This window comes from Centroberyx gerrardi, chromosome 10 (genome assembly GCF_048128805.1).
Source record: "Centroberyx gerrardi isolate f3 chromosome 10, fCenGer3.hap1.cur.20231027, whole genome shotgun sequence".
Lineage (NCBI taxonomy): Eukaryota > Metazoa > Chordata > Actinopteri > Beryciformes > Berycidae > Centroberyx > Centroberyx gerrardi.
This window is the reverse complement of record NC_136006.1, coordinates 16,956,329-17,028,417: the sequence shown is the minus strand read 5'-3', so window position 1 is coordinate 17,028,417 and position 72,089 is coordinate 16,956,329. Positions and strand designations below refer to the sequence as shown.

Genomic DNA, 72,089 nt, shown 5'->3' with positions numbered 1-72,089 from the left:
GTTTTCCACTTCAGAAAGGCCCCCTTGAGCCTAAATGTCCATAGGTCATGCCCCTTTAATAGTAACACATGCTCTTGAAAATTCATAATAAAATTCTTCTTTACATTGAATCATTATGAAAAATATATTATTAATGTACAAAATCTTGCATATTACACATAATACAATGAACAGTCATACATGAGCCTATATAAGAGACAATAGACATACAAAACACTGCAACAATCCAACATGGAGTCAATTAAGATAAAAGTACTATACAGTATAAAGATTAATTCCCTTTTGACGAGTTTTTGATCATTCATTTAAGTTCTTTTAGGAGTGTGTATACTCTGGAATGGACATCTCATCAGTTTCCTGTATTCTGGCCGGGGTCGGTGGACCGACAAGTATATAATCAAATTCCTGGTGTTGAACTTTTTCATACACACTTTGCAGACCGTTGGTTTTGGGTATGTGAGCTGGATAGTAATTTTCCCTCCTGGTGTCTCGCGGAAGTGAAGCTGTCTTTGAGAACGTGGACAGATGTGGTCCGATGGCCAGGCTTGTGTTGGGCCTTGTAGCTGACGGGCTCCAGCAGCGGTCGGAGTGGCCCAAGACCTTGCACTCGCTTGTACATGCCCAAAGACCTGTGGAAACATCAGAGGGCAGTATGAATACACAAGCTGGGTCACCTGGTCAAGGGTGTCTGATGTTGAAACACCCCAGTGACCCCCAGTGGCCCCAGGCTACATGACTGATATCCACTGTATCAGAAGATGCATTGTTGTAACTGGGTACAATACATTTGAAATATGCAGATTTTATGCCATTATTAAAATGTGAATAATCCCAGGAAGCATCAAGAATATGTGTCAAATCAGCGCATGGATTTAATCCTTTATGTCATTTAGGCCTGTATGGTCTCACTATGAACTGTGAATCTATTTGTGTTTATTTTACTCCATTTTTATTTATTGTTATGAATTTGTGTGGCACTCACTGTTTGTTGGTGGGGAGTCCTTTTTGTGCACATCTCCACTTATGTCAGAATCGCTGTCATTGAAGTCACTGTCTCCTTTGCCACTGTCCTTCCCACTGATCTGCGGATCCCTTGCTGAGATTGTCGTGAATGAATTACCCTTCCAAATTGTTATTGGCCTGACAGTTTCTTTTCCATATCCCGGTAGTGTAGAGTAACCCTGCAAGAGTACAAACACATCCGCACAAAATTTGAGTCAGGGGGATGCAAAAGACAATAACAAAACCAGTATGAGACAATCTTTGGATCACTCAAACATAATTACTTACCTTCAGTTTACCCTCCATCATTCTGCTGTTTGACTCAAAGATGCCTGCTGGTGGTCTGCCATCTTCACAGCCTGTCTCTATTGTGTTGCTGCTGGCCAATGGGGATTTCTCTGGAAATGGATGGGCATCAAACACTTTGCCTTTGTGGTTGGTAATCAATGAATCAATATGACCACTTTCCACTTTCTCCACATTTGGTATGTCTTCTTTTTCATCATATCCTCCCTCCCTTGTCTCTTTTTTTCGGCGACTGCAAATGGTTGTGATGAGAATGATAGCCAGTAGGAGGAGGGAGCAGCTCCCTGCCAGGACAATGATTATGGCTATGGACATGTCCCATTCAAAGAGCTCCTCGCTGCCATTTTGAGCCAAGGACGGCATGCTAGGTACAGTGCCTTCTATAAAACTGAAGTGTATAATGGCTGTGGAGGTCAGAGCAGGTGATCCATTGTCGCTGACTGAGACTGTGACTTTGGCAATGTCTGTGAGATCGTACGTCAGCTGACGACTCACATGCACCTTCCCCGTGGCTTTGTTGATAGAGAAGCCCAGGTGTCCCCCCTCAGTGATTCTGTAGGACAGCTGTGCATTTATGCCTTCATCAGCATCTGTGGCCTTTATCTGGGTTACCACATAACCTGCAGGTGCATCTTTGGGCAGGAAAACCTCAGCAGATCCTTTGTAAAGAACTGGCTCTATGATGGAAGGTTGGTTGTCATTCTGATCAACTATTTTTAGCCTGATGACAGCGCTGCTCTGCAGCTGTGGTGACCCCCCATCACTTGCTTGGATGTGTATCTCTAGCAGTTTCATGACTTCATAATTAAAACTTCTTAATGCATATATGGCGCCAGACACTGAATTTAGAGATACAAACGTGTTCACAGGAGACCCCATGATAACACCGTCTAAAAGTCTGTATGTGATTTTTCCATTGTTCCCCAAATCTGCGTCTTTGGCCTCAACTATTGTGATATATGCGCCCGGTGCATTGTTCTCCTCCACGGAAACTTCATAGACGGCTTTACTAAAGTGAGGGGCGTTGTCATTCTCGTCGCTCAGTCTAATGGTGTACTGTGTGATCTTTCTCAGCGGAGGTGACCCAAAATCCTCAGCCATCACTGTCAAGTTATACTCGCTAATTTTCTCCCTGTCTAGAGCTGCCGCCGTAACTATCATGTAGCTGTCCTCGTAGGCTTGCTGAAGTTTGAAATGGTCGTGGCCGTATAATGTGCAGTGGACCTGGCTGTTGACGCCCGAGTCCCTGTCCAAGGTGCTGATCAGAGCCACTAGGCTGTCCTTGTCTGCTGCCTCGCTGATGTATGCAATGCCTGTCGTGATGGAGGTCATCGGGGTGATACTGATTTCTGGGGCATTGTCATTAACGTCTTTGACATGAATTATGATTTTGCAGACGGAGGGGGTCGGGTTGGGTCCCAGATCAGTCGCCTGCACGTCTAGCTCATAGGTTTTTTTGTCCTCGAAATCCACCGGGCTCTTGAGCATCAGGCGACCTGATTTATTATCCACTTCGAAAAGTTCTCGGATCTCAAGAGAAACCTGTTTTCCGAATCCATAGACGACCTCTCCATTTAAACCCTCATCAGCATCAATTGCGTTCAAGTCCAATATAACCGTGCCGACCGGCGCATCCTCCGGCAAACTAACTGAGAAACTATTCTGGTCGAAAATGGGACTATTATCATTGAAGTCAGTCACTTTGATAGTTATCTTTGTTGACCCCGATCTGTATGGGTTGCCTCCGTCTGTGGCAACCAGCTCCACCGTGTATGATGACTGAGTCTCCCTGTCTAGCTCTTTCATTAGCACCAATTCCGCATATTTAACCCCATCCGCTCTCATGAGCACATCAATGGAAAAATGACTGTTGACAGAAATTTGATAGCTTTGGATGTAGTTTGACCCGACATCAGCGTCCACAGCTGGGTCTAGAGGAATACGGGACCCCACTGCTGCATTCTCCGAGATCTCCACTATATATTCCTTGTTTGGAAACTCTGGAGAGTTGTCATTGATGTCCTTTATTTCCACCTCAACGTGAATCAATTTGTACCGATCTTTTGAGAAATTTACCACGTCAAAAGTAATGAGACACTGTAGAGTGTGCCTGCAGATTCTCTCCCTGTCAATTCGTTCCCCGACAGTGAGTTCCCCGTCGCTTTCTCTTACCCTGATGAATGAATCATTGAATTGTTTCATCATCCTGAAATTGGTCTTGGATGAATGAGACAGACTCAAGGACATGTCCTTGGCAAGGTTTCCGATGACTGTACCTGGTCCGTCCTCCTCCGTGGTCTGGTATCGTATAGTATTTCCCTCGGACTGAGCCAGTGAAACAAATAATATTTGCTGAATTGAAAATATAACAATCCACCAGTGCCAACCGATTAATTTGGCTCGCATCATCTTCGGAGTTATCTTGTCTTCAGTAAGCAGCCTCACTCTCGCTGAACAGATAAGACCAGTTCACCTGCTGAGTGAGCTCTCCATACAGCACCCGCGTTTATCAACTGAACTGTGCTGAAAGTGAAAGTTACTTGCTCATTGCGCGCAGCCAGTCAGATACGCTTGTTGCCTCGCCTTCAACACAGCTCAAAATTCTGCAGTGGCGGGGTTTATACAGCTCCTCATGCTAATGAGACGAAGTGTGACCAATCCCTCGCTTTAGAATTAAAAATAGGCCTTATGAAAAACCTCTAAGCCTGTTTTGAGAGTGCATATAGAAGGAAGTTGCAAAATAGAAAGGGGGGAAAAAAAGATATGCCATTGCTTGGAGTTAGTTTCTGCACTGTTTATCATCTTATTACAGCCATTACGGAATGACGGTTTTATTTTGCAAAAGCCTATTTTCTTCTTTTTTTTTTTTTTTGCTATTTAATTATTGCCTATATTGGACGTGCGTGCGTGCGTGCGCGTGCGCGTGTGCGTGTGCGCGTGTGTATGTGTGCCTGTACATGCAGGGCCGGTCCATTTTTTTCGGTGCACTGAGCAAGGTTTTGGTGGAGGCACCCCTCAGTCGAAAACAGGCTAATTCAAGCCTCATTATCAGTAGAGACAGATAGGCTGAAAGTACATAAAGCCCTTTTGGATCATTTTCAGATAACAATACCTTGTCTGGCTTACTTCTGATTTTTGGATAGCCTAGCCTGGGTAGGGCTATACATTCTCGGAAAAATGTCAAAATCTGTAATACTATTTAAGATCTCAAAACTGTAACGTGTTGGTAAAGTGTATATCTTGGCTATATCTCCTTAGGGTCTCTCACAGTTAAAACTATTTCACTGGGAAATTCTCAGGTCACAACAAGCTGACAAAGACAGTGTTCTTTAGGCAAAAAAAAAAATAGGATATGAAATGGGGGAGGGGCACTGTTTAGAGTTTCCCTGAGAGCATTGTTATCTGACAAGCATGTAACCTCAAATTAGAGATCGAGTAGGAGTTAATCTTTCCATTGATAACAAATCTCGTGCTGATTTTTGGAATTCAAAAATCAATTCCAGGTCAGGACACATAAAATCATTATTTCTACCTCACATCTAGTTTCCCCATTGGCTTACTGCATTGGAGCCACAGGCAATCACATACAGAGACCATTATGCATATATTTATCTCACCAGGGTTTTGACTATAAATTTATATTTTCCAAAAATAGATATATAGATAGATATATCTTATTATGGACTTCGAATCCCATTAGGTTCCACTTATATTCAGTGTAATATTTCAAGTATAATCCATCTATGTAATGTGTACCTTTGCATGTACAGGATAACAGAATACAGGAAATATTCTGTATATGTTATGAAGTATTTGTAAGTTGGCAGTTGGCAGAGGCAAATGCCATGTCCCATTTAGAGGAGACTGGGTAAGCTCACATCACAAATGTATGAAGCCCAAATATGATATACCAATATTTGTCAGGATATATGCTGACCATGCAAACACCAGATCTTGTTTACCGGATATGATTTTTGTTTGGTTTTGGTCATATAATTTCTGTTTCAGTGGGAACATTCACAAAATTCTGTTAATTCACATATATATTTGCAGAATATATAAGCAGAATCTGATTTAGTCTCCAGAACACTGTGTGTATGTAAACATACGCAAAAACATATTCCTTTAAGATGTTCTGTCATACCTCTAATGCAGCCTATTAGATTTGATAGTGTGAGTGTTTTTTTCCCCCAGTATGCATTATGTTTCGCTGTTCTTTGTTCTGCTCTAGTGTGGACTAAATGGTGGAGAGTGCTACTGAGAAACACAGAGTAAAACTATAACTGTACATAACGCTGTGCATCAGGATAGAAATGGCTAATTTGGGGGCTATTTTACAATTGATTTCTGAGGAGGAAATCCCATTCGATAACCTTTCAATTCTCCATCTGTATCTTAATGGAAAGTGCGAGAAGGAAGAGAGACTTTGCTCAGAAACACAATTCATTAGTCAACCATGTAGTCAACAGTATGCTGTAGTAAACAACAATAATAATCTGAAACGATAACAGTAACTATAGCAATAATGATATGAAACATTCTGAAAAGCCCATAGAGACACATTCAAATGGAAGAGGCTGTAAACAACAAACATAGGTAGCCAATATAATAAGCTTTCCAACAAATGGAGACAACAACTGTGACGAATTTGTTTTGTTTCTTAAAACAAAAGTTATCACACTGTGGAATTAAAGTATGTTTGGACAACTTTTTGCAATAACAGAACATACATTTCAAATTGTTCCAGGCAAAGGATATAATTGACTTTTGTTCTTCTAATCTTCTAATCTTCTAATCTGATCTTCACCAAGGGTGCCAATATTTCTGAAGCCCACTGAATGAAACTATTCATCTGTGTTTGAGTCAGTGCAATAATTTAGGATGATGAACAAGATAATTTTATTGTGATTACTGTAACGTTGGCTATGTCTGTTTTCTAGCTTTACTATTTGTCCTACAGTAATCTACTTAAATAAATCTATCCAAACCCAATCTAATAGTTAACCCCACATCAGTTTGTTGTCTGTTGATATAGGGACTATATGCATATACTGTAAGTACAATGTTAATGTCACCAGCGTTTTAGAGGTCAAAATCATCAGCTATAATACAAATGTGGAGATAGCATTTTCACCCAGACTGCATTTGCTATTCACACGTTTCCTGACTTTATACAGTAGGTGTGATTCAGCTGGCTGATCTTGCTGCGTTTCTAGTCCGGTATATAGTGTGAAAAGTGTAAAGATACAGTATGTGGTGCAGGGGTGTGAGGATTCATGCAAGCTGGAGGTAAGTCAATTCATACTTGAGTGTTTCAGTCTATAAGCAATTGCTCATTAAAACAAAAAATAAGCAACAGTTCATACAGCCATTGTCAACTGTTTTTGTCTCATTATTGAGTTCATTTCTTCCAATATTAAATACTTCTGATTGGGTTTTACAGTATTCATAGGTTTCCAGTATACAGTACAATCTGCATTAATTAGTTTCTATGTCGCTGGGTTACTTTGTTGGTTTTTTAAGGTCCCTATTCATAATTGATATTCATATTTGTCCACGTAGATGTTTGGTGCAGACTTTAACCTGTGATGTCATCAAGATGCTAAACATGGAGGTGCTCCACTGAGAATAAAATTGAGAAAAAATGGTAAAGTTAATGGGGATTTTCTGTGAATAAGCATACTAGTTCAGAAGTGATAACAATAAAGCTCATTCAGGGTTAAAAACTCAAGCATCCGCAAAATCTCCCAGTCATCATCAGCCTCAGCCTCAGATTGTACATCTTGATGACGTTTGAGTCTTAGCTCTGTGGTTTACAGATATGGGAGGCAGTTGCCCATGTTCACAAATATTGATTGGACTTAAATCAATAACAACAGGAGTAATACTGTATGTACAGGAAGAAGGTGTTTTATTGACTGATATATTCCTTAAGTGAAGTTTGAATTGAGTCCAGTGTCTCACATCTATAGGGCAGAAAGCTATAGCCTACTGCTGTCTTAATCAAAATAATGAACCAGGAGCACATTGTTATATTCACATTTGTTAGCGATGCTAATATTCTAAACAGTCTATCCATGCCCAAGATACAGTAACTTTCGACAGGTGAAAGTTATAGGAATGCTGAGGTGGCAAAAAAATAGTATAATACACTTTTTTAAGCAGGAGAGACTTGAAACCAGTGGTAACGGTTCAGTCAATGTGCTGGTAAACAAGAATAAGTTATTTATTTATTTTTTTGTTCTTATTGCAGTTCAATTTAAAGGTTATTTGTTCTGTTGGCTGATTTTTCTTTTAGCGAGAACAGAGGTGATCATGGGTTCGGTGTGTGTGTGTTTCTCATTGGATTACATTAAACCAGGTCAAATGGCTGCGATGATGGATGGATTAATATAGTACAATACGGCATTAGCTTGAACTGGGACACAGAGGTGTTTATGTGGATTTATGATAAGTAAATGGTTGTTTATGGTTGGGAAGAGTTATTTAGCAGATGCTTGTTTTCAATGTGATGTGTGAATTGCACTGTTCCTGATTGGGAAAAGTGGAGCTTCATTTACACATTACACTGATCTGTATTAGGATTCTGGTGATCTAAAATATGAGCTATATGTTTTTACACATGCATTTTCAGCTCATAGTGGCTGCTTAGAAGACCAGGCTGTTCTGTTCAGATGAGGTTATACTGTACAATTAGAGATGAAGATAACACAGAGAGCAGAATGTGATAGTTGAACAAATCTCTCTGTTCTAGTATGAGCACAAGGTGTAAAGATTTTAAAGTGAGGACTCTGTACTTCATCCCACACACTGAATTCACGCCATGTTTTCATTAAGATTTAATTTTATACCTTTTTAGCCATTTCACAATAAAAGCAAATTCCTGTCTGATTAAATTGCTGTCTGAATCGTTTTCACCAACATCGTCCGCATGACGCTTTTGATAGAGATGATTTGTGAATGTTGGGAACTAAACTTTCTGCATGACGAGCAACCATGATAACATTTTCATGGTTAATGTTATATTGTATAGAAATGTAATTGTGTAGAAACTAGCTATTTCCATGAAAGTTACTGGCAAATTATTCACAGCCTCAAACAGATTCGACAAGAGAGTGAAGGAGGCAGCAGACGAAAAATGTATGAGAAAAACTGTTGCAGGGAAGATATTTCAAATTTACTGCTGGCCCACAGACACAATTCCATTTTTAATGGAATTGTAAATGCATTCAGTTTCAGGGGATGCCTTTGCATTTTAAGTTCTCTAATCACTCTGGTCCATAATGTGCCCGAAGAAATGCCATGATAGTCTGCATTTGTGGAAGGCACTTAGCTTCTCATTCTTTTAAAAAGATTAGAAATCAGAGGCAAATTACACTGTGGTGGAGCTCAGCTCAACTGATTATTGCTCTAGTGGGAGATCACTTGCCTTAAAGAACTCTGTATTCCATGTCTTTAAGACTTATACGAAGCCAGACTCTCTCTCTCTCTCTCTCTCTCTCTCCATCTCTCTGTCTGTTTCTTGTCAGTGCTGCACCGATGTTGCCATACCTAATAATATGCTTCCAGTAGCAGCTCATTTTTAGCATCTTTTCCATGATTACCTATGTTCTGTGTAACAAAACATGACATTTGAGTTACGTTTTAATATGCATGGGTCTGACACATCAGCAAGGGCTTGCTCACACATACTGTGCTGCTGGCTGTGCAATAAACATAAAAAAAATAGAACTGTGTTGTATTTTTTGGTGTGTTTTAGTGCCTTTTTACGCAGCTTGTAACCAATCAATTGACTGGTCAGGAGTGATTGTTTACTTTTAAGTTATCAAGAGTTTTTCTCTGAATTTGTGGGCAGTGAAAGCAGCAATCTTTCTTGCGCTTGTGTGTGAACAAAGCCTGAGTATTGTTGTTTTTTTTAACCCGTTTATTGGAGTTGGGTCTCAAAGGATCTCTTTCCTCTGAAAGATCGTGCTAATGGGGTCACACTACCCTCCTACTTAGCCGAGTCCTTTGTCTTCCAGTGGTAACCATTAACATATGTTGATCTAGTCTGCATAATTGCCCTATTGTTTTGTCACGACTGACACACTTCATAGAGGGTTTAACCTTGAAGTGAAAGTTGTGTTTAAACAGACTATGCAGAGACATTGTTTTTGTCAACACTTATTTTGGTGTGGTGTTCTTTGAAGCGAGGTTTACTCTCCAAGGGGAAAGATTAGACCAGTAAAAATATCTGGGAGATAATGCAAAGGGATGGCTGGGTTTTGTACCCCAGATATGAGAGGTTCTATAGATCGGCGGTTTTAGTTTAGCTTATTATGGTTGTTGAAATGCATTCATCAAAACATGCTTTTAAATACTTGGTTGAAATCCCAGATGGCCACAGATCCCATAGGCAACATCAGATCTTTTTGTTCTGAAGAAGCTCTCCGCTGATTAATTCAAACATCAAAATAAAACTCTGGTGTTTTTATATGCGAGTGTAAAGCCTCCAACGTCACATGGGGGATTCAAACCCCATCGGAAGTCTTAAACTCAGAAAGGAGCCAATGTTATGTTTTATTGATTCTTCTCTAGGAGTCTGGAGACAATAAGGCGGGTGAATATTTCATTTCTCTCTTTATGTTTGGACTGAGAGCTGTATCCCAGTGTTCAAGGTGTCTCTTCAGACATGTCCCATAGCAGACATAAACAAAGTTATTAGATGAGCAAGACAAGATTCAGAGGGAAATTCAATGCTGGGAGCTTTGGAGCGGCCCTCTGACAGTACGTTCTGGCAATTCAGACTGTCATGCTTCATTGTTCATAGGGGAAGATAGTTGTTGTTTGACTTTAAATGTTACCATAGAGTTTATACACTCACCAGTGGTGATTCTCGTTGTGCAGTATTGGGTATGTAAATGAGAATTTATGTTTTGGAATGTGGCGGTATAGCATGGGTTTTGCATATTGAATAAGGATCAACTTAGATATGTACAGTAAGTGCAACCATTGTGGAAATTTAGGTCATCTTGCTCTGGCAGTGAAATTTTCTCCCTTTGTGTGTATGTGTTTAGAGGTGATAGTGTGTGTGTGTGTGTGTGTGTGTGTGTGTGTGTGTGTGTGTGTATGGAGGGGGTGGGGGTGGGGGTGGGGGGAGGGTCATACCCTTAATGTAGTGAGACCATCATGTCTCATAAAATGCAGATGGGGGAAACGGTCTCAGCATTTAGCTTTTTTTTTGCCACAAGGGTTAATATGGCTGTTTTTCCTCTCGCTGTTTTGCTGTGAGCAACATGGTGTTTGAGGCATGTGCTTCACAGGACAGGATGAGGTATAATTATGTAAATTGCATTCAAAGGAATCAGTAATAGCTCATGTGGAATGGATGTGTCAACAAGGTGTCCAGATTCAGCGTGAGAATTTGCTAATTAAACATGACACCATTTCTCTCAACACATGGTCACACAGACACACTTTGGGATAAAAATACGGTGGTGTATATTGTATTGCCAGCTGAAAGATAATCTTCTTGGAAAAATAGGCTTTCGTGTTGCTACAGCAAGGGTGAAGAATTGGTCCCTCAGTTCACCAGAGGACCATTAAACTTTGTATGTTGTTGACAGTGGTACAATGTATGTAATGAAAGTGTCTAAACTTCAAACAGCCTGTCTGTACAACAGCCTCTCTAATGCCCTGCTACACAAAAAAGAGATGATTTATTACATTGGTTATTTGTCTAGCCCACTAAATGCTTGAATTCTATTTGACAGCAAGCGTAGATAAACTACTTTGCCTGAATGTCTGAAAAGCATTGTACCTGAACAGCAAAGATTAATCCAGTCCATCAGGAAAAAAGAAATGCATTTTCTTCTTTGTGTGTGATATCTTTCCCCAATGAAACAGTCTGTGCTGGGTTATATCGAGCAGATTGTTTCTTATCTATTGTGGACTTATCAATGTGGAGAACAAGACAGAGGGGAACGGCAGAGTTGCGATCTGCCCGGCTCCAGTTGTAGTCAAGGCACGTGACATGCTTGAGCATTGAGACAATTAATGGAGGAGAGACAAAGTGCTTAGAGAGCTTGTGAGTGACACTTGAGCAGTGGCAAGGGGTGAAAAAAATGAGTTTAGAAGTTTTTCTTTTTTTTTTTTTTTACTCCCTCCTCTGCTTGCGTTTGCCCAAGATGAATGGGCTTTTCAGATTTAAGAAAGTGCATGGCTGAAATACAAAGAGAGGCTCATCTATCAGCGCTGAATAGTGAGAGAAAATCCTATGGCTGTGTGGAAGCAGGATGAGGAGGGGTGGGGTGTTGGTCTCTGATTAGACCCTGGGCCAGTTCTACTCAGGGGCTTGCAGCGCAAACATCAATCCTCTCTTCTTCCACTTCAAATCCTTTGAACCACTTGAGACAATTTCTTCACTTTAAGCTCCCATTTAAAGATTCTCTTTATCAAATGTGCCAGCATATGTGTAATTGAACATTTAATGCAACTTGGTTGTTTTTTTATGGAAAATTCTGTCTGATAAAAACAAACTCTGGGCGTCATCAATGGGAGTTTAAAAACAACATCCAGACTGCAGCTCCATCATTCAAATGTGAACTGTCAGCGGTCCAGTGAGTGAGTGAGTGAAGCTGTAGATTAGGCTGTAGGAGGGAAAAGAGGAACATTAGAAAAGGCTGTGTGGGGGCACATCAGTCTAAACATGGAATAGAGAAAATACTGATGAATTTTAAAAAGACTCTCATCCTCTCAGCACACACATGAAAAGAGCATAACCAATTAAACACAGAGAGGCATATGGAAAGCTTTTATAATGTTTCCAAGGCATCAGGATCTTAATTTTTGATGCTGCTTTATGTGCATCCAGAGTATAAATTGGCCTCCCTAGTTTTCTGTAGTGATAAGAGGTAAACACCAAAATCCAATAACTGTCAGGCGAACATTAAATCAAACTGACATGTCTCTTAAAAGGTATGGCCATGAAAAATTAACTGGGGAATTTTGAGGAGACCTAAATGTATTTTTTCACCTATTTCAGTTGGTGTGATCTCGATTTTTTCACCAGTGAATTGCTTTCGTCTGAGCTGGTTTTGAAATTAATTGGATGGCAACTGTCAGCAAAGCTTAATTCAATTACAATCAAAGCCAACCAAAGCTTATTGAATAAGAAATCCTTTATTTCAGACAAGATATTCACAATATTTCTTTATTATTTCCTATAATAATTTAACAATAAAATATTCTATAACTTTATTTTACAGCCCGCTAATTACGGTGTAACTAGTTTGTAATTATGGGGTACTAATAAAATAACAATGCTGTAGTTATAGGGTAAAAAAACAAGACGTCCGGGAATTAAGGGGTAACAACTTTGTAATTAGGAGAGATTTATAAGGTAGTTATAGTTTAACTGTTTTTGCAATTACTGCATACTTAAAAAAATAATTACCGGGTACAGTAATGTAATTAGGGGGGACTAAACAAATGTTATCAGTGCTTGTTCCCTGTAGTTATGGAGTAAGTATTTAGACCCTAAATTGTTTTATAAAAGGATTATGAAGGTTTTTATTTTACATTTTATATTATAAAATTGACATATTTGATATTTAATCTCAACATACTGTATATTACATTCAATGAAGCTCTTGTATGTTCAATTAAGTCTGTTACTGTGTGTTGAAGTTCCATATTTTTTGTGTATGCTATATTGTTATAGAAATGTCACCAAACAGCTGGGTCTCCTCTCCTAACATCGATTACCAGATGGACGTATGTGACTTTCTGCTAAACTGTATTTAATGTGGGGCATTGATTGTGTTTTTGATTGTTTTTATTTTTATTTTTATTTTTTTTACAAAAAACAAGTGGTGTATTAAAAGCAAAATGGACTCTCAGTGAAAAAACAGCCACAATTAGAATAAATATTGACTATATTGTTAGTAATAGAGGTATAGAAAATGTTAATGGCCAACATATATTTACTAATTCCATTACACTGCCACTGCTTTAGGCTACAGGTTACCCATAACTGCAGGAATAAAGGTGTGTTTTGAAGAAATGCGCAAAGACACTATAACAGTAGTGTGCAAATAAATGTATTCAAATAAAGGAGGAGTTCAGAAGTGGACTGCAGATGAGAGGGCAGTCAAGCAGGGCTTTGGTTCATCTCCTTCTGTCTGGCAGGTCTGTTGGAGTGGCGTCTCTGCTGTTGCAGCCATGTTGTCAGCAGATTTCTTGTTCTTCCCCCGGAATATGCGGGATAGCCAAGAAAAGAAGCTACGCTTCTTCTTCTTCTTTGGTTTTGTCGACAGGCTGTCTTTGGCACTGGAACTCTGAGGTCCGGTAGGTTTGACCAGTTGGACAGGTGGAAGTGTCTTTTCCAGGGTCAGACCAGACAGATCCTTGGTGTCCTTTACAGTTTCAACCACAAGGCTTGGTGGAGCTTTGACCTCAACCTGGATGGCTGGAGCCTGGGACTCCTGAAACAGGTTGGTTGTTGATCCTTCCTTAAGCAAGTGAATCAGGGTGTCTTCAGCAAGAGAGACGGGGAGAGCCTCCTCTGAGGTGGAGTTATTGTCAGGTCCAGCAAAGAGGACAGTGACTTTTGTTCCCTCGCAACATTCAGGTTGATGCAGGACGGGGACAGAGCTTTCTGCAGCGGCCTCAATCTGTGCACAAGGGCTGACCGTTTCCCTCTTGATGATAAAAGGACATTGTTTGTCCTGCTTCTCCAAGTCTGGAGGAACAGCATCAGTTTAGAATCAGCTTTGACGATTGGCTCCCATTCATCAAGATGATTTTGAGTAGGGGCATGGTGTGCAGCGCAGGCAGCCATAAATGTAGAACTCACTGTTGAGGAAGCATAGATGTGCTTTTCATCAAGTTCCTCCTCCTCCAGGAGGACTGAGAGGAACTGCATCAGGTGAGAATCAGTGCTGCTGACAACAGGTTCCCATTTGTCAAGCTGGTCCAGAGTCGACCCATGCTGTGGGGAGCAGTCAACTACAAATCTAGAGAAATGTGATGAAGCGTGGAGGAGCTCCTTACCAAATCCCTCCTTCTTCAAGTCAAAGTGGGACTTGACCAGTGGCTCCCACTCATCCAGGCAGCCCAGAGTGGATCCACAGGGTGAGCAGCAGTCAGCCACAAATCCAGATGTGTCACCTGGGGGAGCAAAGAGGTACCTCTTTCCAACTTTCCCCAGGTGGTAGTCATCGTCAAAACCAAAGGGGGAGTGCTGAAGCAGCCTCAATCTCTCAATGATTTTGAAATCATCAGCCATTTGAGCCTCATGGGATGGAGCCTTAACAAGGCGGAGCAGGTTGGATTGAGCCTCAACATCCTGAGCTGGGTGGATGGATGCTCCAGCATTACCTAACGCTGTGTCTTCGGTCATGAGAGGAGACTCTTTCTCTGTGGAAGGAAGATCTCTTTTGTCCATACCCAAGAGAAGTTTGTATGCTGATGACGCTGTGCTGGCTATTGGTTCCCATATATTGAGGCTTTCAAATCCAAAAGCAGGTTTGGAGGCGAGACCAACAGCAGACTGAGGTGAAAGGTCACAGTCGAGCTCAGCAGTCACTCCAGAGAAACTAGAGGCTTCAGCATAAAGATAATGCTCCTTCTTCAGGACTTTTGCAAACATGCAGTTGATGTTTTCATGGCGATCGTCATTAAGGGCATTGAGTTGAGCGACCATTTGCATGGATGCTGAAAGAAATGCAATGGCAACATCTTAATGAAACAAAGAACCATGAGGCCACATGATGTAGCTTCATTCAAGGTCAACATGCTTCATCATAGCTTCATCTTATGCCTTTCATCATAGTTTTGTTTCAACAACAAATCTAACTGTGAATTTACAATGTAAATCAACAACAGGAAGGAAGAAGTGGACACAAATGCAAACAACTAGTCTTTCCTGACTGTCTGTCTCTTGTTTGTTCAGCAAAATCCTCTGCACTAATCTTTTCCTGTTAAATAATACAAATATAATGATGTTTATGATGATATATGATGTTTCTCCAAATGAATGCAACGCGAGTTTTCTTTCTCAATTTGCAGGTGAACACCGATCAGAGATGAAACTGTGAGTCTGAGTCTGTTCAGGTCAATCGCTCCTTTATGACACTGACATTCTAAATTCTATGAACTCTGCTGCATTCTGTCCAGCTGCATTATGATTCATCAGATGAAGCTCAGGCTCCAGCAAATTTTGATGACAGAGATGTCTCACTTCGTACATGGTTTATAAACTACACATGCTTAAAAAACACACTGAATATTTGGAATTTGTATTAAGATACCGTATTTTTAATGTGGAAAACATCTATTTATTGCTAATTCCTAGTTTTAAGCCACAAGTTAGCTCACTCTAATCTTGCTACTTACTACTATTACTACTATATATTACTATTACCTATTACTACTACCTACTATCATATCTGAGGGGATACTTTAGGAAAATAAAAAGAAAAGCTATTCATCTTCAAGTCAGCTTTTCAGGTGTAGAATTTCTTTTTTTCAGAACAACCTGTGCATCAACCCATGTAGTTAATAGAAACATGGGTGGCACTTTACAATGTCCTTTTTCCAGTGCATGAACCTTTAAGCACCGATAACCGATAATTTGTTTAGTTCCCCCTAATTACGTTATTGTACCCTGTAATTATTTTTTAAATATGCAGTAATTACGAAAACAGTTACACCATAACTACCTTATAAATCTCTCATAATCACAAAATTGTTACCCCTTAATTCCCGGACTTCTTGTTTTGTTACCCTGTAACTACAACATTGTTATTTTATTAGTACCCCTTAATTAGCGGCCTGTAAAATAAAGCGTTACCAAATACTTCACGTCTTATACATTATATTCCACAAGAGCAAGTCAGAAGTAGTTAAGTTCTGGACCTAGATATATTGACTCAGCTTGAAATGGTCACCTTGACTTCCTGTGATACAACTCCAGAACATCCTGTCTGCATGACTGATTCTGTGATGAGTGAGGACTTTGAAGATTTTATGGGCTCAGTCAGTCTCAGCACTGTCCTAAGTTCAGGAGAAGAACTGAGAGAGAATCAAGTCAAACCGCACAGAGTACGGGTGACATTAAATCCTTAATAGTTATTGGTAAGTCATTAGAGGATTACAGCGCCATGGGTTACTGAGAACGAATGGAAAACTATCTGTCAAATATCCTCTCTCAGATTACCATGTTATATGCTGATGTGTCTAACAGCCCTTCTGTAAATACTATAAATCTCATCAAAATGTGCAGACATGGCAGTTCTAAAAATGCAGACTGAAATTAGAAAAGGAGAGCTTTATTGTCCTGACATATGTGGGTCTTGAACCAGTTGGCTTTGCATAGTTTCCAGAGAGCAATCAGACAAAGATTGAGCAAAGGTATGGCAAACTTAAACATGTCAGCCAATTTCAGATGTGTGAAGCAACAGAGTGCACCAGCAGTGCTAGCGGCTCATGGCCTTGGGCCTTGGGCTGTCTGAATCTGGAATTCACAGTTCATAGCACACCCGGAGATGGAGCCGCAGAAATCCTTGATGCCCTGCACAATGAGGCCATTTCATAGTAGATCACGGTAGTCTCTCGCTGGCGTTGATGGGAGAGGAAAAGCATTTTGACAGGCCGATGAAGAATTTATTTGAAATGTCTTGTGGTGTTGAGGAGATTTGTGCGCTCCTCCAAAAGCTATGCGGGAAACATTGGAGGGCGCAGAGATATGAGTTTACACAACCCTTCCTCCAACCTGATTAGAGAACCTCATGTACACCAATACCAACTACCGATGTAGTATGTGACTAGTCTTGTACCAGTGAAATCGTGGAGTATATTTTAAATATAAATAGCTGAATTCTCTGTTTGATTGAACACATTTCTACTGATCATCTTTCAGCAGACAGTCTGACCACACTAGCCCAGCCACATAGACACCATGGTCTCTAGCTGTGCACAACAGTTTGTATGGAAACATGCAACCGAGAGAGAGGGAAAGAGGCAGAACACGAGGAGGGAGTGTGACAGAAAAGAGTGATGTGGCCTCATGAGTCCCTTCCTGAAGATTGTGTTGACAGCTTGTGACAGCGCTCATAGTTTACAGGTAGGAAATGGCACTGGAGATATTCTTGGGGTATTTGCCCGTAGTTTATTTGGCACCAAACATAAACTACATAACATAATTGGGGTTGAGTCCACAGCTTTTAACTAAAAGTTCCCCTTGTGGGGTTAAGTCTAACAGTCTGTAGTAGCAGGCTTTTCAGGCCAGGCGTACAGGCATGCATCCCTGGTTTGGTCCTTCGGCTTCTCTCTGCACCGGCTCACCCACACACACACTCACACACACATACACACAGGTTAATTAGGCACAGGTGTGCTTTGTTGACCTGCCGGACCGCTCGTGGCTCTCTCCAACGCTCAGTCTGCGCCCCGCTGGTCACACAGCTTTAACCACGGTGACACCAGCTCCCAGCAACGATTGAGGCAGGCAAGTCACTTACTGCTTGCACCATCATTACAGACTCTCTCTAGAAACACAGAGCACAGCCTCCACTGCAGCTCATGGAGGATAAATTAAGTAACAGTGCTCTAAACTAGCGAGGGATTGTTCCATTCCTCTACCAAGTCTACCAAGTATCTGTTGTATTTAAATGAGAATAAGAGAAGACGGTAAATTTTGGTGTACATGCACTCCCTTTGTACTCCAAAGCACACAGAGGATAATTGAAACAGAATATCGAATGCTTTATGTATGCCAGTCAATAGCCATTCCTTTCCTCCCTTAATATATCCATGCAATTGATTGTCTGATTCGTTGTGGCCATACATCCTTCTGGGGACCATTGCTCTGTTGGTTAAGATAAGATGAGGAGAGCAAGGAGGAATTGACAACTCACACTGAGCAGTGTACTCAACACTCTAGACTGTAGAGAGAAGGTTTAAATATTAAACTAGATTTCTTTCTGTACTCAAAACATAAAACAGATCTCCCTCTGTTCGCTGTCTCAGTGTGTTGTTGAATATATTCATATGGGCTGGCTGGTAGGCTGTGCTGATAGGTGCATAAAAAATCCAAAGTTTATAAATGATAGATTGAAGAACAGGGAACTGTTCAGTTTTCCCTTTGCATAGGTGAGCAGAATCAGCTCCTGCACTGATTATAATCCTCTCCTTTGAACAGATATCGTCAGGGATCTGCGCATGGTCAAGGACAAAACATCCGGGGATAGTCTATTCTTCGACTTGAATGAAATATTCATTGTGTTTGCAAGGAGGGTCATTTCAATTTTACTCCTCTAGGCTGTCCTCGTCATTGTATTGCATAACTCACAATGGAAAGGCCAACAATAGTTTGTTCATTTCCTGTTCCTCAAGCACCAAAATGTACTCTGCTGTTACCTGGGTTTCAACATCAAAGTTGATCTTATTCTTGCAGACTGACTGACCCCTGCTCCGCTCCCTGCCCTCTGCTTCAGGATATAGTAGCTCTTATAACAAATAATCTGTGGCACACAAGAGCCTTACATTACATATTCAGCTTGGGTATGGCAAAGAAACTGATTGCGAGGAAAAAAAAAATATGCAGCTGAATTGCATAGCGCATCTCTATTGTTGTCACTGCTGTTTTGGATTGCATTTCAAATGCAAATATGTTCATTGACATTTTAAATAGGATTCAGAAAACAAATCATGAATATACCTACATTTCCAGATTTGTTAAACAGTGTGTTTTGGCTTTAGATTCAACATACTAATTAGCCCCAAGGAGATCCATCAAACAGTTTGCAATTTTTCCCTGATTTTTAATCAGTCTAATTTCTCTCTCCAACACACAGGCACGTTCAGAAACCCTCTGTTTGCATAATGTGCTCACTGTCTGCTCCTGTGAGACTAAGCAGTGTTTGTGCATGCGTGCATCTATGTGTACCTACTGTTATTTGTGTGTGTGTGCGTGTGTGTGTGTATGTGTGAGTGTCTGAGTGCCTGTGTGTGTGTCTTTGTGTCTGTGTGTGTGTGTGTATGTGTGTGTGTGTGTGTGTGTGTGATTGTTTGAGTTCATTTGTATGTGTTTTGGGATAGAGGGCTCAACCCTCCACCCCCACTCCCCTAGACTGCTGCCCTGGCTGTGGCACGACCATGATTGCTCTGACAATTCAACAGAAAAAAAACACCTTCTGCCAGACTGTTTTCCCTGTTCTGTTATGGAAATGAGATTTTCCATCTCACTTCATCTTCAGTACTTAAATACCTCTTTGCTGAGAGTAGGACTGTCTAGCCTGTTAACACATTTCCTCCCATATAAGTGCTCTGTTGTTCTGTAAAGCTTAGCCGAATTCTAGCTTTTGTTACCTCACAAAGAAATGAGATTTTCTCCAAATCGTGTGAAATGTAAACTGCCCCATCAGGCATACTTTTATTGCCCTCTAAATCACAGTTAGGAAATGTACGCCCGATGTCAGACCGCTGAATCTCCTGTATGTATTTTTCCCATAGTCATAGCTTTTTGTCATCTTTATTTACTGTTACACTCAGAGTGCATTGTGAGTTGGATTGTGATTCATGGTGAAAGTTTTACCTCCCAAAAGGACATCATCTTATAATAACCTTTATAATACCCTTTATTTATAGAGCACTTATCAAAACAGTGTTACAGAGTGCTTCACGGGATAAATAAAAATGTAATGCAATCTTTTAAAAAAAGGGGTGAATGTGAACAAACATGGGCAAAAATGGGAACAAATAAATAAAGAGGAAAAAGCAATAAAACATTTACCAATAAACAGGATGTGATGCAACAATGCTTTGTGCCACAATCCAGGGCAAGCATTCATAGAGAAGCCCTATTCAGACGTCAACAGAATGATGTACTAGCCCACAAATGGTTACCGTAGAGGACATCAGGCTGCGCTGCCATAAATCTACAGGAGCATCACACAGGCAGCACCATTCAGCGGCCGCCTAATCTAGATGTTACAGGGTTGAATGTGTGAGTGCAGGTATGTCACTGGGGTTATCAAGTGGGCACCTTCCTTTACCAATGTATTGTTTAGTTTGGCCCACAGCACCTCAAAAAGGCTCAACAGTGCATTCCTGGAACCAAACCCCTCCATATCTGCTCTCAGGACACTACCTACAACCAGGTGTGTGTGTGTGTGTGTGTGTGTGTGTGTGTGTGTGTGTGTGTGTATGTGTGAGAGAGGGGTAAAGGGTAGGGGATATGAACCCTGATTAGGATATAGGGAAGGTTAGAAATATGACTATGCTACCAACCCAATATACCAACATACTAACAAAACCAATATACCAACAAATATGCTACTACAGACATGCAAAAGGGCAAATGCACAGGATAACAATACAAACAAAGTACAGACGATAGTTCCCATACAATAAAGCCTAAAAGTGTGCTTTTAAAAGTGTATTAAAGGAGGACTTGCCTATGGTTTAATTTTGACCCTGATTTTAAGCAGCGAGGAAAAACTGATGCCACACTAACCGACTTGTGAAATCCTATATCACTGAACCACAATGTGAAATTAATTCAATACTTTAAAAATCAATTAAGCTCATTTGCCCTTGACAGCAAACAAAGCAGACATGGGAAATATAGCTGCAGAGCTGGAAAGAGAATTTCTTAATCTCAGATAATTAATAAGTAGGCCTCCATAAAACACTCATTTGGTTTTGCTCTGAAGAACAGTGAATCTCTTTAAATGTACACCAACACTATTCTTTATCAGCCCTTGTTCCATGAAAGCGCAGAGTTGAGATTCATTTTTACGAGAGCTTACAGTATTCTATTCATAGAGCCCTTTAGAAATAACTGGCATTCATAATGGAGCTGGGATCTGATTAACCTCCTTGCTAGCCGGCACAATGGCAGGCTACCCTGAGACTCAGCCCTGTAATGGAGTCCGCTATCACCAAGCACACTCCAAACATTCTTTGCACCGCAGGACTCGACGACCAGATTGGAATCCCTTAACTCCCCTCTGCACTCGGCACACAGTGGGGAAACAAAACATCCTCTAAGCTGATGCCCCTCAACATTAATCTATCTCGCTGCTCCACTCATACTTGTGTGTATGCACGCACACGCTCATGCACGCACACTGTACACACACGCGCGCACACACACACACACACACACACACACACTGCACACACTAGGAATTCTCTAATGTGCATTTGTTGCAATTTTGCATTCCTAATTTTAAACTATTCTGTGTAAAGACAGGGAAAATGTAAGGGGAATTTTACAGGGAGTGTTGTCTTTGGGTTCAGCAACCAATCTTTTACCATTGCCTTTTGAACAACTGGATGTTTGTTATCTATGAATTTGTACTTTAAATGTACAGAAATATAGAAAATCATTACGGGCCTCATCAAGAAAAATGAGCTCTATCCACTGTCAGATGATTTAAACTCCAAAAACTTCATGACTTTTTAATTCTAGCTCCCTGTGGCTTCTCATGCTATGAAACCCATAACAAGGTTTAAATGTTTCCAGCGTGTATCTCCCACCTCAATGTTGCCATCTCCTGGCCTTACAGGATTAAGCAAGGGGATCACACAGGCCTTTTTTTGTTGTCGAGCAAATGGATAGCTTGTGCCAAATATGTCAGAGGGAGTGATTACACCCCTCAGTGGCCAGTTGGCCCAACAGTCTGCCCCCAGTGGCCGGCCCTGTGGGGGCTGTCAAGACCAGGCAGACTGGGGCTTGGTAAGGAGCCAGTCCTACGTTTAACAGCCAGCTCTTACCCAGCCCAAGTGTCATCTGCCCCTGCCAATGGGAAGCAGTTCTCACCCATCAGATAATGGCTGAGAGGAAATTGCTTCAAGGAGGCAGCATTCTAGGATGGGAATATGGAGATGTGAAATATATTCAAGGAGGGGGAGAGGAACCTGGTCCTTGAAAAGACACAAATTAACATTCACGTACACACGCACGCACACACACACACACGCAGACACACATAATCTCACACACATACAGACACCCATAAAAACACACACACAGACACGCGCAAGCAAGCTATACTTTATCTTCCCTGCTTTGAATAATATAACCGTCCCACAGAGAATAAAATTTATTCACAGCCTGGACTACCAAGCAAATTCTGATTTACCCCGCCTGATATAGTAACTGCCAACAAGCCACGGGAATATGAATTGCAAGTATGAACATCCACGCTGTAGACACGTTGAAAACAAGGATTTGCAGTACTCCAGTATCTACAATGACCAGTTCAGTGGAGACGTGGGAAATGAAAATCAAAATGAAAGTTGGATAGGGATATGTCAAGTAAAATATGTGCCTGCAATCAACACATACTCTAAAGAACATAACTGGAGGTAAAAAGAAACAAATGTGTACTGATTTTCAGGGTCCTCATCCATGTAGCTTGAGGTGCTGAAATTCAATAAGAAGCATGAAATGTAAAGTAGTCATCATAATTGGATTGAAACCCTTAGTGGAATCCTTTACCAGAAACAGAAAGTAAAAAGCACACAGCAAGGTCTCACACCACAGTAGGAGCAGGGGAGCTGATTTCAAATTGAATCCAAGTGTTTAGCACACAATTTAGGTTGCTAGTATCCATCTAATTAGCCTGTTCCAGCCTCTGTCAGGACCAGATGTTCCCTCAAACAGGTGCCTTAAACATTTATTCATCATTCACTAGTCAGAGGGCTATTGATCGGTGACTGTGTGAAATGTATACTATATAAAAGTGCACATGCTTGGAGGATTTGTTATTGCTTCCATGTCATTGGATGCCAACATGGTAAAGTTTCCACCTGTAGATGGCACTCTCATCCCTGGTTTCAATCCAGACCTTGAGGGTGGACTCCCCTTATTAAAATAATTTACCTATATTCCAGCATTTGTTTTGCTTTTTGTCACGATGATTGTTAAACTGGCATTTTGTTATAAATGCATCAAGTTGGTAAGATAGGCATTTATTCACTCGGTGATCACATTATCATGAAAAAGAGGCTTATGTGGAGCAGCGTTGTTGATATGCATGTAGTTAGCATACCTTTTTGTACATATGGTCAAAGCTGATTCAAAATGCTTATGCATAATCGAGTGCAGCTAGCAACTGTTGTTGCTGAAATGATTCTGAGGCAGTGAGCGTTAGTTCCACAGTGGGGAATGGTTGGAGTCGAGTGGGGGTACAGGAACCTCAGCCAAACATGATTTGTCTCAGAATACTAATACCTCTTTTGATCTGCCTCGGCTTTCAGGAGATTTAAACAACAAAATCTGTCTTTCCAAATTTCTTAATAGACTCAGCCTTTTGTGGCCAACATGAAGAAATCCTAGAAACATGTTTACACTGCATCCATATTAATGTTCTGGATTTGTTTGAAACATGTAGAGTCCACCGAGATCTAATTACAGGGAAACCCTGCATTATTCATGCTTGGCCCTAATAGACTAATTAATTTATCATAAAATAGTAAGACAATTTCATGATTTTCTTATGTTATGCATTTTATTACCATAATTGATCTTTGTTTTACAAATATCTTTTTAAGTTTTCCTTCACATGTCCTAAATTCAGGAGCTGCAAAGGAGATTTCATCCCTCCTGAAATGATCTGAATGCATTTACTTAGAGAGCTGAGGCAAAGAAGAAGAAGAAAAAACAACCAGACCTAATAACATCAAGGCTACAAGTACCCTTGTGACTTATATGGCTCTTAAAGCTATTTAGGAGCATATTGTGACAGAATGCAATGTGTGATTAGGGACAGTATGCTAAACATTTGGCCAGTTGTAATCAGTTGGAGAGCTGTGAGGATGAGCTGTGGTTGGGGTTGGGGGGGGGGGGGGGGGGGGGGGGGGGTTATCTGCTGCTTGTAGCGCCATGGGAGGTGCCAAAAGCAACAGGGACCACTAGCCAGTCTGAGTATCTGGCACCTCCACAGCTGTTGCTCACATGCTTCCACCCTCTTGTCTCACCGAGGGCCAGCACCAAGCACAGGATAATCTTGTTTTATCTGCCTTTCAGACAGCCCAAATGGCCTAGATTAAACTCTCCACATGACCCTCACGGTCAGAGCAGTGACATGTATACCCCCCAGTTTATTAGAGCACCTAAGGTTAAAGTGAGATGAGGAAACTGATAAGGGGATGGCTGGAAAATGTCTGGATGGTTTTTTAGCCGTCCATTATAAGTTTGCACCTATCTAAATTACCAATAAATAGTCAGCATATTCTGTATTGTGAATGCTAGTGATATCTTTCCTTTGTTAAAGTATCTATTGCAATCAAAACACTTGAATGAAAATAATCTAATTTTCTCAATTCAGCTCTTGATCACTACAACTGATATAGCCTAGGTGTTATTTGTATTTAAAAAATACAAATAAGGGATACTCATAAAGGCTGACAAAATTAGATTGTAAAACCTAGAAAATAGAAAATATTAAACACATTAATATGGCTTTCTCACCACAGAAAATAAATATATAAAAGTGTTTTTTACTGAGATAACTGAGGACTGCATGGGAAACGAGGAAAATGAAAACTGGCTGGCAGTTTTCTAACAGTGGGTGACATAGTTGCTATTATCCAAAAGGTGGTCTTTTGAGACATTTGTTCCCAGTGGCATATGCCAGGATTACTGCTCCCAGTGTCACCAAAAGCTTCCCCTGGCTGCTACCTGGTGGCACATGAGGTAGGAGAGATGCTTTGCTGCCAGTGCTCAAACTGTCCTCAAATGGCCCTGGTTGTTAACTATAGAAGGCTGACATGAGACTGATTTCTGACCATCATTGTGATTACTGTGATGTTGACTGCCAAGCCAAGATTAACAATATTCTTACCATTAATTAAAATCACCTCAGTAAGAGAACAGATGGCCAAAGCCATTAATCTGCTGTAATGCTCTTACTGTCACCACACACGTCTTAATCAAGCCGTGATCTGCATTAATCACCTGACTTAAGTGACAAACAAGTATCACTCCTATGTTAGCCAAGCTTTGATACCTTTGGTGACCTTGCAGTGATGTATTGATTACAAAAATACTTTGGACATGAGTAGATTATGTTTTATATCATGGCAATTAGCTCCCACTTAAAGTAGGCTGCATGAAGAAAATAGCAAACGGACCAATCGGCATGCTACCCGTACAGCTGTTTTAATTGTTATGTTCTGTGCTTTAATTTTAGATATGGATTGAAATATTTTCATTTGCTGTTGTTTGGTGGTAACCTAACCTTGAAAATCGTGGCTACACAAAGTGGTAAAGGCGTGAGGCATTTGATAAGATTAAACCTTAATCCTCTTAGTGGCAAACAACTAATTTGGCTAATAATTCTGTATTACCTACTGACTCCTCATAGCCATAAAATCCTGGATTTCAACACCCAGCCAGCATGGGGCCACTGTGCTGCAGGCTTTGCGTGTCTGGGTAATGGTAGGAAAATATCTTGAGTATGTTTTAATCCTCCCCTAATGTTAGCTCAATGTTCTTATTTTCAGCGTGATCTTATTTACAGCATTAGATAAAAATATAAATAAATAAAAGTAATCAAGATAGAAGTCGATTGTGAGGGATATTTAGAGATAATTCATATTATTTGGTGCTACACTTTTACACTCTTCATCAGGATACTCCTCACTCCTCTGATCTTAAAGGGTAAACAGGGTCAGTACAAGTGAAGGCGGTAGAAAATGTAATAGAAGTCCATTTAAGTTAGGCTTTGCATTGGCCTGCCTTAGCTCAGCGCATTAATAAACCCTATTTCAGGCTGATTGGCATAATAATAGGGTTTAGCAAAATCACTTGTTGATTCGGTGTCTGGTAGATCTGAGAACAAACACTAAGCACCCACCTCTGATGTAATGTAATCAAACCGAAGTGGGTTCCAAGTTTTGTATAGGATACATAAAACATAGGCCCACTCAGCTGTGAGTTGTCTCAGCAGTTTATTATTGTTCTTTGTCAACAGTGTAGCTCTTGCCAACAATAGCGGACCACCTCATCCAGAAAAAAAATCAATTTTCACTTTCTCTGTATTTTAGAATAGCGGTAATGGCAAAATTGAGCTTGTGTAACACTTTAAATAGGGCATCACAAAGCTTTATCACCTCTAGCTGACTGACACGTTCCAAGTGCCGCAGTCACTGTGGCTCTTTTAGGGTGTGTGGTTTTTAACACCTTCCTGTATGTGCCCTCTTGGGGGCTCAGACAGATTTAGCCCAAACTTGTGCTAGGTGTCAAGAGCTCTTTGAAGGAAACAGAGACGCCTTTTAATCAACAAAAGCTAATCACCCATATGGTTGACAAAAGTCTGGTTGATAGGACTTATGGTCTTTTGTTAGCACGCTGTGAGCTGATGCTCGTAGTGGTGCTGTGTGTGTGTGTGTGTGTGTGTGTGTGTGTGTGTGTGGGTTGGGGGGTGGGGGGGTCACTGAGACTAGTTTACTCTTCTCAGCGCTACACAAATGACAGCTTCCAAGGCCTGTGTTTTATAACAGCATTGTTGAAAAGGTGCAATTCAGTATTTATTGCAGTTCAGACTATGGCCTTGGTTATAAATTCAGTTCAATTCAAAGTTGGAAAGATACCTGTAGTAAGTTATTGGTATCCAAAACACAACAGTAATCAAATGTATTATTATTATTATTTATTTATCCTTTATTTACCCAAGATAGGCTCACTGTGCACACATACTCTTTTTCAGCAGCGTCGTGCTTCACATTCATACAGTTACACACAGACAATTCAAGCAAATAATCAATACAAAAAACAGCCTATAAACTTACAAATAACTTAAAAATACATGTACCTATTTTGAGATTAATCAAAGAAGAGACACTGCCCAATAGAGTTAATCTCCAGGACCTTCATTAGTGACTTGAATTCTCCCATTGAAATCAAGTCAAACAGACCCAAGTCATCCTGCAACAAATTCCATGCAGAAGGAGCAGAAAGCACAAAAGCCTTAAGCTCACATGAATGTTAGGGACAGACAGTTTGTACAGGTCCATAGTTTCCAAGGTTATGAGATATATAAACACACAAGTAAAATGGAAGCTAAACAACAATAGACTTGTAAATAAAAGTGCACCAGTGGCTAAGTCTGCGCATGGGCAGAGATGGCCAATTTGCTCTGGCACACAGGCAGCAATGATGGGTGAGTGTTTTACATCCAGTAATGAACCTAAGTGCACCATGATAGACAGTGTCCAACATGCACAAACACTGAGCTGAGGCATTCATATATAGCACATCACCAAAATCAAGCAAAGGCAAAAACGTGGCTGCAACCAATCTTTTCCTGGAATTATAGGAGAAGCAGGACTTATTTCAATCAACAAGGCAAGGCAAAACAAGGCAATCAACATGAAGTTTAAACGATAAACGATCATCAGTTAAGAAACCCAAATACTTACAGGCTGATACCAACTCAATCAGTATGCTAGACTAGCTGGTACTTTCTTGGCACCTGAAATGACACTTGTCTGGCTGTGTTGTTTTTCTTTATATTGCTATATTGTAGTTGCATCTAAATTCCTCCTTATTTGAAAACATCATGTTCAGCATATGGACTAGATTGAGAGAAAATACATTGTTAGAAGAATATTTCTGGATTCATACTTTAGGTTTCTTTCAGCCTACATGTCAAATGAGGATATGTGAGTGTCATACACAGTGTCATAGATGAGATGGGATCCTATTTTCTATTTTGTATGATAGTACAATGTATATGTGCTTTCCTTTTGTATGTGTCTCTACAAAAGGATCATTTGTAATTCAAACTACTTTGCATTTTCTACTGCTTTTACCACTTCTCCCTACATTTTACCAAAACACGAAAAGTATTGAACTAGTAAGAATAGTACATTTCGCCATTATCTACCTTGTACCATTATGTACCTAGTGCACATGATGATTGCTGCTGTGTTGACCCCAGGTATAGTCCTGGCATACACTTTTTTCTTTGCATCCGTGTCTCTTATCACAGCAATTGCTGCATAATTTCTTAAACTATTGGACTGTGTGGTTGTGGTGACAGCCCAGCTAACCTATCTCTCAACCTTTCAACAGGTAGCTAGGCTTCCAGCGCCTCTGATGTGATGTGGTCCTACTGAAATGTAAATTCAGACCTCTATAGTGTTATTTAATTGATTGCCAATGTGCAGATTTCTTTAGGTAACAGTATTATCATCCTGATTAAAGATCCTCAATCAGTTTGTCTGAAGAGCCATTTGCACCCAACTCGGGGGCAACAGCAATTTGCTGCAGAGACAAACGTTTCCCGTTTGCTGGACCACTGGAAGGCCATTGGTCGATGGGGCAACCTATTTGCATACACCAGGGCTTATAGTCCAACAGCAAAGTCAGTGCTGAAATCAGTTGTGATTCGACCTGACATAGCAACTCGTTGCCTGTTTGCATCATTTATGAGTCTTTTTGGCATTACACTACTATAGCCCTTCAAAATGGGATTTTGTAAGATTAGAGGAGTTGGAGAGTGTGCGGTGCTTGTTTTTTTGATATACACTGTTCAGTGCACAACTACAAGGTATTTCACCTATGAAGAGGATGCGCCCGGGACGGAGATAGGAAATTTGTCCCAGGACCTAAAGATTGATCCAGCTGATGACCCTGAAACGTCTTTCCGCTTCATGCAAGAGACAAACTCGTCTGTGATTCAAATGAGGGAGATTGATGGGCTTTTGACTGTCGGGGAAACAATTGATCGAGAGGAGCTCTGCCCCAGGTCTCCGCGTTGCTTTATCACCTTCGACATCGTGGCCTTCTCCAAAGAAAAGTTTCAGCTCATCCACGTTGAGATCGAGGTAAAGGACATCAACGACCATTTCCCCGTGTTTCTGCGCAACGAGACACACCTGGAGATATTGGAAAATGTTCCGCTGGACTCAAGATTCCCACTAGAACTTGCTCTCGACCAGGATGTGGGTAATAACTACATTCAAAGCTACAATATATCCCCCTCCAGCCATTTCGTTGTTGAAGTGCGCGACAGAGAAGACGGGGTGAAGTATGCTGAGCTGGTGCTGGTGAAGGAGCTGGACAGAGAGGTGGAAGACTCCTACACGGTCCAAGTCACTGCAGCTGACGGCGGAGTGCCACCCAAGTCCGGTTCAATGACCGTGAACATCAAAGTGCTGGACTTTAATGACAACAGCCCGACGTTTGAACACAACTCACTGAAGGTTGAGCTGAATGAGGATTCTCCAGTGGGCCACCGCGTGCTCAAAGTGCACGCTTTTGACCCTGACGACGGCGTCAACGGCGAGGTGATGTATGCGTTTGTCGGGACATCATCAGAAGCAGCGCGCCTTTTCTACGTCGACCCATATACCGGTGACGTGACCTTAAAGGCGTTGGTTGACTTTGAGAAGAGAAGATCCTACGAGCTGAACATCAAAGCCTCCGACTTGGGGAAGAACTCCGTCCCGTCGACCTGCAAAGTTGTGGTAGATGTCGTGGACGTGAACGATAACGCGCCAGAAATCAGCGTCAAACCGATGACCTCTTCCAGTGACGGGGTCGCCTACATCACCGAGGCTGCGGCCGCGGAGAGTTTCGTGGCTCTCATCAGCACCTCGGACAGAGACTCCGGCTCCAACGGCTACGTGCGCAGCAGCCTCCACGGGCACGAGCATTTTAAACTCCAGGAGGCCTACGGGGACACGTTCATGATTGTTACAACGACTACCTTAGACAGAGAGAGGATCCCGGAGTATAACCTGACTGTGGTGGCAGAAGACCTGGGAAGTCCTCCTTTCAAAACTGTCAGACAGTACACTATCCGTGTGACAGACGAGAACGACAACCCCCCTCTCTTCAGTAAGCCAGTTTATGAAGTTTCAGTCATGGAAAATAATATCCCAGGTTCATATGTAACCACTGTTGTGGCCCGTGATCTTGACATGGGAAAGAACGCCAAAGTCTCCTACAAACTCATAGATTCAGAGATATCAGGAGCCCCTGTGTCCACTTATGTTTCCATAGATTCACTCTCAGGATCACTGTATACTTTAAGATCCTTAGATTACGAGACTCTTCAGCAGATTGAACTGATCATCCAAGCAGAAGACAAAGGTTCCCCTCCACAGTCGAGCACATCAACAATCAGGATCAGAGTTGTTGATCAAAATGACAACTACCCATACTTCACTTTCCCTGTCCTTAAAAATGACTCAGCTGACATCCCTCTGCCTTACAACGCACCAGTGGGGTATCTGGCCCTTCGCGTCGAGGCCGAAGACGAGGACGAGGGAGTGAATGGGGAGCTCTCTTACCGAATTGTGCAAGGTGACCCAAAGCTTTTTACAATGAACAAAGACACTGGAGAGATTGCTTTAAAACAATGGCTGGCAGCTGAAATTGGAGACGTATTAGAAATGAAAATAGCTGTGAGTGACAATGGCAGGTCCCCCCTCTCCACTAGTGCCACTATTAGGTTTGTTGTTTCAGACACAGAGCCCTCCGAAGACCAAGTTGTCATTGTGTTACGGTCAAGTGACGAGGAAAACTCCAGCCTGGATGGCTCACTAATAGTCATCATTATGCTCAGTGGGGGTTGTGCATTATTGCTGATTGCAATAGTGATTGTTGTTGTCACATGCAAGCTGAACCGCGGGGAGACAAACCACGGCTCCAAGAGAGAAGTGTCTCACGGCCTGTTTGACAGCAGGTCCGTTCCCATGCTCAGCTCCACAGAACCAAACATATATGGTGGTCAACGAGGTTTCTTCCATGAGCGGACTGCTTCATCTCTGGATGATTCCTGCCTGTACGAGGAGAGGAGTGGGGACTCAGAGACAAAGGTGAGTCAACTACTGCAGTATTTTTATTTATTTATTTTTTTTTAAATATGCATGTGATGTTCCCAAGCGCTGCCTTGATCTTAGTGCCAGAAATGGAAACTAAGCTCCCTGCTGTCATTTTGTTTGTTCTCTTAGATGTTCCTGCCCTCCAAGCATTTCCAACCAACATCTGTGTGGCAAGGTGACAAATACTGCTTGCAAGTGAGGTAAGAACACTAGTGAATGTGTTTTTTTTTTTTCCTCTCAGATAGGACATGCTTTATTCACAGTCAAAACTGTCTGCACATAAGGTACTTAACATGCACCGTGCATACATTTAATTGCGGCATGCCTGTGGAGCGAGCATGGATGGGTAGCAGCAGACAGGCCTCATAAGTGGAAAAAAAAGACAACATCAATAATCAAACTACAGCGGTGCAGCGGTGGCTCATATGTGTTGATTGTATTCACAGTGGCATTGGTATCACTGACCAGTTGAGCGTGAAGGACAGCGGCAAAGGGGACAGTGACTTCAATGACAGCGACTCTGACATCAGTGGCGATGGAGGCAAGAAGAACTTCAGCACCTTCCAGCCTGGGCCAAAGAGTGAGTGTTTTGAAATTAATACACCATCAAATAATCACCACAATGATATGACAGATACATTACTGTAACATAACATCTAAATACTGAGTTTAATGTAACATAACCTGTCTCCCCCTTATAATTAAGTATCTGTTTCCCTTCAATTTCAGGTTCATCCAGTGCTGCAAACACCTTATCTGGGGATTGGCAAGGCACTTACTGCGTGGTACCAACCCAGAGCTTCAGAGCCACCGGAGACAATGCGTACACAATAGGCTTTTCCCCAGCGTCAGTCTTCAACAGTCCTCATGCCTACCCCCACTCTTGGAAAGACTCTGGATACGGCACAAATCGCCCCAAATCCAGGAGCGCCATGCAGACCTTCTCCAGGACCGGGACCCTCCCGTCCTACTTCCCTCAGCAGCAGCGGGAGGTTGCTGTTGGAGGTGGTGAAATCCGCAAGCAGAGTCCAAATATTGTAACAGTGGCAACTGCATTAGAGGTTGCAACTATTTTTTAATAAACTGTGTTGAAAAGCTAATTGAGATGTGGACCGAATGCTGAAGCACAAAGATGTAAATATTTGTAAAACTGGTTGTTGCTACATGGGCAACAGATGCACATGTTTTTCTTTGATGAAATAAATTATGTATATATATATATATATATATATATATGTCATGTCTTATTTATGTCTTTATTATTATTTGAGCTTGAGTATAGCTTATGACGCTATGTGTTTCTTTTTTCCAATAAATCCGTGATTGAAACAAAGAAAAGTGGAATTATAATTTATTCTTCTGTCATGTTTGATATTTTGCTTCTCAAATATGTTGATATGAATGATATACTGAGATAAGATAATATGTTTCACTTAAGAGAAATAGAACTCAGTGTAGGAGTTCAAATGTTATTCGTATCGCCTAAGAAAGTCCAATCTGTATTGCTAAACAAGAACAACTCTTCCAAAGCTGGTAGCTACAGTACATGATCAAGACTCGTCAGTGATGTTAAGATGTGAAATCTAGAGCTGCTCCATTACCTAGGAGACTGGCTTTGAAGACTCATAGGTTGGTTGGTTGAGTTTTTGCATGCAAATGAGGGAATGGTGTTGGTTCTCAACTAGAAAATATATGTACCATTATCCCTAGAAAATCATGCAGGGTGCTGTCATAGACACCTCCAACTCTTCTAAATAATTCACAATGTAGTACACAACGCTGTACAAGGCAGAATAGGTTGCGGGACAAATTCTACAGTCTCATTTGCAGCTATGAGGGACAGAAAATGTTCAGGCGTAGTATAAAAACTGAGCTGTTCTAGCTAGGGCATAAGGATAAAATATACAAAAGGTGAAATTCATAGGTATTCTCATATAACTTGTCATCTGAATACACTCTGGGGTAGACAAGGCCCGACTGCATTGTCCTTATCAGACCTCATCAATGTTACAAAGTTTAATTCAACCATGAATATGTAGGGCAAGTGAGAGCTGTGTCTGGCCCTGGGTGATTTATTGATGAGACATTGATGTATTAAAAAGCTAAAACCTACTCTGACAAGAATCGACCTGAATACTGTTTATATTATTATGTAGCTTTAGCATTCGTGTACAAATCATACAATTGTTTATGATTTACAATATATAGGAAAAAAAGAAAAAAAATGTTCTGAAATATTTCAACATGGAATAGCATTTCATTGTGTGAAAGTAAATCAGGCAAACACAGTTGAAAGAAACCGCAAACTGCATAATAAAATATGCAAGATAAAATCAATTAAATACATCTCTCAATCAAGGGAACATGCCCATCGGGAAGTACATGGCTTTTCAACTTCAAATGTACAGGCCTGCTTTAATATTGCTTTTCTTAAACATTTTAAAATTTGTAACTGAAGGCAAACTCAAAATATGCTATATTATTTTAACACAAAACTCAAGAGCTGCTGATTTTAATTAGTGCATGCAGATTTGTCACAGTCATTTCTTAATTCCTTTTCTTAATTCTTAAGGTCAGCTTCAAATGAGCCTGCAATGTATGAAAGTAAATAAGACAGGAGTGAAGGATTGTTACAAATTACATAATAGCTGACTAAGGGCCAAACCCTGAAGAGAAAACAAATAGTTTCCAAGGAAAGCTGCCAAGGAAGCACCATCAGTGATAACTAATGGTGGATTGAGCCTCATAATCAAATTCATGCCATTATTTCTTTTCTATTCAGTTGCAGGAAAATGAGGCTAAGAGCAGCACTCATTTGCATCAATGTAAATACCTAAATGTTTCTGATAGTAAAGATAAAAGCTAGAAGAGAGTGGATTAGGTGTCTTTTCTTCACTGTGAAGTGCTGAGCAGAATTCTCAAACATCTGTTACAGCTTACCACAACACGCCATCTCTTGAATAGAGGACAATTTACCAAACCCATTCCCTGATTAAGTTGTCATGACCACCTTTGATTATCTAGTCCTTGTAATTTGCGTTGGGACTACAGTTTGCAAATTGCATAGTCGCTAACTTTATTTTAGGCATGGAGTCCAATGGGGTTTCAAGGCCATGCAGTACAATAGGCAAGCATTAAGAAGGAAGGTCATATTTGTGCTCCCAGTGATGTGCAGTGGTCTGACAGATAGCCAATTGTACACAGAGGGAAAATGCATTCATCAATCAATACAATATGGCTTCCTTCATCATTGCTTTATATTTTCCTTGTAGGTCAAATAGTTGCCCGTTGACCCGATAATTTGTGCCACAAGGTATATTCATCTGCAGAGTTTAGTGAAAGCGTGTGTCTGTTAGCAAACCACATTGCAGGCAGGTCGCTGTGTTCATTCATAACCAAATGGCCTTCACTTTAATGACCTACAGCAGCGCTCACACCCCTTATACATTTGAATTCCCATTGCACTTCACTCAGGTTGCCTCCTCAGGCAATGGAAAATGAGTGTTATAAAGCCAGTTTTCTGCTCATCAGTAGTCGACTGACAAATGAGTCAGATCTGCACACGTCATTTCTAGCCTCAGCACCTGATGGTGGTGTGTTTATTTCTGACAAATGGCTAACTGTGTGGTTGTGGTTATGTTGTGATGGCCTCTTGGCATCGTGGCTTTAAGATATAATTCCCCAATGCACCCAGTGCATAAAGATGCAGGCCTTCTGGATTGATGTCATTTGGTGCTTCAGGCCCATCCCACAATGCAGTGCTTTATACTACTTGCACCTCATCTTCATCTCTGTCTGAACTGCCAAGCGTGGATATTGACTTTTGAAAGCTTTGAATTGTGGGGCTGGTGGGAAAAAATACTACCATTTATTTTCCGCTTGACAGTTTGTCTTAGAGGTAGAAGTTTCAGCTATGTTCATTTACCACTGAAATTTGGTCTGCATCATCTACAATAAGGAATATTAATATTAATTATGCATTCACTCCCACATCAGAGCAAAGCGAAGCAGTGGGATAGTAGTGGACACATCAGACATGGGGCAAGAGCAACAGTGTTTACTAAATTATGGGATATTATCACTGGTGCATTTTTATTCCTCTGTAATTACTATTCAAACATATGCTGTACCCACTGTCATGGGCCTGCATTTGTGTTTTTATGTCTTTGGTCACCTCATCATAGTAGCCTGTAATATGTGTGCATACACTGATGCTGAAAGCAAATTTACTAACACAAGCTTAAATGTGGGGGTGGATTTGATCACTGATGGCTGATATGCTGCCTCATTTCATCATTCTGAAGGCCAGTGCAGATGTGCAAATGTGCCAATTGCTTCGATTCACTTATCAAAGACAGGCATGTTTCTATTTTCATTGCTCATATCATGTATTTCAAAATGTTTGGAACAACAGCGATACTGTAGGGTTTTCTGTATGTCAAATGATGCCATATGCTTGTTCCTGTGTCGGGCACAAAGCTGTTCAAATCAGAGTCTCTGTCCATGTTTTGGATCACAACCACAAAGCTGCTCAGCCCCAAATTACAGTATGTTGAAATGCTGTCCCTCCATCATAGACTAGTTTACATAGTGATTATGTTTGTTTTTTTATTTAAGGTATTTTTTTCCACTCTAAACTGTAATGGTTTTTATTTTTATAATTGTATTGCTTTACCTTTTTATACAAGGACTTTCAGTTTGTGACAGACACATTGTTTTATGGGTATTTTGAGGCTGTAAAATGCCTGTTTACATTTTCAATGTAAATAGTCTATTTCACTACAGTAAAATAGACCTGTATTTTGAGTTACAACGGGTTCGGAAATTCCAAAAAACATTTCCATCTGCAAGTCAAACTCAAACAAAAACATTAGCAAACATACCCAAAATATGGATGGTCAAATAAATTGCTGATTTTATCTTTAATATAACCATTTTTTTCCCAAACTGTAATGGTTTTTATGGAAATTTGGAGAGAGTTGTCATTGATAACTACGACTTCTACTCTGACTGCAGACATATCTGGTACCAAGTTGCAACCCAAATTATATGACTTTTTTTTCCAAGGTCAGCCTCTACAGTGACACTATTAGAAAACAGTGATTTTAACCATCATGATAATGTTTTGAAACCAAGAAAAACAGTGCAGCTAATCTTGGAAGTGGTGTTTGCAAGAAGATTGAATGTGCGCCCAATCATGCTTATGTCTACCCACTAAATGCGATTTAAAGCACATTGTTCTCTGAAAGTTCTCTAAAACCAAAATGAATCTGAAAATTTTAGTGATTGCAAAACAGATAAAAATCCATTCGATACACCTAAACACAAAATCAGAACAATAATATGTAATTAGCAATTTAATTTTCATTTCTGTATTGTCCTCTTCTTGGAAAATACAAATAATATGAGTTGACGCAATGATAAATACTGTATGACTTAGACAAAGAGGAGAAAGGAGCACAGTGAGGTGCTGCAGTAGTTGAGCGGACATTCCCCGGGGAATTTCCTGGGCATCTGTGTACAGTCCTTTGCCTGCATGGTTTTGAATTTACTGAACTTATTTATTTACTGCTATATGCTGTTACATTTCTTTCCTGCCTTCACTGTGTCTAAAGATACACATAATGATAGAGCGAGAGGGAGAGTGTGAGAGAGTTTTATCAGAGATAGAAGAACCTATTTCAAAGGAAGTGTTGGCAAATGGTATCATGCGGCGGTAGCCCATTCAGCCACTCCGTCAAGCATTACTGTTTTTACATTACTGGGTACTTCCTGAATTTCTAACGTTGCATTTTCCAGGAGGGGATTTCAAAGCGGGTGCCAGAAAAGAAAAGATGGTAAGTGTTCATTTATGCTTCAGACTCCATATGATTCAAAGGAAAGCTGGTTGTGCTGGTGGTGACAGTATTCAGTCATGGGTCAGTCTATGACCTATTTACAGCTTTACATCTCTCTGTCTCTTGTTGATTAAACCCACATTGGGTACATCAATAAATTGAACATTTGTGCCTCAATCATCAATGAGAGATTCTGCCATATCTTTCCCAGTGTTTCCAATTTCGGCGCAATAGTACCAGTCTTATCAGCTGCTACACGATGGTCCTGCACCCCTCAACAGTTCAAAAGTTTCTTTGGATACCCACTATGATTTAGACCAAGATCATTGCATGGGATTTCTTTCAGATTGACCTAACCTTAAAGAAGATAGTTATGAGTGTCCAGCTGCCACACCTACCTAACCCACCAGCCTAATGTGTTCATTACCTCCGCCAAGGAGGTTATGTTTTCGGTGCCGTTTGTTTGTCTGTTTGTTTGTCTGTGAGCAGGATTACGGAAAAACTACTGGCCCGGTTTTCATGAAACTTCGTGGAAGGGTGTAGCATGGGCCAAGGAAGAACCCATTAAATTTTGTAGCGGATCCGACTCACGAACAAGCAATAATAGCACGAACCTTGGCGGAGGTCTGCGCTCTCCGAGTGCCCTTCTAGTTCAGTAGTGTTCATCGAGCATTTTCTAAACATGGCATGCAATTCTAATTAAGATTCACATTCACACAAATAATGACAAATGAGTTGTCCAATCACATCTATCCCTTTAAAAACACTCACTGTTTATTTCTGTGCAGAATATTCTACACACTGTAACCCAGTGAGGTAAACATAGATTTGCACAAATAAAGTAGATTTGTATAGCTCTTCAATGGCTGTTTAAGAAAATATGATTTCCTTAACCTTCAGTAGATATGTAGCCCATGGCAGCACTAAACAATATTCACCAGATGTCTGTCCATCATATTAATTCTCATACCACTAGGGGGAAACATCATGCTATGGAACCTCAAAAATAACAGGCTAACACACCATCCTTTACATGTATGTGGAATAGTGAGGAACTGATTCTGGCTAAAATGTGGTTTGAACAACATGATTTAACAAACTAAACAACATATTTAATACATCCATATGGTTATTAGTCTCTGGAACCCTAAAGGTCCAGTCCATTAGACCCTGAAAGTCTTTCTCTGGGTGTGCTAATGGCTACATGAAGCAGAGAACTGCAGTGAACTGTAGCTCTTCAAAAACCATATTACAAAATTAGACCTTTTAATGGATTGCCACTGAGTAAGTGTTAGCAAGCCTGTGATCAACAAGAATTCAGTGATACCAAGTATTGTTGCAATAATGTGCCAGTACCTTTTACATCCCCACTGCCATTTCAGATGTGATCATTGTGTGACTAGTGCTTGCAGTGACAAGTTAGCCAATGAGTGATATATTCCTCTTTTATTCAACTCATTTCATAAAGGGCTACCAGTGAATCAAATATCTAAATCTGGGGTGGCCTTGTCAGGATGGTCTGGAGCTACAATAAGGATGTGGTGCATTCAAGTCTGGGGAACAAACAAAGGACAAATGCACTTTGAAAGGCTTGTGCAGTCACACCTTTCTAATGTTCGTTTTCAATTGAAGCACATCTACCAGCCCATGAATGGAATATATTCCAGGTTTTGCTCGGTTATCTCCAAAAACAGCACTAAGACCAAAAAATAACTCAAACCAATATCAGAAACCCATACCCATATAAGTATATGGATAATATTATGTACAAATGATATGGATAGAAATTAATATTTGATACTTGCATGTAATATAGATAGTATTCACATTCATAGTAACATTGGTGATAACCAATTCATATCCATTTGAGCGCATTTACAGTATTGTACAGCAATAGTTCAAATCCCGATTAAACTTGTATTGAGGATAAGCTGTTTATGTGCATCTTCATAAATCACAAATATCCCTGCATGCATGACTAAACAGAATACTCTGAATATTACCATAGTAACAGAACAGACAACAAAAACAACAATAAACTAGAAATGGTATGCCTCAGTGCCTAAGCTAATAGCTGCACGTCATAGCTATCATATTCACATTTCTCATAATCACCATATGAGCTTATCTGTTATTGTAGATGGATACGGCATCTACATGCGCCAGTTCAAAAACAGAATACTATAGCAGGACAAGTAACACAGGAATATTAATGTATAACTTAATCTAGAAATGTAAACACACCCGGTGATTGCTGCTTTCTCACCTCAGTAATAGACTGGTCGACCTCTGTCTTACACAGCACATGCCAGCGCCTGCAGTTCTGCTTCTGTAGACTATGTCAGCTCTCACATAGAGCTTTGGTCCTGAGCTGATGATGATAAATCTGTGCCAGTTGTTCACCAGTTGATTGTGCTTTACTGCTGAGCAGGGAGAGTGTCTCATTATGTCAGTGTGGGCCGTCATGGAGACAGCTGCCAAAGGAAATGCAGTCTAGATGCTATTCTATTCTCTTCTATATGGAAGAGAAAATTAGCGAGAAAGAGAGAGCCAAGGAAAGCGAGAGAAAGAGAGAGCACACGATAATATGTTCCATCAATCAGTCTAAATGACTTGCTTGTGTAATTAGCTAACAATGTTTTGTTTCTCAGGTTCCCTGAAGTTATTATTGGTTCACAGTTAGCCTTGAAGTAATTGGAATGCCTTAGAGACAACACTTGATGTTCCTCTATCTGTATGGGACTGACAGTTTATTTTTCTCTGCGGGTGACTTCCCTCCTCTTTCATGTTGCTACAGTATTTGTGAATTAGTTTCCTGTCACTTTACAGTACAGCCTAATACTAATTGGTGGTGAGATATATGCGTTCACACCCCGCTAGGCGGCAGGGTGTCTTCCTTGTAGTGAACACTATGACATTAACATCACTGAAAGTTTTAGGAAATGAATAAATTGGTGTTGCTGTGGTAATATTGTTACACAAATTACACAACGCCATCCTTGAAAACAGCATAATCTTGAGATGTTTAAACAACAGTGGGACTCTGCAGCCACCCGTTCTTTAACCAGTGCCTGGCATTTTAATTTGATGCTTCATCTGCAATTAGACATGCACTGCATGGGCATTGACTTATTTTCAGTGAGAATCAAACATTTGCTTCCCACTATAAGTCTCTTCTGACAAATAGAGAGAACCGGGTCAATTTGGTTTTACTTGGAGTTCTTATTAAGTATAGATGAGTTGGACAGTGTTTTACTGAAAAATGAATTTGTCTGTCATGGTTTGGGCAACTACTATATCAGTTGCATGCAAGCACACTATAACCAGAGTGTTGGTTCAGTAGTCATTTGAAAGACTGAACATGTTGTCAGAAAGAGAGTGATGAGCTGGAAAGCCCTGTGCAGATGAATGGAACAATATGTGGGGAAAGTGGACTCTGCACTGTTTGAATTTGTGAAAAGATAAACATCCCAAGACAAAAACCAATCTGATAGGGAACATCTTGGGATGTTTGCATAGCCATTGGCTTCGTTGAGTTTTTTTCCGTTTCAATTTAACACAGAGGAATGTTATGTCCCTTTTAATTTTCTGATAGTCCCTTGCCTCACAAGCAGTTTGCTGGATCGGCCCAAGAAGTTAATTTAAATGACTTTTTGACAATGGTGATCGATCCGTTGCATACTAAATTACTTTCAGGGACCACATAAGTGCTACTACAGACAGAATAAAATGTCATGAGCACTTTTAAATCACAGTGCTCTTGTTATTATGTATAATCGCTGTTTCGCCTAATTGCTGCAAGCAATGTATGTGCAATAGTCATGACCTTACAATAATCCCACATACAAAATAGACAAAAAAGGGAGTAATTACAAATGTAACATTGAATTTATGGTACAGTATGCTCCACTGGTTCCTCAATTACTTGCAATTTGCAAGCAAGTCTTCGAAGGCTTTTGACCCAGGTCTAGTATTTAAAATCTAAAAAAAAACAGCATTTGTTTGTTGTTTTCCCTGTGATTGTCAAGCACAGTCGTGGCTGAGGCAGTTTTTCTTTTTGTTTACTGGGGAAGATCACAGGCTGGGTCATATTAGAGATGTTTTCTACTCCTGTCGGAGGATAAGTTGTAAATTTAAGCTCACGGGAAATGAAAGATATAGTGGCATGCAAAGTACAGACACCAAAGTAATGTCACCTTGAGTGAGCATTCCTCTTGACTGGACTGGCAGGTGATATCAGAGGATAAACTCCATTTTGACCTTGTGTTCACTCATCACAACAAAAACACAAGAAGAGAATAGCACAAAAAACAGCCATCCATCACATTTCAAGTATTATTGCCTTCAGTCAGCTGATATCACTAGGCACAGTTGCAGATAACTGCACTTCACTCTGTCTGGAGCAATGCATGGCTAGCTTAGATTTAACAGTCTTATTAAAAATGCGGAAAACTAAACATGTCTTTGTTAACATTCAGACCCATGAAGCTGTGATTGATTTCATCATCAACCAAGTTATTTTCATGGCCAGCATAGGAACATCAAACACCATGACCTCCATTATTTCCCCTTTGAAATTGCATTCACTTTATTCGCTTCTCAGGCTCTCCAATACCTTGAATCATTTCTCCGGGGAGGCACTTTTTTCTAACCTGCTGCTTCTGTGCCGGTCCTGAGAGTTCTGTATCCAGCAATTCTCTCACACTGTATGTGGGACACTTGAGCTACGCGCGAGACAAGGCATCTGGCACAACCTTGTGCATCAGTGTGCTAGTTTCTGCTCAGTGAAATATAGACACAGGCCCAGAAATAAACTGGCACACATGTTATATTTATGTTGATAACACATGGATCTTTTTTAGTACAAATTAAATTCACTCTTCGATACAGTACAAACACAGAGACTAGTGTTTCTTTTTTTTTTTTTTTTCTCATTTCCAACATAAAAACAGATTTAAACATGTATTTGACTTTGTGAAATTTCATTCTGAACTGGTTTACTCCAACGTTCCAGTTGAAAAAGTATTATGGTGTAACTTCAATGTGCGTGGGATGGGCCGGAAATTCCAGCAACACTTTCAGTAGTGAGAACAAATATCTATTAGAAAAACCATCAGTTTCTGTATGGCTCATTTAGACTATGTGTTAGTAATCTATCGGCTGTTATTTCCATTTCCTCATTTTCTATTAATTGCTTCTAGTGTGTCTTATGTATTTATATAGGCTTGTGGATTAATTGTTTTACAAACCCTGATGAAGGCCACGTGCCGAATCGTGTTGGTTTTACTAATAAATATTTGTTGCTGGCATTTCCTCTTAAAATTCCAATAGTGAAATACATTAGCGTGTATAGTTTACACAATACTTGGATATTACACAAGAAAAAATCTTGTATATGGTAGCAGGGTGACAGATTGCTTGTAGCCTCTTCAATGGTGTGATTGTTTTTTTGTGTTGCTGAAAACAAATGTAAAATTTGTATTGAGTGGCTAAGCTTTGAGCCCAAATGCCCTCAGTCGAACTGTCGAGCCTTGAAAGCTTGAATCAAAAATTCACCCCTAAATAAAATTCCCATATGATATTCTTATGATCTTTGAAAACTTTATCAATAACTGTGAGTGGAAACATCCAAAAAATAGACAGTTTTTTCACCAGCTATGTGTGAGTTTGTTCCTAAGTTAAGAGTATCAAGTTCTTACTGGAGACTCAGAAACTACAAGTTAGGTTGTGGAGCATTTAAGCCTAACTAGTTTGGACATAAAGTCATTATTTAGATGAATAGCCAATCTATATTAAAGGGGGTCATCTGTCCTTATGGCTACCACACGTCAAGCTTTCCAGCTGGCACAAGCCACTTAGAATTATAGTTGACTAATTTGTGATTCAGATTTGCAAATAAAACCTACTTGATTGAATGGGAAATTGTATAGACTTGCTGAAATAAGTACATTGCATGTATGTTTTGTTGTTACTAACAGCAATTCTGTGACTTTCTGTCACTTCCAACTGCCTTATCTCTGCCTAAGAGCTAGGCATTAATATTTGATTGGTACATAGGTTTATGTTGTAACTAATCTGTGGTGTAACTGCTTGTATTTTAGTATTGTGTAAATCAGGATATAATGTGTGCTGTGAACAAGAGACGAAACCAGCAACCGTGACATATAGGCAATAAAGTGAAGACTCACCTTGTGGACTAATAGTGTTTGTTTAACATTTCAGACCCATTGAGCATTAGTTCACTGAAATGCCATGGGGATTACATCAGAAAACCTCTTCACATACACAGATTCAACCCTCATCATCACTGTATCTACATCAGCCTCTCATTCATTATCAGTGAAGCAGCTCAAGGCTTTGCCTGTTAATGCATCGCAGATTATTCTTCTTTGTTCTCTTGTGTCTAACACTGGGAGGGACATGATCATATTCACAAGTCCAAATGTAACTGTTTACAATTATAGTGATGATATATGTGAATTCTATTCTGGAGTGTATCTCCTGTTTAACATTCCTCCTGTGTTTGTGTACGCTTGTTTTCCAGACTGATTGATGAGCAAGTAATTTGAGAGGTTTTAGGTGCATAATTGCGTCAACTCTTTAAAGGCACCTTGTCAACAGAGAGCTGCCGCCCCTCAGATGTCTCTGTCCACCTCTTACAGTGCAAGGTCAGGATTTTTTTTAAACCTATCCTACTGACCACCAACTAAAACTCCTTTGGATACTAAAAACAATCAAAAATGTTTTCAAGTCAGAGTTTTGTTTTTTGAGAATTTGGCAGCAGGTTGCGTTAGCTCCGCATCATTGGAGCCCCAGAGAATTTCTCTCAAAATCCAATGCAAACAAATCAACTCTTTAACCCATGCACTCTGGAGAGTCAGGCTTGACTCCTGATTTTTGATTCAGAGACAAAATGTTGACTCATTGGTCCTAGAGGTTTTGCATTTACATGCAAATCCATGGCTGATCTAACAAAAATATCTTTTTCTAGCTGTAAAATCACAATAACAAAGCTTGTGAGGGGTGTAAGGCTTATTCTCATGCATCAATAGCCGGCCAGCAGCTCTGCCTTGGAGGTGGGTGTGGAGGATTCACGTCACAGGAGTCAGAGAATGAGTCAACCACAGAAATCCTGGAGTCATCACCACTAGTGGCAGGCCGAGTTCTAGTCATACCCTGTACAAAGAAACAACCATTTTAAGTCATTTAGTCTCATATTCAGTCTTAAAATCTTATTTTTTCTTAAAACAAGTGAACAATTCTGTCAATGGGCTGCAGTTTCACTTGTTTCAGGAATTTTGTGAGATAAGTATCACTCGATGAGTATCGAGAAAAAAACACCTATATTAAACAAGTTTATTTGCATTGGAAATACTGATTCTCTCTAGGATCTTTAGTCTCAATATCAGATTAAATGACTTGTTAAGATTAATATTTTTTGCAGTGTACTAGAATAGTATTTCAACTGCAGGGTCAGGACAGAAAAGGGTTGTGGGGCTATTCTGACAAGGTCGTGGACATAAAAGTGGGTTATAGGGGCATCCTGACTGTATTATAGAAATATTAATTGATCAAGGATAATAATATGTTTTTTTCCCCAAAATGAGATATATAGAGTTTTGGAAATTAACAAATGTTTATCTGTGTTTACTTTGACAACTAGGGATGGTATAAGAAAGTGTTTTTGTTTTTTTTCTTTAGAGTTACAGAATACAATTTCAGCAATTTAAATTTTAACTTAACTGGCAAATGATTAATAAGATATTCCTCTTAAAAACCTGTACAACTATGTAAGCATCTGGCTGAAGAAGTGATATCATACATGTAATTTGCATGTATGCACATTGTCTTATGGAGCAGTCTGATCTGGCTATGACAGAACTGTTTCTCTGCCGTGCCTTTCCTATAAGAAAATTCTATCACTTGTGTTTACTGCCATCAGTATTCTAGTGTGATGCTCGAGGTGTGGTATCCAGCAATGGGTGCAAAAACAGAATAATAAACAACTCAATCTCACCTCTAATCATGCTTGTGCAGAGTGGTAAGTGAATCACATGAAAGAGATGCCAAGATATTGCACTTATGCTCAAATAAGCATAGCTACTGTTTGTCATTTCAACCTCTGTGGAATTACAACAGGTATGATTTTACACCGACAGAATAATGTGCTTTCAACTTAAAATCAATTCGTCATGAAACAACTGACGCATCCATGTCTTTTAACTGCCAGCAAGATACAGATTGTGGTTCGTTCCAGGTAAGGCGCGGTTCTCTCATTAGAGAAAGCTATCCATGACAAAGTCCTCGACAAGAACGCAAGGCAGCAAGAGCCACACATTTAGGATGTGGCCTAGGTATTATGGCTATGAACCATGCTCTCATTCAGGGAGTTCAGATCATATTAAATGGTATGAGTGTGACAATGCAAACACAATTGTCAATAGCAGTCCTTTCCTGAGGTTTTAACAGAGACTGAATGATAATTAGAGTTTCCCTTTGTTGCCCTTATCTCTTACCTGCAGAAATGGCCAATTTATGCAGGCTGCACCCTGGCCAGGCAAAGTTGATGCTCCCCAGAGGAGGAAAGCAGCCATGTTTCAGACAATGGAAATGAACTCAGGGACAACTCAAGGTTGATTTAGATCCAGGGCAACATGAAATTAAATGAGGAACCAAGCCGCACTGATCTCGCCCTAATGTTGACACAGCTCCTTCTCAGAATATGCCTGTGTATACCTGCATCGCCGAGGAGCCTAGCATCACTCAGATCTGGTCAAGTGAGAATAAAAATGCAAATGTCATATTGTTGAAATGCTGAGTGAACTAAATGTCAATCCATCTTTTCAATATGAGATATGAGATTCATGTGGATATTGAAGGCAAGTGTGATAGCTGCAGAAGGCAGGTTATACCAACAGCTGTGATATTTGAGCTGTGATATAAGGAGTCCTTTTCAGAGGCATAAATTCTCTTATATCCTTTTGTGAGAATATTCTGAAACACCCCCAGCTTGTCTTTCTTCTTTTATCTTGTGGCTGGATCCTCTCAAAACTATAATGATGACACCTTACAGGCCAGGAGTTAGGGGGCATTGTCTTCAATTATTGATAAAAATCTGTAGTTATGAAAATCAAAGTAGCTAGAATGGTACTACTGACAGCATAGTATTTTGAGGGGCAGAGACACATTTCTTTTTTTGATTTTTGTCAGCTGGTAATTTCACATTCCTCACGCTCATCGCGATTGACCACCTGATCCAGTCCTCGCCGGAATGACCACTTGCCAAGTCCTTATACTGCCTCGACTATATCCTCTCCCAACACGTTTCATTGATCTATTCATAATCCCTAGTTCACATCCACATGTATTAGGAGCAACATCCACAAGCACGTTTTTCATCTGATGCTGCTGCTTCGGGCGCGCACATCAGTAAATGAATCACGTAGCACTAGAACAGCCCTTCTTCATGCGATCTTGCCAGACCTATTGGAGAAACCACCCCCAAGGCAAGATCTGTCACTGTTTCACTCATTTGCTGGAAGACGATCAGAAACTATGTTAAATGCACCAAGAAATACACCGGAGTCTGCTGTGAGGCGTCGAGAGGATTCCAGTCAGATCTCACTGCGAAGAGAGCGGGTTTCAACAGTTGACGTGCAGAATTGAGCGCAGGAAAAAGCGATTAATTTTGATTATCTGAAATCTTGCAACATCGCACCTCTTGCCTTTTTTCCTGCAGCCGTTCACGGGAGCTGTAGTGCAGACGAGCATTGTCCGAATGAAGGATGCAAGAGCACTGGGTCCAACTGGACTGGATTATATGGGATTACTGGACTGATTATAGGACAATCATCGGGCAAAAGTCGCAGTCGCGCTATAGATGCTCCTGAATGACGGGAATACAAAAGGTTATCCTGGAGAAACTGCTTTATCTTCTGCTTTAGTCTACTTTGTGGCATGGGCTGGCTGTGTGCTACATGAGCAGAACCCATATGCAACAGTGTGCCGCACAGAAAAAAAGTAAATGCATTGTGAATGGTAAAATTGGGCAATGCTGCATTTTGAACGGGCATGTCAGTATTTGCTGTAGCCTAGGTGTAGATGTCGCATGAGGGCAATGCGCTTTTGTAGGCTACAGTCTAACCTTCACCATAGAGATTCAAACGCTTTAACCTTGATGCAACAGGGAATATCACTACTTCCTAATCGCCGATTATTTATTTAGTCCCCGGTAAGGCAAACAGAGCATTTCTGGCACACACCATGTTGAATTTTATCTTTCATTCATGCGTTAGGTGTCGTCGGGCGGTCATCTTTGTTTACAGAAAGAGTTCATCATAGCTGAACGGCATGTGAAAGAGGTTAAAATACCGATTCAAAGGAAAGGAATCGATTTAACAGCCAATTCGTCTGAGATCGGCGTCAAACCACATGCCTGGTTTGGGTTTAGTCCTCTAGGTTTGCCGTAATCAACAGGTTGAAAGTCAAAGAGGATTTTTTTCTTGCTGCCACTACCGCATATCCAGTTGAAGGGATGCGTCTCTCTGTACCAATTTTCTTTCTCTTGTGGGTTAAAGCCCTGACATTGAAAAACCTCAATTATTCTGTCCCGGAGGAGCAAGGACCTGGCACTGTCATCGGAAATATTGCAAAAGATGCCGGATATGGGATCATGGAGAGAGGAAAAAAATCCAACTTCAGAGTATTGGAGAATTCTGCACCACATCTGGTGGATGTTGACCCGGAGAGTGGACTAATCTTCACCAAACAAAGGATTGACAGAGAAACGTTATGCAGACGCAACCCAAAGTGCCAGCTCTCTATGGAGGTGTTTGCCAACGATAAGGAAATATGCATGATCAAGATTGATATACAGGACATAAACGACAACTCGCCTAGTTTTCCTTCAGATCACGTTAATATTGATATTTCAGAAAATGCAGCTGCTGGGACACGCTTCCCTCTCACAATTGCACACGACTCAGATTCTGGGGAAAACGGGATAAAGACCTACCAGGTCACAAGAGATGATTACAATACATTTTCTTTGGATTTAAAAGTGAGGGGTGATGGGACTATATATCCAGAGCTGGTCGTTCAGAGACCTCTGGATAGGGAGGATCAGAGTCATCACACCCTCCTCTTAACAGCAATTGACGGTGGGGAATATCCAAGATCAGGCTCTATGCAAATCAATGTTAGAGTGACTGATTCAAATGACAACAGCCCGGTTTTTGAAAAATCTTCTTATGTTATAGAGATTCCAGAAAATTCACCATCCGGGAAAGTGCTCATAGATTTGAATGCCACAGACCAAGATGAAGGCATCAATGGGCAGGTGGTCTATTCCTTTACTGGATATGCATCAGAAAGAATGCAAGATTTGTTTTCCATTGACCCCAACACTGGTGTCATCAGGATTCAGGGAGAAATTGACTATGAAGAGAACCCAATCATAGAGTTTGATGTGCAGGCTAAGGACCTTGGGCCAAACCCCATACCGGGCCATTGTAAAATTACTGTCAAAGTACTTGACAAAAATGACAACTGGCCAATAATAAGTTTTGTGTCTGTCCGGCAGGGAGCCATCAGTGAGGCAGCACCTCCAGAATCTGTCATTGCTCTGGTCAGAGTAACAGATAAAGATTCTGGTAGAAACGGTCAACTTCAGTGCAGAGTGCTGGGAAATGTACCATTCAGACTGCAGGAAAACAATGATAATTTCTACACGCTGCTTACAGACAGACCTTTGGACAGAGAACTGAAAGATGAATACAATGTAACGATTGTGGCCAGAGACAATGGGATTCCTTCCTTGAACTACACCAAGTCGTTTACTGTGAAGATCTTGGATGAAAATGACAATGCGCCACGCTTCACAAAGGCAGTGTATGTGCTTCAGGTGCCTGAGAACAACATCCCAGGGGAGTATTTAGGCTCTGTCCTGGCCCATGATCCAGATATAGGTCGAAATGGTACAGTGTCCTACTCCATTCTGCCATCACATATCGGAGATGTTTCGGTGTACACCTACGTGTCTGTTAATCCCACCAATGGAGCCATATACGCCTCGCGGTCTTTTAATTACGAGCAGACTAAATTCTTTGAGTTCAGAGTTCAAGCTAAAGACGCAGGATCTCCTCACATGGAGAGCACCTCTACAGTCAGGGTCAGTGTCCTCGATGTCAACGACAATTTTCCAGTTATTATTTTGCCACTTCTACAGAATGACACTGCTGAAATCCCAGTGCCTAGAAATGTAGGTATAGGATACATTGTGGCCACTGTGAAAGCAGTGGACCATGACCACGGAGAAAGTGGCCATCTGACCTATGAGATCTCAGAGGGAAACGATGATCACCTGTTTGAGATGGACCCGGTGGCGGGAGAGGTCAGAACTGCCCATGCTCTGTGGGAGGAAGTCGCCTCAGTAGTGGAGCTGGTGGTGAAGGTAACTGATCATGGCAAGCCCCCCTTGTCTGCTGTGGCTAAGCTGATCATTAAGGCTAACACAGAAGCTGCAGCAGGAGGGGGTTCCAGCGCGAGTGGGGAACAGCAGCCCTGGGATGTATCCCTGCCCCTCATAGTTACCCTCTGCATTATCTCTGTCATGCTCTTAGCAGTCATGACTGCCATTGCTGTCAAGTCCAAGCATCAAGATAAGGAGACTGGGAATTATAACTGCCGCATGGCTGAGTACTCCAATCCTCCAGTGGGGAAGGGCAAAAAGAAAAGGATCAACAAGAGTGACATCATGCTGGTGCAGAGTGAGATGGAGGAGAGAGATTCGGCAAGCCGGATGAACGTGGTGAGCAGCCCCTCTCTCATCACCTCGCCAATCTGTTTCGACTACCAGAGCCCCCTGCCCCTCACCCTGCCCAGGTCGGAGGTCATGTACCTGAAAACCACCCCCAACAGCCTGACAGTCCCCAGGGCAGCTTGCCACTCCAGCTTTGCCGGGCTTAGCACAGACACTCCAGCGAACAGGATGTCAGTGATACAGGTAAGGAGCACGCTGCACTGTTTTCTTTATCTGCCCTTTATTCTCTCTTATCTCTACCTTCCTTCCTATACAAATCTGACAAAAGGAAAGCAGTGTAACGAGAAAAAAAAATCTCTCTGTCACCCAGCAATCAGACATCCTCATTATCACTTATGCTTTCTCTCTTATGGCGCTATAAAATATACTTAGCAGATATAGCATGATATGGAACCTAAGTGTGAAATATATTGTGAATAAGGAGGTTTTTTTAATCTGCATTTGCAGAATCAAACCATTTTTGAAATTGGTCCATTGTGAGTCTCCTCCCGCAAAACGGTACAGGTGGTCTGCATAATCAGAAAGTCTTCTCAGTTAGGCATGCAAACAGTGTGAGTCTTGAACAAGGCTGCGGTGCCCCTGCCAGATCCACTGCTATAGAGTGAAAACAAAACCCAGCCTGAAACGTGGGATTGGACAGGTGTTTGAGCAGCTTGTCCGATCACATTACTGAACCAGTGTGTGCCAGACAGCTAGATGCACGCAGCATAACCTTACAATCGCATTTTTTGCCCTCCGCAAATATGGGCCAGATCCGCCCATCCAGATCCAAAGTTGGCAAGATAAGGCCATTAATAGGGTCCAGCCCTTCCTTGTAGAGATGGCAGGGTTATTTATACAAGCCAGATAGCATACTAAATTGACAGCGAGGGCTTGTAGTGGTATTTAGCACAGCAGAATTATCTGTTGTAAATGATGTAAATATCTAGGACAGTCTCAGAGACAGTCTCATTTGGAGATGATAACACAGATGACAAGGCCTGGCACTGTCACCAGTCGCTAGGGCATGTGGGTGTGATCAACACAAACACATTATTCTCAAGATAGGGAAAAAGGATGCTGATGACAGTGGCTAATGCATTACTGCTTTGCCTTGCCAAGGAAGCACATATGGTCATGATGGAGATTTGTTCTTATCATGCTGCCACTGTTGGCAGGTGCTCTCTGACGGAAATATATTTTATTATCATGTTTCATGTGTTACAATTAAAATGTAAAAATCTGAAAAGCACCCGGAACATTGCTTTTCCTGTCTGAGTCTCATGTCACACAGACTTTTGCAGAAAAACGCAAGAACATTTTGAGATGGCCAATACACAATAATTTTTTCCTTTCGTTTTCAGACGGATAATTTTCCCTCAGAGCCCAATTATGTTGGCAGCAGGCAGCCATTTGTTCAAAGGTAAGGGCTCTAACTGAAAGCTTCCTGACCACTGCATTTACATTCATCTCTGTATCAAGCAAGCTGACTATGCTTGTCAAATAGAGGCACTCACACAGAGGCAACGGTGAGTTATGTTTTTTTTTCCTCCTTCCTTTCTGCTGCAGCTCAACATTTAAGGATGCAGAACGAGCGAGCCTCCGAGACAGTGGCCATGGTGATAGTGACCAGGCTGATAGTGACCAGGATACTAATAAAGGCTCACACTGCGACACGTCTGCCAGGGAGGCCCTCAAGATGAAAGCAGCAGCAGTTAATGGCCAGCCTCTCGAGCAGGGTGAGTGGACGCTCCCGCTGCCTGACATCTTGAAGATGCCTAACTGACTCTTGTATCAGACCGTGTTTATACTTAACCTCATTACACCACAATGCACTGAGAATGTGCAGCTAACTGGTATTTCTAAGTGGAGGTCCACCGCGCTCTGCGTAACGCCAAAGCAGACAGGTATTCTACATAGAAGAGGTTATCCATGCCATAATGCTCAAACAAGATTTTGGTGGCACAAAGCGTGCCACAGTAATCAAATCTCAGCTCTCCGCGGTAGCTGCAGCAGGTATTGTAACTTGGTATTGCTTTGCGCTGTTGCAGAAATCCTGAGCTGTGTTGCAAAGATGACATGAAGGCGCCAGAGTGGAAAGTAGATGATAGTTTAAGAGGATAAAAGAGTCCATTGGCTGAAGGAAGAGCGTTCAAACATCCTCTGTCTGCTTTAGCCATCAAACAAACTCATATGCATGGCAAAGTATACCTCCATCACTGTCTCTTTTGATCATGTCATTATTTGAACACGAACTCACCGCATCCATGTCTTGAATAACACGGCAGAGACAAGGAAGTATGACAGACGCTTTCAGTGCAAAACGACAGGTATTTTTGGTGAAACATGACAGAGTGTTTCCACCTTTTCCTTGGAAAGATTCTCTCAGTCAATAATGGCTTTGCTGCTGTTAGAATGTTTTGAAATGAATTTGGCTTTACTAGGGAAAGCAAAAATAGAAATGTTGAATCCTATTTGAAAAATCTTAAATGATCCACGTTGCCAGTGGTGTAATCATAGATGATTGTGAATCCGTTACAACCAGTCGCAATCCGTTCAAAGCTGACCCGGTAGGGATTGATATATATAGCTATTTTGTGTATAACGCTGAAAATATGAAAAAAAAAATCTCATAGGCAAGATAAAAGATAATGAGGGACTTGAGTGAATTGGCGCTGTCTCTCATTTCCCTGTGTGAGAGAAGCGTCTTGGAATAGAATAGCTCTGGTCATCAGGTCCCTATGCAGTACTTTCCACACCATTTACATTGCTATGAACTGTTTGTTTGTGGCATGCTCAGGAGGGCAGAGATGGAAACACTCTTGTGGTTGCCAGAGGGAAGTGTGAATCTCTGTCTCTCTGTCTCTCTCTCCCTCTCCCTCTCCCTCTTTGTGTGTGTGTGTGTGTGTGTGTGTATGTGTTACCAGGGAATCATGGCAGACCAAACTTGCTCTGTGGGAGGTGTAAATTCAATCACAAATTTTTTGTAGCACTACTGAATCTGATTTAGCCCAAGTTCAAAGGCCAATCAAATGGGGAGATATTGAAAGAGATGTTTCATATATGAAAGGCAGAATTTACACACAGCACTGATGCTTGCTTGACTGGAATGTCAGTTAATTTATAGGCCTGCATTTGTAAGATAAGAGAAATGCAAAGAACTGGGGCATTGCATTTAATATTAATAGGTTGTGCTAATGCCTTTCCCGATGTTCTCTCTGTGCATGTGAGAAATGTTGTTAAAAAGCAAAACTAATGGTTAGATTAAATGCTGTTCTCTTGGGGCTGGTCAGTTGAACATTAAATGGTGTCACTGTCTGCTGACTACAAGATGGAAGATCTGCATTATGCATTATGCTGTAGACTTGATCACACAAAAACACCACCCTCCAACCCACACACTCTTACACTTTTCCTCTCTCTCTCTTTCTCTCTCCCCCTCTCTCTCTCTCTCTCTCTCTCTCTCACTCTCTCACTCACTCTCTCTCTCTTGCTCTCTCTCTATCCCCGCTTTCTCTCTCTCTCTCTCTCTCTCTCACACACACACACACACACAGGTACATTTATTGAACAACAAAGTCGCTATTTTGCAGTTTTTGACAAGAAAGCGCCATTATCCAAAATGGAGTCGCCACAGAATCATAGTCACAGATACACCAACACAAAAACTTGTGGGTTAAGTACTATTGCTTTTTATGTCTTTACCTTTACCAACCCCCCCAGTCTCCTCGCTGCTTTGATACAGGTAATATATGCACCTGTGCAGCTCTCACTATCATCCTCTGAATATTTATTCACTCTCAGAGACACCAGATGCACAGTGGATATGTTGCTAGGCTTTCTCTGATTCTATTTATAATGGCCAGGCAGATTCTTTTTTTTTGAGAGCATGCCATTGTTCCAGTCAAAGTTGCCCATAAGATCACAGCTATTTTATCATTTAATCATGGCTATGCCTTTATGTGGCCATGTGCATGCAGTAACCAATATGAAGCCATGGCATAAGCCTGTAATTTTAGACCTATTAGAAATGACTAGTTTTGAAACTCATAAGTGAATAAGTGGAAATACAATGGCAGGCAGAATAGATGAAAGCACCCCCACTTCCTCTTGCTTAATATTACTTTTGAAGTGGGCTATTTTGTTTTTTTTCAATAATATAAATGATATACCTAGTAATGGCAAGAGCCACTGTAGAAATAGGACACCCATCATTATTTTACATTCTAGGAGTGTCTGAATCCACTAACTGATTACGTTTTTTTCATAATGGCACATGTAATCTTCAACTGCCTCTTTAGACATTGCGTGTTACAGAAAAATAGGAAGTGTGTCACCATAAAGGTTTGACGTTTTGTCTCAGTGTGTCTGCACATGTCTTTACAAGGACTGTGGATATTCTACCCTTAGACTAAGTCGATTGGAAGGTATTCAATTGAAAGGGAAAAAAGAAAATTTGTGTCATTTTTTAAGCATTAAGAATAGCATTTTATGCTTTCACAGTAGGCATACAGACATATTCCTTCTGTTATTTGTGGTTGTATAGCCAGACAGAATAGCACAATGACAAAAATACCCTACTCTGTTTATGCTCAACCTTCTAAGCACATACATCTCTTTGCATCAGCGTCATCTGCTAGCTCCTCTGCCATGGTGATAGGTACCACGGAAATGAATTCAACATTTCCCTCTTTCCCGCTTGTGCTTATTGTTCTGGCCTCATGTAAAAAATATCTTTCTCTATGACACTAGAAGAAAGGCAGGCAAACACATGCACAGGGCACAGAACTGTAATCTGTGGTGGAGATGCTTCAAAGCACACCACTTGAAATATGAAGGATCTGTGTTGCAGTTTTGCCAAATCAAAGTCATCGTTTAGTTCTCTCTTTTGATGTAAAATGCATTTTGAACTCAAATGCACATTCTCTCTTGATCTTAGTCCCAGCAGAGATAGAATTGGAGTGGTTTGTGCTAAGCATGTAACAATGTAGTGTCACATAATATGTAATGTGATACAGAAAATGCAGTATGCAGTGTTGAGATAAAAATTGTGCTATGGTATGAATTATATCTATAATCTAAGAAAATTAAAAAAGTATAACAACAATGATAAAGCAGTATTGCGCTTTAATTTTGAACTAGGAAGACATTGCTTTCCTTATGCTTTTAATTCCTCATTTTGAGGAAGAAACAAGTAATCTAGCCTAAACTTTATTTTTGAATTATTTTATTAAAAATCATGTCATTAACAGATTAGGAATGTGTATTTTTATTGTGTATCAAACCAGATTGTGAGCTGTTTTACCCCTGGAGTGGGTTACACTAGCTATTCTGTTTGTGGTAATGTTTGCATGTAAAATCCTCAGTAGAAGCTTGTAGTTACTGGTTATTTTGATTTTGTAAATAGTGAGTTGCTAAAGGGCATTACTAAGTCAGCACAACATTAGTAGCCAATCAATGATTTAAAGGACAGACATTTAATTATGTTTACCATGCTCCTCGGTTGGTTAGGTAGCATGAGACACTTGGCATTTACCTCCTTTATAGTTTTGGATTTGCTATTAAAATTCTACTTTGACAAATAAATTGCTAATTAATTTTTATGTGTGGAAAATGAGTGAAATAATGAAATTATGATATTGCATATGTGGGAAGACTCATGCTTTTCTGATTGAGAGGAATTCTTGTAATTATTATAATTAACAAAAGCACAGTGGTTTGCTTAAATATTGAGTTTAGTGGTTTGGTTTTTCTGTTGGTGAAGTTTGAGTTTCTGTAGGTGGCGCTCTTTTCTTTGTCTGTTCAGCCATGGTGGCTATTGCTGCTCAGGATAACCACCCAGTTCTTCTTCTGTTTATTCCAAACAAACCGCTGTTGCTGCTGCCAGAAATGTAAAACTCATCACTTCCTGTGTGCCAGGGGATTTTTCCCAGGGAAAACCTGCAGGGTGTTTAGAACAGCAAATGAAAGCTTTCATGGACTGGCTATAGGGTTGAATCAGTATATCAATCAGTTATATCAATCAACGATAGATAATAGCAAAATGGACATTTATTTATATGAAAATGTTGTGGATTATTACTTTAAGGTTACGTTGTGAATAATTTGTGTGATGAAATGTCTTATATTTTAGTAAATCAGGACAACATTGCAACTTATCTATATTTGAACTCACACACAGCTGGTGCAACAGGCTCCTAGTTCTTATTTTATCCTCAGAAGTTATTTATTATGCATCACCAGAGTTTTATGTAGATAGATACAATACTTATTACTGGGATTTTAGTAGTAGTGGGGGGATTTTAAAGTCTTGAATTGTGTCATTGTTGCTCTTATTTCAACACTTGCTATTCATTTTGTATTAAGCTGGTTTTCCTCACCCTAGGACGGTTCACTAACAAATTTCTAACTGTTTTCGCAGCGCAAGACAAATCAGTCCACTGCACTGATGAATGCCGTGCACTGGGACATTCTGACAGATGCTGGATGCCAAAGTTACGGGTAGGAAGCCAAGCAGACAGTGCCGATAATCGCACCAACCTTTTCATCCCTGTGGGAATGGAGGCCATGGTAGAGACAGAGATTTATGGCACCATCAGCTGCAGCAGCAGAAAAACCCTCAGCACATTTGGAAAGGAGCAGCGGGACAGTACAATCCTAGTGGCCAATGTCAAACCCTACTTAAAATCCCAGCGTGCACTAAGCCCACCGCTGCAGGAGAGTCCATCTGTGTCCAGCAGTCCCACCAAGAAGAGTACGCCCCTGGACTTGCCCGACCAAGAGTCCAAAGAAGAGAGGGAGGGCGGTTCGGACAGCAGTGCCTATGGCCCTCCAGATGGCCAGTGTTCACCACCACACACAGAATTGGAGGAGCCCTCCTACCTGACCTGCGAGCTCAGGCCCAAGTCCCTGTCGAGCAGCCTCATTCACAGCTCTGTCATCAGCCAGGAGTGCGGGGGGTCAGAGTGTGCTCTTGACCCACGGGACTCTGGGAACTGACAGGTCACACACTCCCGCTTTGCTCTCACCTGCCAGGGGGTGTGATGATGATATCACGGATAAATGACCAAGAGGTGATTTATTTTGACCCACAGAGGTTCCAGACATGCATTGTATAACCAAAAACCATCTGCTTTGTATGTTTTTGAGTTTGTGGCTTGTTGTGTTAAGGTGAAATATGTGTCCTTGACTGCTGTGAAGGTATGGGGAGAAAATCATCGCTTACCTGACTTCAAGTGTTTTCATGGTGTACTGTACCTGTCAATTTAGATGTCTGTATTTTACACATTTCAAGCTCCGATTTTGTGAGGCTGTTGAAAGAATTGCTACTGTTAAGCTATTGAGTCCTGTCTGCTTTTGTACAGTGATGCTTTTTGTCTCCACTTAGTGTATAAAAACATCTCTTTGAATATTGCAGGCAACTGAAATACATATCAGTGACGTCCAATACAAAAGTGAAGTGTCTTATGAACTATTAATGGTGGTGCAACAGGGAATGTCCCTTTTCATAAAACCATTTGAGGTTCCTGAAAACTGTTTTTTAAGAATGTATTTGTAATTTTATTGTTGTCTTCTCTGCAGTTTATGTGCAAATAAGCTGAGCTTACACGTGAATGTGGGCTACTGTACTTGTTGTGTATTTTATTAAATTTGTATACACATGTCTTTCTGTGTGCATGGAATGTAATTATTTTTGACAAGCGACAGCTCTAAAGCTGTCATGTTTTTATGTCAGAGAATTGCATTTCCATCTCCAAGGTATAGTTTAAAGCATGACAAGATTCATCCTGCTTAATCTACTGACAAAAAACACCTCCGACTGAGCAAACATGTCAAGCACTTTTCAGTAGTGTCCTAATCAAAACAACTTCATAAGAACATACTATAAATCACAATCAACATCTGACACTAAAAACAGGCATTAGCTACTAAAGTATGCATAGAACATATGGTTGATGGAAACCTTGCTCATGCTTTTGCACTCATATTTTGATATTCAAAGTCAACGGAGCTGCAGAAATCTACTTCAATGAGAAGACGTGAATCTAACACGCTGTACTGACCATCAAGTTTTCAATGAGCAGCAACTAGCAGTTACAATCAAGGACTTTCCTTTTGCTTTGAATTCTTAGATTAGATTAGATGAAACTTTAATGATCCCTGTGGGGAAATTGGGTCATTGCAGCAGCAAAGAATAGGATGTAGAACAAATAGTTTATTGAAGGTATTACAACAAGCAAATACACCAAAAGAACATATTGAGTAATATTCACATGAATAATACAACAAATATGAATACGATTTACAGGTTAGCAGATGCTTGCAGTTTATACATCTACGACTTACAGGCTTTACCCAAGGCATCGTTGGCCCTCTACATCATTAGATTTACAGCGCAGATATGCAAATGTGCATCACTAGCTGTTCCCATGCATGTGTATTGTAAACTATTCACATTGAATTCAGAAGAGGTAGGCGCAGTGAGGAAAGGCTATGGACAGCAGAGATATTACAGCAGCCTAAACTGCACTGCAATCCATCTACTGGCTAATTTCTTGTTATTTGCCCGTGACTGACGGTTATTCACTCCAACAGCAGCATGGAACAAAAATGTTGCTGTGACATGAGCAGTGCCACTTAGAAAAACTGGACCATATCCAGTACATCTGCTTGACATAACCTGTATAGAGCGATTAAGTGTAATCTCGGATGTATGTTTACTGAGATAGATCACCAAACAAGAAGAAGAATCCTGGAAATATATATATATATTTAAAAAAATGGTTTGTGTTTTCCAAGTGTAAAAAAAAAATCACAGAAAAAAGCTACCTGTTCCTTTTCAGTTAGCGTTTCTCCACCTGGAGACTGTGACTTTTGTACCCCAGCTCACAGTGAGCGGTTTGAGAGTGCCTTGTTTTGCGTGTGCTCTGGATAACAGAATCCTGTCATCTTCTGAGGGCTGACTATAAGTACGACTCAGTTTCTCCTCGGGGAAAACACATTAATTTGGATTTTGATTTGCATTTGTTTTGGTGCTGGTATTGACACAATTCCAGACCTAGATGTCTCATCTCAGCAGGCAGCTCTGATGAGCTCATCTGCATAAGTTGAAATACTCTTTGAGAGGGAAATTGCGTGGGTCACAGCAACTCATCCTATTGAAATACAGACAGTAACATCACATCATTTTCTCTGTATCAGTCCCAGAGTTTCAAAACACTGGGGATGAAGACAGGTGAGCAGAATGTCAAGCGGAACAGGGTTGAACCATTTGCTGTAACACTTAGTCCTCGGTTTCTTAACACTATATCTCTTAAGGATGTAAAACAGGTTAAACTCCCACTTCAGCCATAATTATGCAAAATGTTTGCTTTGAAGCAAACCCTTACTTAATTAACACCGTGCTACATAGCTGCTTGACAAAAAGTGCTATATTGTTGAGGAGAGCTGAATGCAGATTAGGGACTAGCGTGCACTGTCGGATGAATATGACTTGTCTCTCAGAATGATTACAGTCACAATGAATGGGAATTACAGACAATGAAACTGATCTGTGTAATACCCCCATTCTTCCACATTTTACATACACAAATGATCTATTCAGATGAAAATGGAATGAGCAGTGTACCATTCAGTTGTGAAAAATTGACATGCTCACCCTGAGTACTTAAGCTTTTAATTCAATAATTCAATAACACAGCCGATTAAGAGCTTGTCTTCCACCTCCACCAAATGCTATGGGTGATGGTTCCACTTGGCTGAGAACTGTTGATGGGGAAAAGCAGTGAACACAACACATAAACAATATTGAGAGTGTAGTTTTCATTTCAATTTCGAGAGACGTCATTGAACATAGCCCGCATGCCTTTTTGGTGTGAACCTTTATTATAATGGTATTTCACCAAATTTTTCACACCGCATGGCAAAAAACCAAATGACCTTGCATGCACATGTAGAAATGATTTTAATAGGTGTTTTAAGGGAAGGAATTTCTTATTATCTGCATTAGGTAAGACCTGACTAACCACTAAGAAATAATGAAAAAAACATATTTTAAAAGATGTTGATAATGTTTAGTTACCTTTTGTCAACATAGAAATATTCACACTTTTAAAACACAGTGCACAAAGTCAAAAACTTTATATTATCTAATGTAAAATGTCTATCCATTTTTATTCTTACAAGGGAATGTTTTTTTTTGTGTGTGTTGTTTTTTTTTTTACATTTTGACCTTACACAATCTTACTCTACACCTTCATGCACAGCGATCATAGCTTTTCCCAGGTCAAATAAGTGAAATTATTTCATGAACCGTACAATGCTTTAGGCCAGTACACCAACTTGTTTTTAAATCTAAATGTTAATAGCTTCTTAAATACTTAAATAATAGTTTATTGAAGAATTATGAGTGCCATGTTACTCATTTATGTTGGCATGGGTTAAAAGAGCTGTTATACACTAAGAGCACAGCATTCTAAAGAAATGATTAGGAAATCCTTATGAAATCACTCTGCAAAAAGTCAAATCGTTAACCAATATGATTAATGTTTTGTTAAATTTCTAGCGAGCACAGTGGCATGGAAATAAATGTAAATGCCAACTTCCACTATTCAGTAATGATTTCCTTAATTTGGATTCAAAGTAGCACCGTAATGATATGCATGTGTAAAAGAAACTGCACTTTCACAATTTATTTCCCTTTGTGACTGTAGACAGACTTGACAGGCCAGTCTGGGAGGCTCTGCAAAATACTGTCCTTAAAATATTGTTGTTCTGCTCCTGTTCTTAGAGGAGTATGACACTGTTGACTGCATTTAGTTTCAATTCAGGCCCATGGGAATTAACACCCCTTTTATTGACCCTGTCTGAGAGAAAATACCAGACTACACAACCATTTCATTTTGAGCGCTTGTTAAAAAGGTGTTACTTATGGCATTCTCCTCTGGGAGGAGTTCAAATGCACTCCAACCTGTCACTCATAGTTAATGTTTAACACCACGAATGGATATAGGATAGTATGAGGGAAGATTCAGCAGGACTTCACACAGGTTTCACTATGTGTTACTGGGTCATGACACACTTCCCTCACTTTGAATTGGGCAAAAATAGTTCTATACACGCCTTTTTAGCGACAAAGTGGGCCAATATCTGCATAAAGTGAAAAGGCTAATGCGCTCTGTCATATGCTCAAAAGTCCTGAATCTAAAAAGCTTCACCCTTTAAGTGCTTTGTCTGCCGTTACAAATAAGATGGAAAATTTAAGGTGAGACGGAGAGAGAGAGAGAGGGAAAGAAAGTGAGCCCCAGACAGATAGAGACAGAGAGAGAATAGAAACATGACTAGCCTTTTAGAATCGATAGACAGTTTATTTAATCAATACACTGTTTGGTGTAGTGCAAAGCTTGTCTGTCTGACTACAATGGTACATGTTGAATAGGATGACCCGATTATGTGTCTCGCATACATAAGAGTACCGTCCTTGTAAGAAAAAGGGGCACTTCAGACACAGCAGGCTACCTCCAGTGTCGAACTGTCAGTCTCTCTGTGAAGGTAATCACGCCAAACTGCTTTGGTACAGAACACATTCACGGTTAAGGTTTAAGTTTTGTTTAACTTGCATTGTTAAGGGTATGATTTATCGTTAACATTTATGTTTTCATATTGTGTAGTCAATGTATCCACCTCGGTTGGAGCTTTTATTATGGATTAATGGAAGCGTTTTAAGATTACCTGTGCATGATATAGGAGGGCAGCAGAAGAAAAAATGCTGTTATAGCTTCTTGTGATGATTCTGTACTGGTATGGGGGAATGAAATAAGAGCTATTTTAATAGGTATTTTATTATTTAATCATTTATCCTCCCAATTATAATTGTAACCCAACTTATTCCTCAGTCTCTTGTTGACCCCCTTTCCCCCACAGCCATGTATGTTCAGTGCTATAGTGATATGAAGGTATATAGCCATTTTGTTTTGTTTATTGTTAGTCTGTTTGTTGAAATATGTTGGATATGGATTTTTATTTTCCACTGATACTTTACAGTTTTTTGGTGCCTTTTTTATGGTCGTAGGTCTGTTTGTGTATCTCAAAAGGGTAATGTGTGAAACATTAATGTTTATTTCCAGACCAAGGCAAGAGTATGGCACAATTTATCATTAGATTTTACAGGTTGTTCAGTCAACACCATATTAACCTTGTCTCATTGTGAATAAATGGGAGTTTTTCTGGGTCAACTGTTGGTTACAAATCAGCAAAGCCGTCTAGAGGCAATGTAGCCGGTTGCAGCCACTGGATTGTGCAAAGGGAGAATCCTCCCTGGTCGACTGGGAAATTCAAAGAATATTTACAAGATGGAGATTCTCCCAAATACACCACTGGCATTACATGTACACGTAACCTGGCTACTGGCCATAAGGTTAAGCTGTTTACATGCAACTTTGATACCCTGTGATTGAGTGTCCCAGTTGCTATGAATAAACCAATTAACAGAATATTCCTGTCCACCTGTGGTGTCCCGCCCACAGATTGAACAGTTTGCCAGTAAAAAGTAAGAAAAGCAGCCGGCAGCTACCCCCTCCCTCTTTGACTGAGCAAAAGTAGGTTACATCCAATACAGGGGAAAGAAATGACAATCCCAATAGTTACAGCACGCTAATATAGTACGTACTGCTTGCCAGTATGTTTTTTGTTGACATCAAATTGTACCCGTAATGCTGTGCAAGTCAGCAGCGAAAACTGTACTGTAGTGAAACAAAGTGAAGGGTTTAACATGTTTAAATGCCACAGTAACCCGTTAAATATCATACAGTAGCAACGCAGGCCTCTTAACCGGGTTTCTCATAATCGGAGTATGAGCTAACCTGGGTTATTCTAACAGAGTTGAAGCATTTACATACGTTGACCCAAAACCAGGTTGCTTGAGTAACTGAGTTAAGAACATAATTCTCTGTGCATGTAAACATAGCCACTGTCAGAATGGCAGACAGCTTGTGCATTAGTTTATATCATCAGCAGAAGTTGTTGACTGGAGGCAGCATGGTGGCTCAGTGGTTCGCACTGTCGCTTCACAGCAAGACGGTCCTAGCCCGTCTCCTTTCTGTGGGGATGTTCTGCTGTATGTTACATGTTCTCCCCTCGTTCACATGGGTTTCCTCCAGGTTCTCCGGTTTCCTCCCACAGTCCAAAGATTTCCAAGTCGGGTGGAGTGGAGACTCTAAATTGCTAATGGATGTGAATGGGTGCGAATGTGAGTCTGTCTATCTGTGTTAGCCCTGTGATGGACTGGCGACCTGTCCAAGGTGTTTCCCTGCCTTCTGCCCAGTGTATTCTGGGATAGGCTCCTGCACCCAGTGATAGGAATAAGTGGGTAGAGACAATGAGCGAATTAAGTTGGTGATAGAAGACAAGGCAAGTTTCAGTGTTGTCACATTAGCCTCTTGTGGTGTCCATGATTAAGCGTAAGCATATCATGACCAATACGAACTTGAAATTAAGTACAAACATCTGTGAATGATGCCAGTAATATCATTTTAGCCAGCGATAGGTTCGTGATGGAGTCATGTTGAGTTCATAAATCAACCAGAATGCAATGTTCACAGAGTTATTACAGATGCTATATGGATGTGTTAGGAGGCTATTGCTTCTCAAGCACAGTGCATTTCTAGATGTGCAATGAATCCATTATGAATGTCCAGTGGACGTAAATTGTTCCCAAGAACAGTCTATAATGTTATAAGAAAGAGTTCTGAAATTCAAATAATTTTGGTGGCAACTGAACTGCATGTAAGTAGCATGACCTCACACCAGGATGAAAATAAGATTTAGTTATAGAGGTGCATGACAAGGTGTCATGGCACTGAGTGGATTAGTACACCCTCCTGGGAAATCATCCATTTTCAGCTCATGCATGGGTTTGAATCTAATAGCAGGCTATGCTGTTATATCTCTCTTCACTATCCTGTCCATCTTCACTATACCATCTGGAAACCAAACCAAGTGATAAAGGTGGATGACTCTTCTCTAAAAAACTGCATGCCTTTATGTAGCAGTTGATGGGCTATAACTGCTCTTTCATCAAGGGTTTTTGCAACTATAAACCTATAGACTGTTGTTCAATGCATACAGATTACCATGAGATGTAGATTTGGAAGCTGCATTGCATCAGGCTTCAGGCAAAACCTCTTCACGCTTTTACTTTTTTTTTTTTTTTTGGTCCTACACGCCACTGCAAGCCCAGAAAGAACATTTAGTTAAGTCAAGAACTGTGTAACAGGTCAAAAAAGGGTAGTGAGGGTCAATTTGAAAAGCTTCAGTGACCTCTGTGTTCATCCCACAACGATAATAATAGACCATAATGAAAGTCAAAAACCTCAGCTTTTGTGCGGTGCTACATTTATGCTGATTAGAGGTTAATAAAGGTCCCAAAATTGAGCTTAATCTTATTTTCGGTGTCAGCCGGGGTACTGTATGAAAGAGATAAAATGCCATCACACAGCCAGTTGACAGACATCCTTGTCAAATGCAAAGCCATCAATCACTGGGAATTTAGCAGCGTCCACCTTCTGCTAGGAAAGCGCCTACTTTGTCTTTTGAGGCAATAACTTTCATGACTGGAAGTGAATTCCTGGATAAGTAGTGCTTGGATCAGTGGGCTGACCAAGATCAATATAGTTTGTGTTTGAACTGATAGCTGTTAAGATTTATTCTGTTTACAATAGTGACAGAGCAAACCAACCTAGAAGCATGGGTAAAGTGAGATCCAGCTAGCACAGGTCTGCATTTTGTTCATATTGCCACTCTCTGCTCTGCTCCAAGAGTTTGTCACAGTCAAATGTTAAGTTCTTCCATTTAGATTTGCAAATACTTCTTTTTCGGAGTGATTGCACTGTCAAACTTCCAAATTCAATTCATGAAGTCTGTTTACTGTTTAAGTCCAGACAAAGCCAAACACAACTACCAGCTTGAATTAACTGGCACTAACTTTTCCTCTGCCAATATTCATATACTCCTCCGCTTTAGCTTGTGATTCAGTACCTCCTGTCCATCCCACTCTCATTTCAACTCTCACAGCTGCTTGTCTCCAACACAAAAGCAACATCTAAAATAACACCATAGTCCTAAATACTGTAACTTAGCTAATTAGCCGATTAGCTTTCCAATGTCACTAATTTTGCAGCTGGCTAATATCTATTGATGTCACCCATCAGTCGCTCAGTCCGGCGCTGGCCTGCGCTTTGACAAAATGTGGATCTCTTCTCGCCATAAGCTCTTATCACCAAATCCCCGGCAAGATTTTGTTCAATTTCGGAAGGCAAATGTGTTCTTTTCACTGTTCCCTTCCCTGTGTTCAGGCTGGAACCTCGAATGTGTGGATGAGAATGGCAGCCAAAGTGGAGTTACATTCTAACTTCGATGAGGCAAGGGAGCATTTACATTCCCTTGATCCCTTATTTTTTCTGCCTTCAGCGAAGGGTATGAAATGTAACCTTCCAGCATGGAGTTTATCCTACAATCCAACAGCTCCGTGTGCCTTCTCACTGATAAAAACAAACAACTCAAACAAACAAATCATCTCACTGATCAAAACAAACAAACCAGCAAACACATTGCCTACAGCGAAAAAAAAAAGAAAAAAAGAAGGAATCATGCATGTAAGTGGGTCACTGTTGTAAGTACAAGCTAAGTTTATGTTTTAGATACTGTAGATGCCTTTTTTGTTTCCACATCAAATGCTGGTTGTAAACAGTATATATAATTATATACCATAAATACACCTTACCATAAATATACATTACCATTCACCGGATCATCGGTGTCATACTGCGTATAACGCTCAAATCGTCCATTTAGTTGCTATGACAAAGACAGCAGATGTTTCCAGGGCCACCCCAGTTGAGCACAGGGTCGTTTAATTTCAATTGGCCTTGATCCTGTCCCTCAACCACTTACTGCTGCTGAATGGTTTACTTGCTGGTATGTCAAACAATTCTCAGCAGAAAGCTCACTTAAGGGAAGAGAAGAAGTGACGAGGATGGGTGAGAGTGGAATGGAATTCAGCCCGTGTTGCTTTGTAGCCGGGAGACTCGCCGTATGACAGAGCGAGCGACATCGTCAGGAAGTGAAGACTCAATTCAAGTGACCATGCCACAAATTATGACATCAAAGCCGCACTACGGGGAAACAGGATAGGTGTCTCCAATTTTATACTGTGGGCTCCTATAGGTGTTTTTTTTTTGTTGGGGGAGGAGGTTACTACACCACGTTATGAAATGTTTTATAGAGTGTTTCAATGCACCACTTACATTTCAATATTATTCTGGTTTCAGAGCACTTTCAGTGACCGGGGAAGGATGGGCTGACGCAACAGATTGGTCATATTTCCAGGAGAACTTTATGTGCTTTGGAAGTGTTTTTGTACGGGGAAAACGGTTAAAGTTTGAAATCTAAGCTAGGTTTGTGCAACTGCTCTCTTTCATTTGGCAACAATATGCTACAGTATACAGCACAGTAACTCTTCTGCAGAACTAAATCGTTAACAAGGGACATCAAGCCCATATCCATTTGACCTTGGGCTGTCAGAACAATCTTCGCTGACAAACCTGATATGACATTTTAAGTGTCTTGGGTTATTCTGTGAATGAGAGTTCAATCATCACATCATTAATGGGTTTGGAGTGGGGCCAGTCATTCATGACACCCGTGCTTTATAGCTTTGCCAGAAATCTCCATGCTGAAATGAGAAGGTTGTAGATATTTTCTATGGAGCCATTTCCTGACCAGAGGGTGCCTTTGATTAATGGCTTTTCTCTACAAAGTCATTTAGGTAATCCAAAAGAATAATCATCTCAGTTCTTTGAAACCCTGAACTGAGCGTGTTGACCAGGGCCGGCTGCCCCCTCCTAGTCAATTACTTGACTAATTGGTGTTTATGGTCTTAGTCAGCAAAGACATTTTAAGTCAATTGTCTTGTCAAATGTTTCTTGTTTTGTTATTTGTTTCTTGTTGTTATTTTCTGGAAAGCTATAAGCACATCTCTGGCACTGCAATAGTAACCACAAATAGGAATTGGTCCTGACTAAACAATAGATCTGGAGAGGTCATTTTCCATGATTGTATTTATTCGTTTGTGAGAGGAGCCTTATCCAACAAAAGCTATACAGATATATTGATCAAACAGACTAGACAATAAAATCCTATGAGTCTTTGTCAGCTAAGAATTTCTGTGGCTGGGGACAGTCAGCCCCATTGTTGACTGGTCTTGATTTTTTTTTTTGTGTGTACTCAAGTCATTGTTTTTTCATTACTTCTTCTGAACTAGTCAAGCTCACCATCACTCTCCAGTGAGTGTTGTAAGGCTTTATAAAATGTCCCTTTAAATCCAGTTCAGTAAGTAAATATAACTGCTTTCCTTCAACCCCTGCTGAACGCTACTCTTGACTCATTTTGACTGGGCATTGCCTTGGAGACTCCAGCCTCAGCTCTACACCACAAGTGTTAACGCCAATTAAACCCCTGGCACCACCCTGTCATTCTCTAGCTTGTGTGACACATGAGTGATAACACAGACCCTTACCTTCAACTCTCATCTGACACACATTAAATGGCACTAGACTCTTGTGTTTCCTGACATTTGGCAGAAATCGATTGCAATTTAATCAGTGGGAGAAAGGTGCTATCAGCCATGCTTACACCAGCTGTTTTTATGTTACCTGGGGTAAGTACTCCACGCTGGAAATGATATTCAGCATTATCAAACTCTAACAATAAGAAATCCTCACTGAATAAACCAAAAGAAAGACAAGATGATAACACAGCCTGAAAGTTGATAATAATAATCCTAGATTTGATGTTCCTGTGAAAGCATATTTCCATTCAATTTGCACCCTATTAGATTTATTGTCTATTTTGAGTACCCATTAGTACCCCCCACCCCCTAACCCTCTCTCTCACTCTCTCTCTCGCTCTCTCTCTCTCTCTCTCTCTCTCTCTCTCTCTCTCTCTCTCTCTCTCTCTCTCTCTCTCTCTCTCTCTCCCCCTCTCTCTTTCTCTCTCTCTGTCTTTCTCTTTCTCTTTCCCTCTGGTGGTAAGTACAATAATTATCCCATTATTCTTTGAAGTCTTCATAGAATTCAAGGCCCCAAAACAACCCCCAAACACGTGAAGACATGGCCCTTTTAAGTACCATGGTCCTTGGAGGTAGCCCACAGCTGTCTTTGAAATTCCTACAGGTCAAAATAAACCCAAAAAGAACCCTGTTTTAAGCATGAAAATGTGAAACAATGGGGACTGGGCCATTTCCAGGAGCTCATATGACACCCAAATCGCAAAACTGTTCCCAGAACAAAGGTGTAATGAGGCTCAAATGAAAGTTAGGACGATGATCTTTCAACCGATACCAGTGTGTGCTTATTGAATCCTCATAACAGCACAAACATTGCTTACTGGATGAGGTTCATAAGAGAGTCCCCCCTCCCAATCCACACAACCACACACACACACACACACACACACACACACCACCACACACATGGCAGTCAGAAATAAGGTCTAGGGTACACTACTCAGACTGAGATTCCAGGACACTGTTCAATACCAATTTTCAAATGACTTAACTGTATGATAATGTGAAAATCTGTCTCTATTTTAGGCAGACCTTATATTGTATCTCCTCTTGCACACACACGCACACACACACATGCACACACACCACACACTCACACACTGATGGCAAGTAATTATCCCCTTATCCTTTGAATTTGCAATTAAGTATGCAGTGCAGGCTGACTTTTCATCTTGGTAGCAGCAATCCAGAGAACTCAGGCAAAATGAATACACTGAATATACTACTATGTATATGCATATTCAGATGAAATATTGATTGTGAATGGCAGTGAGAAACTGTGCTATTAGACAGGTTAAATAACATTTCAAAAACATGCACTCTCCAGTGTAATTGAGGAGAGACATTAATGCATCAGTGATGTACAACTGTCTGAGTCCTGTCTGCCACCAGGTATTACTCTGGGTTACTGCCTAAGGCTATACAAATATGAGCTGAAAATGAAAGCAACTCCATAACTGTTTGGATGGTGGATGGTCTGATAAACGTGATAAAAATACTTATGCTGTTTATGTCGTCTCAGCCGGTGCTCTTCCCTGCTTTATAACTAAATCCACACGGGAGCAGGGAGAGAGAGGTGAGGGAGATGGTCAGTTGAATGATCACCACTGGTGCGGAACAGGGACATAACACCCAGCAACACCAACACATGTTGACGCATGCACGCAGGCATGCACACACACACTCACACTCACACACACGCAGACGCACACACACACACACACACGCACAAGCACCTACTCTAAACAAATTATCATATGTGAACAAACACATTTTCCAACAGAGAATACATAGTGAAAGCAAATCTGTGGGAATGAAATATATTGACAGAAATTGATATGTTACCCCACAACTTCATTACAGTAATACGGGAAATTCATGTAATGTAACTTGGGTGCTATTCTAGGTGTATCCTGTGATCAACCAGGAGATGTGAGCCGAAGCTGTCATAAAGGACACAATGTGTGTTACCGTGGCAACATCATACAGACCTACGTTTTTAATGCTGCAGTTGTAATCAGGGACCTGTTGTGAGCAATCGCTGACGTGCCCAGTCCCCCTAGGAATTAAAGGAACATAGCTAAATAAAGCTCAAAGTACCCTGCTGCCACACTATTTCAATCCGCTGTTTGTCTCTTCTCTGTGGGGAATTCTGTAACAACCTGTTTCTCTGGGAAAAGTAAGTAAAGTATCAGCACTTGACAATCAAAGCAGTCCTGTGTATTAACCAAAAATTAATTTCAAAACACAATTTTTCTGAAGACAAAATGCCAAAACTGTCAAATTTTGATTGTCAACATGCATGTCACTGTAATGGCACAACACAACGTTGCTGCGTGTGTTCACTCCTCCACAGACTGACTAACAGACATTTTCTTTGTTCCCTTGAAATTCCATTTGGTGTCCTTCCTCATGCTTGGTTAAATCTAACTAAGTCCAACTCCTCACACTGTTACTTTTCCATTATGTTCTGCAACGACCCCTCTGACCAAGGTAATTACCTCGGCTCTTGAGTCATCTGAGTCAAAGATAAAGCCTGGAAAGATCTTTCCGCATCAGATTAGCAGCGGTTTTTGTAGCCCTCTGAGAAACACAGCACATACATTCATTCAAGACTCGCATGGTGTTTTTTGCTTGTTTGTTTATTCATTAGCATTTGATCTGTCAGCCGAAGGGGAAAAAAACGTCTTTAGTTTGCAGGAGAGCCTTGTCAGCATGAGGAACAGAGATAAGGTGAATGTAGTATTTAATTAAGAGGGTAGGAAGCCCTCCTGCTATCTGGCTACATACAGACACCACACAGCAATTGACCTCAGTGAACATGTCATGACTTTATCTCACTTCCATCAGTAACAAGCAATAGTTGTGAAGACAGTAAATAGCTGTTCTTAACAGAGAGCTTTGACAGCCTGAGCTCGTATCATTTTAAGAAGTGGCTTTCTTAATGTGCTTGAGATATTTGTTATTTGAGGCCAGGTGAGTCAATATGTGTTTATAGTGCTTGTCATAATGACTCTATACAGGAACACTAATTAATGCACTTTATTAATTTGTTTTTACCATGTAGCCTAATTACCTTATTACCTTTTGTGTTTTTGCTTAAAAATAATGTGGGACCGGATGAAATAAACTGCAAGCAAGAGATCATTAAATTAAGAAAGAATTTCCCCAAGCTGTGCTGCTATGAGACAGCCTTGAAGTTCTGACAAGACTGTTTTCTAAGTCAGCAGTGACACCCGGAGGTGGGAGGTGGAAGCACATGTGTTTTGCTGACAGGTTATCTCATTGATGATTGTGCAAAGTGTCTGTGTGATATAATAATAATAATCATCATCATCATCATCATAATCATAAGCATAAAGAAGATGAAAATGAAGGAGACAGCGAAAAAAGAGAAGAAAAACAAGAGCAGGCGCATGAGACATGTATGACATGTAGACATGTAATAGTTTTGTGGATAATCTACACAATCTTAAAGTTAATTCAGAATTTTTCTGTGAGCGGGGATAAGCCAGCAGCAGTTGGAGTGAAGTGCTCTCTCCCCCTGGTTCTGGTCAGAGGTCTCACTGAAGCATTTTGAACCAACTGCAAGCAATTCCACTCCGGCTGCCACTTATGTCATAGAAATGAAATAGCTACACTTAAAGATACCAATAGCTTTTCCTTTTCGGCTATCAGTGTTGGGAAAGTGTTCTAGCTGTCTTTGACCTTAGTGCTGCCTTAGAGGTTTCCTTACCTCTCAGATAGGCAGTTCAGGTGTGACTCTCATGTCTTAAGTGAGTCACACCTCAACTGTAAAGGTGGTTAACAAAAATTATAGCTCAAAGGAATCATGCTTTTCTTTATTAATCTCTCACATCTTTACAGTAAATAAATTATTCTTCAGACTTGTAATCTTCCAGACATGCAAAGTGCAGTTTGATTTCTATTAAAAACTAGTTTGATTTCAAATGGTGATTTGTGTTTTGTTTTGGGTTTTTTTCTCTAAGAAACTCATCATGCCCGGAAATTGCACCAGCGTGACAGGCAGGAAATAGTGCAGTTTACAAAGGCTCAGCAGGTCTATTTATTCAATACAAAATGCCACATATTTCATCTGTGAATTTAATTATTTTAACAGATATCACTATTATCACTGATATGAAAACATTTTTTTATGATTTTATTCTTTGAGATCACCATTGATAATCACTCTCTTTTTGTCCCATATATCTCTCCCCTAAGTGCCAAAAGCCTTTTGTGTTTCTGGGAGAGAGTGTTGTGGATGTGGGAGTAAACCCGCCTTTCTCCACACAAAAAAGATTAACCTACCAGCTTTATTTACCGTAACACATATGGATGATAGGGTCAATTATAGCCTTTTCACCACCAGTTAAAATCAGTTACAGCCATTTGACCTTTCATAACTCATTCAGCTGGCCTTCGCTTAGTCTTTTAACTCCTGCAGGGTTTGTTACAGTACAATACCGGTTGTATTTCTGAAAATCTACCAACAGGTGGCGCCACAGCAGCTAGCAGATAGTGCCAGCTCTGTTTGTGTTTCATTTTCTTGCTATCTAGAGCAGTGGTTCCAAAACGGGGTTCGGGGACCACCAGGGGTCCTTGGGGGGGTCCCAGGGGGTCCCAAACAAAACGTTGTAGGCCTACGGGTTAATTTCACTTTTATTTCACTCACTAGACGTTAGCACAATGGGAG

At 40.6% G+C, this 72,089-nt stretch overlaps 3 protein-coding genes across 3 annotated transcripts; 2 read left to right on the top strand and 1 right to left on the bottom strand.

Moving 5' to 3' along the window:
• Positions 1-315: 315 nt before the first annotated feature.
• On the bottom strand, positions 316-3,717 carry pcdh8.2 (protocadherin 8, tandem duplication 2). The gene is made up of 3 exons (XM_078285924.1): positions 1,291-3,717; positions 983-1,181; positions 316-629 (listed from the first exon to the last, which is right to left on the bottom strand). The coding sequence occupies exons 1-3, from the start codon at positions 3,715-3,717 to the stop codon at positions 316-318; spliced, it is 2,940 nt and encodes a 979-aa protein (XP_078142050.1).
• Positions 3,718-21,928: 18,211 nt separating this feature from the next.
• pcdh8.1 (protocadherin 8, tandem duplication 1) lies at positions 21,929-46,249 on the top strand. The gene is made up of 7 exons (XM_071927008.2): positions 21,929-22,033; positions 28,843-31,131; positions 31,267-31,337; positions 31,584-31,717; positions 31,867-32,174; positions 45,694-45,751; positions 46,185-46,249. The coding sequence occupies exons 1-7, from the start codon at positions 21,929-21,931 to the stop codon at positions 46,247-46,249; spliced, it is 3,030 nt and encodes a 1,009-aa protein (XP_071783109.2).
• A 1,259-nt stretch (positions 46,250-47,508) lies between these two features.
• Positions 47,509-56,772, top strand: LOC139933028 (protocadherin-17-like). The gene is made up of 4 exons (XM_071927009.2): positions 47,509-49,977; positions 51,138-51,196; positions 51,343-51,512; positions 56,195-56,772. Exons 1-4 carry the CDS (start codon positions 47,509-47,511, stop codon positions 56,770-56,772), a joined length of 3,276 nt encoding a protein of 1,091 aa, XP_071783110.1.
• Positions 56,773-72,089: the final 15,317 nt, after the last annotated feature.

What these genes read in the sequence shown, in the direction of transcription:
- pcdh8.2 (XM_078285924.1), bottom strand. Translation starts at nt 3,717, where the DNA reads ATGATGCGAGCCAAATTAATCGGTTGGCACTGGTGGATTGTTATATTT. An exon ending in TGATGGAGGGTAAACTGAAG is followed by an intron (nt 1,182 to 1,290) that starts GTAAGTAATTAT and finishes GTACTCTTGCAG; the next exon opens with GGTTACTCTACACTACCGGG. An exon ending in GGACTCCCCACCAACAAACA is followed by an intron (nt 630 to 982) that starts GTGAGTGCCACA and finishes ATGTTTCCACAG; the next exon opens with GTCTTTGGGCATGTACAAGC.
- LOC139933028 (XM_071927009.2), top strand. Translation starts at nt 47,509, where the DNA reads ATGCGTCTCTCTGTACCAATTTTCTTTCTCTTGTGGGTTAAAGCCCTG. An exon ending in ACAGGATGTCAGTGATACAG is followed by an intron (nt 49,978 to 51,137) that starts GTAAGGAGCACG and finishes TTTCGTTTTCAG; the next exon opens with ACGGATAATTTTCCCTCAGA. An exon ending in AGGCAGCCATTTGTTCAAAG is followed by an intron (nt 51,197 to 51,342) that starts GTAAGGGCTCTA and finishes TTTCTGCTGCAG; the next exon opens with CTCAACATTTAAGGATGCAG.
- pcdh8.1 (XM_071927008.2), top strand. Translation starts at nt 21,929, where the DNA reads ATGTCAGAGGGAGTGATTACACCCCTCAGTGGCCAGTTGGCCCAACAG. An exon ending in ACCAGGCAGACTGGGGCTTG is followed by an intron (nt 22,034 to 28,842) that starts GTAAGGAGCCAG and finishes TACACTGTTCAG; the next exon opens with TGCACAACTACAAGGTATTT. An exon ending in GTGGGGACTCAGAGACAAAG is followed by an intron (nt 31,132 to 31,266) that starts GTGAGTCAACTA and finishes TTGTTCTCTTAG; the next exon opens with ATGTTCCTGCCCTCCAAGCA.